Below are 72,089 nucleotides of genomic sequence, written 5' to 3' on the forward strand. Positions count from 1 at the left end.
TGCCTAACCAGATTGAGTCAACCAGGTACCCCCACTCTTCTATTTCTTCAACTCTTTGCTCAAAAATTACCAAGGAGGCCTCTGCTGTCTACCTAATTTGAACTTAATTCCCCCCATCTCCCTTACCCTGATCTACTTTTTGTGTATAAATTCTAATGTATCATTTACTATCTAATATACTATATGATTATGCTTATTATTAATTGGCTGTCTCTACTTATTATAAGTAAAATTTCATAACAGCAGGGATTTTTGTCTACTTCATTCAGTACTGTATATTCACTACTATATCCCTGGCACCAGAAACAGTGCCTGGTTCATGGATGCCCAATAAATAGTCATTTTTAAAAATACAGTAATATGTAGTAAATTTCATAAAATAAGCCTTATCACAAGGGTATACATATGCAGTATTTTACAGTATTTTATCTATTTTTTAAATGTGCCTGCTTACTGTAGGATTCCATTTATATGATATTCTACAAAGGTAAAATTAACCTATAGAGATAGAAATTGTAAAACTGGTTGGTTTTTAAGGAGATGGGGGGAAGGGCTGACTAAAAAGCAACAGAACTTTCTGGGGAATTAAAATGTCCCGTATTTTGATGGGGGTGGTAGTTATACGGGTGCATCAACACACTTTACACTTTTGTTCTCTGTAAATTATATGCAAATCATTCTGTGTAAATTATACCGTAACCAAAAGTACTGGCAAATAAAAATACTAGTCTTGGCTCATGAAACAGATTTCACCACTCATACTCACTACTGGGTTGCAGCTGATGGTCTAAAAAACTGACTTTTAGAGGGCTGCTGTAAGGGTTAAAGGTTAGATGCCTTTGGAAAAGCAGGCAGCACTCCACCTAGAACATTTCAGACCTTCAGTAAAGCTCGGTTCTGTTTCTACACCCGGGAGGGCGCTTCTCACCTTAGTGTCCACTACTAGGCGAGCCGCAAGACCTCCAACGTTTCGAGAATTTTACCAGGCGTGAGCACGTTTCTTTAAAAGTTTGAGGACTTAACTCTTTGAATTTGAGCCCAAAGCCTTTCAAATTTTTGTGGTCAGCCTTTCTGCTTCCCTGAATGGACCTGTGAGTACAGAGTTTTGACGAAAGGGGAAATAAGTCTCAGAGGTTTCATTAAAATGCCTGTAAATCAAAGTTAACAATGGCATATTTTCTAAGAACACACACAAATTAATTTTGATTGCACAAATATGAAGACCAATAGCTAACTCGTCTGAGTAACAGTAAAAAGAAAAAACTCAGAGGGGCACCTGGTGGCTCAGTGGGGTAAAGCCTCTGCCTTCGGCTCAGGTCATGATCCCAGGGTCCTGGGATGGAGCCCCACATCGGGCTCTCTGCTCAGCAGGGAGCCTGCTTCCCTTCCACCTCTTTGCCTGCCTCTCTGCCTACTTGTGATCTCTGTTTGTCAAATAAATAAACAAAATCTTAAAAAAAAAAAAAAGAAAGAAAGAAGGCAAGAAAAAGAAAAACTCGAGAAAACCTAGAAACAGTTTTCCTCTACAGGGCAGTTCGATGTTATGAAGATGCTGTGGCTCCATATTGATCTAATGTCACGTTAATCAGTGCCCTGATAGGTATCTGTAGTTCTAGGGAAATGTTATTTGGCAAAAAAATAATTTGGGATGATCATTCTGTGTTGTGCCAGGTTCCTGGCTTAAAAGTTACAACAAAAAGAAATACCTAAATAACATTTACTTGGAGTAAAGAATATGACTAGTAAAATAAAGATTTGTCCTTGCTTACTGAAAGGTAGCCTCTAGATGCTTGGAATTTCCCCAGTAATGTCCCTCCTAGGCCCTGATCATTCATCCTACCTAGATGATTCATGGTGGGCCCTTGGATAGTTAACAGTAAGAAGATGACTCAGGGTAGGGGCTGACCACTCCACAAAGATGTATGCCTAGAGAGTTGGGGTTTTGAATCACAAGATAGCATTTGGTGGACCTCTCGACCTCTGAGGAGTGAAGCAGGGTTGGAGATTGTGTTCAGTTTGAAGATCAGTGATTCAGTCACTGGCCTTCATGCCTAGGTAATGAGACCTCAATAAAAACTCTGGACATTGAGCTCAAGTGAACTTCCCTTGTTGGCAATATTATATATATCATCATACACTGAGATATTCAGAGGGTATGACATCCTGACTCAACACAGAGAGGACAACAGATGTTTCATTTTTGTAACCCTTTCAGACCTCACACTATGAGTTTCTCCCTTTGGCTAGTTCTCCTTCATATCTTAATGCTATAATAGAACTGCAATCATGAGTATAGGGCTTTCCTGAGTTCTGTGAGCTGTTGAAGTATCATAGGGGTACTGAGAATCCCTGAATTTTTAGCCCACTAGCCAGAGGTGCTCTGAGGGTGGTCTGAGAACTCCTGGGCTTCTGGCTGGGGACTGAAGGGCAGACTTATGGAGGATTCTGCCCTTAACTTGTGAGGTTTGGCCCAGTTCCAGCTAGCTGGTGTCAGAAATCACTGAGATTATGTATTATGCATGATTCTAGGTGCTTTAAATATATTAACTAATTTAATGCTCCCTAACTCTATGAAGCAGATTCTATTTTTAACCCCATTTTAGGCATGAAGGAACTGAGACACACAGATTAATCCACTTATTGGGGTACAGAACTAGTTAGTGGGAGAGCAAGGCAAAATGGCTATAGAGCATAGGTTATCAACTGCCACTCTCTGGCCACATCAACCAGCTGCCTGTTTTTGCACTCTCTGTGACCACAGAATGTTTTTCACATTTGTAAATGACCGGAAAAAAAATGTAAAAGAATAGAGTTTTATATGGGTCTTCGTTTATAAAAGTGCCTTGTGATGACACAGAGAGGTCTTTTCATTGAAAGAAAAGTTTGATATTACTCAAAGTTTGCCTAGAAATGGGATGCAGGGTCAAAGTTTCTAGGTCCCAATTCCACTGAGGACGTTCCTCACACCAACAATAAGCAATTCTCTGACATCAGCCAGGTGTCCTACGATCTAACTCAATTCTGCCACATCTCCGGGGAGATAGCATCAGACCCCACAGGTTAAGGGTTCAGTCCTACAAGACTGACACCCCCCTTCCCACTTCAGACCCTAGCCACAAGCCCAGGTTATTATATGCTTCTGACCCACCAGCTACTGAGTGGAGTTCTATGCCTCTTTCTTCAATTACAGATGCCAGTCACAAGTCTAGTTGTTACTTATAGTTCTGACTGACTATAAATCAGAGGTTCCTGCCACCCCTTCCTTGGGTTCAATTAATTTGGTCGAACTGCTTAGAACTCAAACATTTTACTTACTAGATTACTGATCTATTATAAAAATATATGACTCAGGGGTGCCTGGGTGGCTCAGTGGGTTAAGCCTCTGCCTTTGCTCAGGTCATGATCTCAGAGTCATGAGATCAAGCCCCGCATCGGGCTCTTTGCTCAGCGGGGAGCCTGCTTCCCCCTTTCTCTCTGCCTGCCTCTCTGCCTACTTGTGATCTGTCTGTCAAGTGAATGGATAAAATCTTTTTAAAAAATTAAAAAACATATGACTCAGGAATGCTGAATGGAAGACATATGGAGGCAATAATGGAGAGAGGGTGTGGAGCCTCCACGCTCACGGAACAAGCCACTTTCCCCATATCCCCACATGTTCACCAACCTGGGAACTCCTCAGACCCTGTCCTATTGGGTTTTTATGGGAGTTTCATTACATAGGCATGATTGATTAAGTCATTGGCCATTGGTTTTTGATTCAACTTCCAGCCCCTATCCCATCCCTGAAAGAGATCACAAGTAGGCGGAGAGGCAGGCAGAGAGAGGGAGGGAAGCAGGCTCCCTGCTGAGCAGATAGCCTGATGTGGGGCTCAATCCCAGGACCCTGGGATCATGACCTGAGCTGAAGGCAGAGGCTTAACCCACTGAGCCACCCAGGCGCCCCCATTATCAGTACTTCTAAGTAGAATCGCCTCCAGTGGATTGTACCATTCCAAATTCCTCTTTCCCAGTAAAGGACTATACTACTGCAACTTCTTCCCCAATCCTCCTGTTAAAGCTCTCATTGGTTTGTGTAATACTTTCCGTCATCTTGCCTCCTTCACCTCGCTGCCACGGTGGCACAGTCCAAACTCAGGTTAAGGATAAACCGAATTCCTCCGCGTGTACGGACCTGACAGGACTCTCAATATGGCGACTCCCACTAGGAGACACGGCGCGTGGGAGTCGCCATCTTGCTTCCTGAACAAAGCCACAGAGGACGCCGAGTGGTCAAAATCGCTCTGCAGGATTCGGCGCATGCTCGCGAGCCCCGCGGCGCACTCTCCCAGACAGTAAGCGGGAGAGTTTTTCGATCCATGTTAATCTGTGACAGCTGTCGGGGGTTATGCTGGGACGGACGTTTCGGGACCTGATAATCGAGCTGGGGGTCAGAAGGGGGATTTATGGATTAAGTCATTAGGAAGTCGGGGGCTGGGCGGGGGGTCTGTGAGGGTCTGTAATTGGAGGTCTATGCAGACTGATGGAAAGTCTGTGGGATGAATGTTGGGTACGTACAAGGGGTCAGTAATAGGGAGAGCAGTATGATCTGTGGGTCGGGGATGCAGGTGTTGGAGTATCCGTGTGCCAGTGATTTGTGGACCTGTATGGCCAGTCTTGTGATCGGGGTTCCGTGGAGGTGCTCTTTGGGATTTGTGATTTCTGCACCTGGTGATTCAGTGATTTGTAGGGAGTCGATAATGCAGCCAGAGACTGGTAAGGGTCAGCTCTAGTTTAGTGGGAAGCCCCTCACTTTACAATTTCTGCAGGTCAGAGGCCGCCCCCACATTGAAGCACCTACTCAGATGTTTTCTCAAACCTCCAACTCCCTCCATCACTCACCTCCTCATAGAAGAAAACATCCTTTAGACATAAGACCAAACAAATCTAAAGGATTAACCTTATTATTGTCAATTCCCTCTAGTCAAAGACCACCAGGAACATCCTGTAGTTGAATAAGTTGGGTTTATGGCTTTAGCACCTAGCTGGGAACACGCACACCCTGGAGAAAAGGAGGGTGGGGGGGCCTTCTGGTATGAGAGCGTTAGAACTTCTTATAGGACTTATCCTTGTATTGGGTGATTTTGACGAGGGCCTAAGGGGGTAGACCTTGCTCTGAATTGGATATTGAGAGAAGTGGGGTAGTTCAGTGATGGGGGATTTCAAATATCTAGGGTGAGGAGACTATCCTGACGGTAAAGCTGTAATAGGTGAGGAAGTTGTCGCTCATATTAACTCGGAGAGGGGATGTTTTGTGTATTGGACAATGCTGATGCTTCGTCTGTCTGTGTTCGGACATGATTTCAGGGAGTGACCTTGTCTGATGTTGATGTTCTGTGTAATTAACTTAAAGAGGAGAATTTGAGGGTCAGGCCAGCTCTGAAATGTGAGGGCTGTTTTTTTTCTTCTTTTCTTATATGAGGTGTAATTTCAGCCCCGTGTCTTCCTGTTTATTGGAAGTGTTCTACATTCTGTTCCACAAACATTTATTAAACCCCTGCTTTTTACTTGTTTCAGAGCTCGGTGTCCAAAGAGGAGCATGACTATTGGATTGTTTCCTTCTAGGTTTATTTTGACACAGCCTGGGATAACCCCTTAGGAAACAGTCTGCCTTTCATGGGAGTACTCACTTCCTGTGAATGAGTTCAGCCTTCTCTGCATGACCCATTCTGGGACTGAGAAGAATTTACCAGGTAAGTATCTTTCTGCATTGTCCTATATTCCTGTTCATCTATGGTTCTGTGACACTATTTTCTTCCATAGATGACTGCACTGTTGAATATCAGCAACACAAACTTAAACAAAAACATGTTAAAATCTGTGGGTTGCTGGGGGGAGGGGGGTTGGGAGAAGGGGGGTAGGGTTATGGACATTGGGGAGGGTATGTGCTTTTGGGTAAATTGGAAGGGGAGATGAACCATGAGAGACTATGGACTCTGAAAAACAATCTGAGGGGTTTGAAGTGGCGGGGGTGGGGTGGGAGGTTGGGGTACCAGGTGGTGGGTATTATAGAGGGCACAGCTTGCATGGAGCACTGGGTGTGGTGAAAAAATAATGAATACTGTTTTTCTGAAAATAAATAAATTGGAAAAAAAAATAAATAAAATCTTAAAAAAAATAAAACTATAAATGATTTAAAAGTTAAAAAAAATCAATGAAGTCAACAGTTTTAATCTATGAATATTGATTGAGCAAGAGAATTTGCTAGATTAGCGGAAAAATGTAAAAGAGCTCTTAGGATTTTGTCAGCTGCTTGTGTCTAGGGAATATGGTTCTCAGTTTTCTACTTGGTCATTCCTATTCTTATTGTCAAGGAACTGCCTCATCTGTAATTAAATCTTACATACATATGTATACATGATTATTGTCTTATGGTAGAGTCTTACAGATAGAATTACAAATAGAACTGCTGGTTCAAAGGGGAACGAACAATAAGGTGTTTGTGTATTAACAGAAATATCTGCATCCATCCAATTAAAAATACACCCTGTAGGGACGCCTGTGTGGCTCAGTGGGTTAAGCCTCTGCCTTTGGCTTAGGTCATTGTCTCAGTGTCCTGGAATTGAGCCTTGCATTGGGCTCTCTGTTCAGTGGGGAGCCTGCTTCCCCCTCTCTCTACCTGCTGCTCTGCCTACTTGTGATCTCTGTCTGTTAAATAAATAAATAAAATCTTTTTAAAAATAAAAATATTTTAAAAATACACCTTGTACAAGATCTATATAATCATATAATCACAAGAAGACTTTTTCACGTGGTGCTTATAGATCCTTCTATAAGGATCAAACGACCTTCTACAAGGTGACCTGATTTCCATCTGACTTCTGGTGGTGGTTGTTTCTAGACTGGTAAATGGCTCCTGGAGACTTAGTCTTTCAATCCTGATTCCTCAGATCTCTGCTTTTTTGGAAGAGAAGCAGAAAATGACCAAGTCTCGTGTAAGTTGCTTGCTTATTTTGTACTCGATTTCCATATAGTCAAATGGAAAAGTGCAGAAAGCTAGAAATCAGAATTAGGGAAAAGGTAGAGAGAGCAAAGACTTGGAACGAGTTGCTGTGTACTATGTACATTTATGTGGTTTTAAGCCACATAAAGCAACTATTATAGTTCATGTATATGTTTGTTATATGTATATTTTATATAAATATAATCCATATCTATATTATGTATTTTATATAAGTGTGTAAAAATTAAAGTGCAAATTTGAAAAAAAAAAAAGAGTCAAATTTATTCAGTCTTTTCTAGCAGCCACAGTGGAGAGATAGAGGATATCATATACATGATCTGGCATTCTCCACAAATAAAATCAACTGAATTTTCAATGAAAGTATTTCTTGCCATTAAGACAAAAAGGGGGCGCCTGGGTGGCTCAGTGGTTTAAGCCTCTGCCTTCAGCTCGGGTCATGATCTCAGGGTCCTGGGATCAAGCCTGCTTCCCCCCTCTCTCTCTGCCTGCCTCTCTGCCTACTTGTGATCTCTCTCTGTCTATCAAATAAATAAATAAAAATCTAAAAAAAAAAAAAAAGACAAAAAGAAATTTATTTTGGGGGATCGTCTATAGATGATGTCCTGACCTATACTTCTGCATAAGTGTGTCAGATTTTTTGTGGTTGTGTCTTTAAATATTTTTTTTTAGAAGGCAGTCAGCATAATGTTAGAGCTGAACTCTATAAGCATTATTCTTTGGGGGAACTAACGTATAGTTTATCCAGAGATAAAACCTAGAAAAGGGGGAATGGTGAGGATCTATATGTCTCAAAATCATGGCTTCTTTCAAGTAGGCAGTTCTTTACGTAAAATTCAGTGGCAAACACTTGGGAGTGCTGGGGTCTCTGATTCTGCGTAGCCTTTGCTATGGTCCCACAGTTTGTGAAGCTACTCCCCAACTGAATGCCAGTTTTGGTCCCATTTTTTTCAATTTATAAAATCATTTTGCTATATTTTGTCTTGGCTTGAATTATCCCTACTTGGTAAAAACATTTAAAAAAACACTGAAAAATACAAAAAATAAAAATTATAAAGTCAAAGGGACCCTCAGCATTCCCTTTCTCCTGGGATAACCAGTATTAATAATTTGTGATGCTTTTTATTATTGAACTGATTGACTGTCCAGTGTTCCCAGAACCACTTGTTGAATACATTTATTTGAAATGCTGCCTTTATTGAATTCCCATTTGTGATTAAGCCTCTTTGCTCTTCTATTCTTCAAATGTGTTTGATTCCTCTTGCTAAAGACAGAATTTTACATCATTTTTCTGAATAGGCATGGTGTAGAACTGGGCATATGATTTGGCATGTTATGGTAAAAATAAGAACGATCACTTCAGATTGAACAGGAACGTGCTGTTATAGGGTCCGTTGTCATTTGAGGATGTGGCTATAGCTTTCACCAAGGAGGAGTGGCAGCAACTGGACCGCGCTCAGAAGACCCTGTACAGAGATGTGATGCTGGAGAACTTCAGCCACCTGGTCTCATTGGGTAAGGATGGCTTCCCTCATATCACAACAATTCCCAATCCAGTGCCTCTCTCTTCTCCTTTGATCAAGTTGGGTGGGTTCCTGGCATAGGTAATGACTGACTTTGTGCTCTCTTTTTTTCTCTCCAGCAGAAGGTCAGTGCTGTGCTGAGAGCCAGCTGGACAGCTTCACTGTGGGGCTCCTAAAATAGCACTTTTTTGTTTTTAAATGTAGGGCTTAACTCAGGACCCTGAGATCAAGAGCTGAACTGAGCTGAGATCAAGAGTTGGACACTTTGACTGACTGAGCCACCCAGGTGCCTAGAAACCTTTCTTTTTTTTTCTTCAGTGTAGCCAACCGAGTTCCTCTCTGATTTCTCCATAATAGGGCATCCAATGTCCAAACCAGATGTCATCTCCAAGTTGGAACAAGGACAAGAGCCATGGATTGTAAAAAGAGATATACCAAGTTGGATCTATCCAGGTAAAAAGCTGGCAGATGGGAGTCAAGGGAAGTGAAATCTCAGTTTCTTTGTTTTTGATTTTAATTGGCGGGTGGCTGAGATTTATGCTTCCAACCAGATTGGCCGCTCCTGTTCCTTCTTGCTCCTGTGCTGAGTATGTAGTAAGTATTCAACAATTTGTTAATTAAGTAATAGTGAGCCATAAAGAGAAGAAAAATTTCTCTCTGATTCACTCAACAATTATATCTTTAGTGGCTTTCTGGAAGAAATTCAAAGGCAATAGAAGTCAGATGCTTTTCAGGACCACAGGTTGTACATGGAAAGACAAGACATCAGAGTTCATGGCTGCATAAAATCGTACCACCAATATAATTAATGTCTTAGGAGTTCCCTGAAAATTATAATCTAAAGAAATGTGGCATAACTTAAGAAGGCATGTTTTCCAAACAAGAACCAGCTACTCTGAAGTATATTTGAAGTGTGGGTTGGGCAAGAGGAGGGTGAAGGCAAGCTCAGGCAATGGGTGTGTACAAATTCTTGGAGTTAGGAATCATTGTGGCTTTTCTGCAGAAATTTGCTAGGCTTGCCTTCAATAAAAACTATTTATTCAGGGAATAAAGGGATATAAGCATGGATACACAGTGCGAATATGGACAGTTAAAGTCCATACTGTAGCTGTACTCTGTATTTTCTACTATTTTATTTATACAACTTTGAGATTTAACTCACATGCCTTATAATTCACCCATTCAAAGTTAACAATATAGTGGTTTTGTCATATTCGCAGATATGTGAAACGATTGCTGCAGTCAATTTTAAAACACTTTATCGCCTACGAAAGAAATCCTGTACCCTTCTGCTATCACGCCCCTGCTCCGCATCTCCAGCCCTAAGCGGCCACTAATCTGCTTTCACTATTGATTTACCTACTCTTGATATTTTATTTAAACGAAATTGTACAATATGTGATCTTTTGTGACTGGCTTCTTTCAGTTAGCATGCTGTTTCTGAGGGTTATCACGTTATATAGTATGTATCTGTAGTTCGTTTCTTTTTTGGCTGAATAATACTCCGTTGTGTGGATACACGACATTTAGTTATCCGTTCATCAGTTAATGGATATTTGGCTTGTGTCCACCTTTTGGCAACATGAATAATGCTGCTATAAACATTCATGTGCAAATTCTCATGTAGGTGTATGTTTTACTTCTTCTTTGGTAGAAGTGGAACTGCTGGGTCATATGGGAACTCTGGGTTTAACTAAAATCATCTGTAATGACTAATTATGTTGAGTGTATTTTTATCTGCTTGTTGGCCATTATGTATCTTGTTCAGAAAATAGTCTGTTGAGAGACTTTGTCTATTTTGAATTATTTGTCTTTTTATTATAGAATTGTAAGAGTTCTTTATAGAGGTAAAATTCTTACGCAGAACTTACATGGAACTCCAGAAAGTCCGGTTTTTCTATTTTTCTTTTGTTGCCTGTGCTTTGGTATCGTATCCAAGAATCTGTTGCCAAATCCAAGGTCATGAAGATTTACCCCAAGTTTTTTTTCGAGAAGTTTTATACTGTCAGTGCTCTTACATTTAGGTCTTTGAGTTAATTTTTGCACATGGTATGAAGTAAGTGTCCAACTCCCTTCTTTTGCCTTGGCAGTCCATGTGTTCCAGCACTATTGATTGATTTTGATTTTGATTATGACATGAGTTTTAATTTATTTTCTTTAATACCACTATATGTAAATACAGTGTTGTATTAGTTTCAGGTGTACAGTATAGCAGTTCAGCAATTCCGTATATTTCTCAGTCCTCATCCAGATAAGTGAGCTCTTAATCCCCTTCACCTATGTCACCCATCCCCTCACCTAACCCCTCACCTACCTCCCCTCTGTTTGTTCTCTGTAGTTGAGTCTGTTTTTTGGTTTGTCTCTTTTTTGTTAGTTTCCTCCTTTGTTCATTTGTTTTGTTTCTTAAATTCTACATAGGAGTGAAATCAAATGGTATTTCTCTGACTGGCTTATTTCATTTAGTATTCTACTCTCTAGATCCATCCATGTTGTTGCAAATGGCAAGATTTCGTTCTTTCTTATGGTTGAATGATAAAATTCCTAAGAATTCAATATTCTGATGGCCGAATAATATATGTGTATATGTATACCACATCTTTATCCATTCATCCGTTGATGGACACTTCCATAATTCGGCTATTGTAAATAATGCTGCAATAAACATAGGGGTGTGTATATCCCTTTGAGTTAGCATTTTTGTATTTTGGGGGTAAATACCCAGTAATATGATTACTGGATCGTAGGGTAGTTCTGTTTTTTAATATTTTTTTTTGTGTCTTCTCTAATTCTTTTTTTTTTCCAATATATTTATTTTCAGAAAAACACTATTCATTATTTTTTCACCACACCCAGTGCTCCATGCAAGCTGTGCCCTCTATAATACCCACCACCTGGTACCCCAACCTCCCATCCCCCCCACCACTGCAAACCCCTCAGATTGTTTTTCAGAGTCCATAGTCTCTCATGGTTCATCTCCCCTTCCAATTTACCCAAAAGCACATACCCTCCCCAATGTCCATAACCCTACCCCCCTTCTCCCAACCCCCCTCCCCCCAGCAACCCACAGTTTGTTTCGTGAGATTAAAAGTCACTTATGGTTTGTCTCCCTCCCTATCCCATCTTGTTTCATGGATTCTTCTCCTACCCACTTAAGCCCCCATGTTGCATCACCACTCCTTCATATAAGATGTGGTATATATACACAATGGAATACTATGTTTTTTAATTTTTTGAGGAACCTCCATACTGACTTCCACAGTGGCTGCACCAGTTTGCATTCCCACCAACAGTGCGCAAGTGCTCTCTTTTCTTCACATCCTCACCAACACTTGTTTCTTGAGCTTTTGATTTTAGCCATTGTGATATGTGTGAGGTGCTATCTCATTTTGGTTTTGATTTGCATTTCCCTGATGATGAGTGATGTTGAGCATGTTTTCTGTGTTTATTGGCCATCTGGATGTCTTCTTTGGAGATATATCTGTTCATGTCTTCTGCCCATTTTTAATTATATTATTTGGTTTTTGGGTATTGAGTTGTATAAGTTCCTTATATATTTTGGATACTAGCCATCTACCAGGTGTGTCATTTGCAAATATCTTCTCCCATTCCAAGGTGGTCTTTTAGTTTTGCTGGTTTTCTTTGCTGTGCAAAAGCTTTTTATTTTGATGCAGTCCCAATAGTTTATTTTTGCTTTTTGATTGCCTTGCCTCAAGAGACACATCTAAAAAGATGTTGTTAAGGCTGATGTCAGAGAAATTATTCCCTATACTCTCTTTTAGGATTTTTATGGTTTCAGTTCCCATTTAGGTCCTTAATCCATTTTGAGTTTGCTTTTGCGTAAGGTGTAAGAAAGTGGTCCTTTTTCATTCTTTTGCATATAGGTGTCCAGTTTTCCCAACACCATTTGTTGGAATGATGTCTTTCCCATTTCATATTCTTGCCTCTTTTGTTGAAGATTAATTGACCATAGAATTGTGGGTTTATATCTGAGCTCCCTATTCTGTTCTATTGATCCATGTGTCTGTTTTTGTGCCAGGACCATATTGTTTTGATTACTGCAGTTTTGTAGTATAACTTGAAGTCTGGAATTGTGATGCCTCTAGTTTTGTTTTTCTTTTTCAAGATTGCTTTGGCTATTCTGGATCTTTTGTGGTTCCATACAAATTTTAGGATTATTTGTTCTAGTTCTGTGAAAAATGCTGTTGGCATTTTCGTAGGGATTGCCTTAAATGAGTGGATGGCTTTGGGTAATATAGACATTTTAACAATATTTGTTCTTCCAATCAATGAACATGGAATGTCTTTCTATTTGTGTTATTTATAATTTCTTTCATCAGTGTTTTATAGTTTTCAGAATACAGGTCTTTTACCTCTTTGGTTAAGTTTATTCCTAGGTATTTTATTATTTTTGGTACAGTTGTAAATGAGATTGTTAATTTTTCTTTTAGCTGCTTCATTATTAATATACAGAAATGTAATAAATTTCTGTATGTAATAAATTGATGTTGTATTCTGATGTTGTATTCTGTGACCTTGCTGAATTAATTTATCAGTTCCAGCAGTTTTTTGGTGGCATCTTTAGGGTTTTCTAAATGTGGTATCATGTCATTTGCAAATAGTGGAGGTCTTACTTCTTCCTTACCAGTTTGGATGCCTTTTATTTCTTCTTGTCTGATTGCTGTGGCTAGGACTTCCAGTACTATGGAATAAAAGCGGGCATCCTTGTCTTGTTCCTGACCTGAGAGCTTTTGCTCATTGAGCATAATGTTAGCTGTGGGTTTTTCATATATAGACTTTATTATGTTGGGGTATGTGCCCTCTACACCTAATTTTTTGAAGGTTTTTATCATGAATGTATGTTATACTTTGTCAAATGCTTTTTATATATCTATTGAAATGATCACTTGGCTTTATCCTTTTTCTTACTGATGTGACATATCAATTAACTTTTTGGCAAATATTAAATCATCTTGAATATGGAATAAATCCTACTTGATCATAGTGAATAAATTTTTTAATGTATTGTTGGATTCTGTTTGCTAATATTTTGTTGAGGATTTTCTCATCTATGTTCACCAGAGATATTCGCCTGTAGTTCTCTTTTTTTGCTTTCTGCTTTCTTAAATCCAATAAGCCCATCTGATGAAATTTTAATTTCAGCTTTAAAATTTTCATTTGGTTCTTTTATGTTTAACTTACACAAAATAAATATTGGATATAGAGTAAGTTAACTACTACCACAATCATGATACCAAAGAGTTCTAATAATCAAAATTTCCTCTTCCTGCCTCTTTATAGTCAAACTAGTTCCTTTATATGCTTTTTTCCTCTTTTAAAATTACATATTTGTTCACTCATTGCCTAGCAATCTTTTCCTTTAAGTTCTTTAATATGTTTATAATAGCTTCTTTGGGATCTTTATTTACAAAATATAGCATTTGTACCCACATAGAGTCATTTTCTATTGACTGATTTTATTCCTTAATTTAGATCAGTTTTCTGTTTCTTTATATGTCTAGTAATTTTTGGTTGAAAATGCTACATAGTAGATAATATGTTGTAGTGTAGATTCTTCTGATCCTTCTAAGGGTTTCTGTTTTGTCTTAGAGGCATTTAACTTGCTTAGGCTTAAACTGAAATCTGTTTGTCCTATAGAGTGTCATTGCTGATGGCTCTCTTTAGTTCCTGTTTGTTTGTTTAAGTCTGGCTGTCTAAGAGACTCCCCTCCACCTTTGGATAAGGTAGAGGTAAGCTAGTGATTTGGGTAGAGGTTGTATGAGACATCAAACACAAGCATGACTTTCACTGTTTGCTGCCCGAGCAGTGCATGTTTCAGAACACTTTACAAGTATAGCAAGTTTGCAAGACTCTCCAAATTTTCAATCACTGTTGGGCTCTCTAGAATATCTTTTTACAGATCTTTTAGTGGTCAGGTGGAGGTATATAGATGGTGTTATCTCAACCTTTTATGACTCTTTTGCTTCCAAATTCCTGTTAAATTTCTTGCTATTCTTATTAATAGCATTAAGTTGTATCCTGTGGATTTGTGTTATCTTTTAATCCCCCATAAACTAGGGATGGGAGATGGGAAAACCCTGAGAAAGAATGCTAGCTCCCCATTCTTACATAATGAAGTAGAAGTTTCTGGTGAGTAAGCATTTTTCAGCTTATTACCTCCTGTTAATAGTTTTTCAGTGCCCTAAATTAGTTGTTTTTTTATTTGTTTTTGTACTTGGTTTTTTTGGGAGCAGAATTCTTCAACTACCTCAGCCATCACTACTGGAAGTAAAGTCCATCTTTAATTACTAGTGATAAATTTACATTTTCAAATGGCCTATTGCCATCCCAGTTCTCTGTCTCCTGGACCATCATATATCATCCATTTGTTTTTACATCTTTTGTCCTCTACTAAATCTTTTTATCTGTTTAATTTTTTTTTATTCTTTCAGAGAGGGAGACTAGACTTGAAAATCCTCAGTTGGATATATCTGGAGGTGTTTCCTTCCATAAGGAGATATTGGCAAGTGTGACAAGGGAGCATTCATTGTACTCCATTTTTAAGGTCTGGCAGGGTGATAACCAGCTGGAGAGAGATGCGGGAAATCAAGACAGACTTCTCAGGCAAGTCATGGTCATCAAAAACAAAACAGGTTCTGAAGAGTCAGGCTATTCATATAAGATGTTAGGGAAAATATTTCATGACTACGCAGACCTAGATGCTTCAAGACAAGGACTGTATGACCCTGACTCATTTGAAAAGAGCTTGGAACCTAATGTAAACTTACTCAGTTGTAATAGGGGTTATGCAACAAAAAACACTGATGAGAATTTTGGGTGTGGGAGTACACCTATTTCTTCCTATTCTAAGCATGAAAAAGTTCATAATGGAGTGAAACACTGTGAAGATCATCAATATGGAAAGATTATCAGCAATAAACAATCTCTTATTCAATATATGAATGTTGAAACTGGAGAGAAGACCTGTGTATGCATTGAATGTGGAAAATCTTTTCTAAAAAAGTCACAACTCATAATACATCAAAGAATTCATACTGGAGAGAAACCATATGATTGTGGTGCATGTGGGAAAGCCTTCAGTGAGAAGTCACATCTTATTGTACATCAGAGAACTCATACTGGGGAGAAACCTTATGAATGCTCTGAATGTGGAAAAGCTTTCTCTCAAAAATCATCCCTCATTATACATCAGAGAGTTCATTCTGGGGAAAAACCATATGAATGTAATGACTGTGGGAAAGCTTTCTCCCAGAAATCCCCCCTTATTATACATCAGAGAATTCACACTGGAGAGAAACCTTATGAATGTAATCAATGTGGGAAAGCCTTCTCCCAGAAGTCACAGCTGATTATACATCATAGAGCTCATACTGGAGAGAAGCCATATGAATGTACTGAATGTGGGAAAGCCTTCTGTGAGAAGTCCCACCTCATTATACATAAAAGAATTCACACTGGGGAGAAACCCTACAAATGTGCTCAATGTGAGGAAGCCTTCAGCAGAAAGTCAGAACTCATTATACATCAGATAATTCATACTGGGGAGAAACCTTATGAATGTACTGAATGTGGGAAGACCTTTTCCCGGAAATCACAGCTCATCATACACCAGAGAACACATACTGGAGAGAAACCCTACAAATGCAGTGAGTGTGGAAAAGCTTTCTGTCAGCAGTCACATCTCATTGGACATCAGAGAATTCACACAGGAGAAAAACCTTATATATGCAGTGAATGTGGGAAAGCCTTCTCTCAGAAGTCCCACCTCCCGGGGCATCAGCGCATTCATACAGGAGAGAAACCTTACGTGTGTGCTGAGTGTGGAAAGGCCTTTTCCCAGAAGTCAGACCTTGTTGTACATCAGAGAATTCATACTGGGGAGAAACCCTATCAGTGTACTATCTGTGGTAAAGCGTTCATCCAGAAGTCACAACTCACTGTACACCAGAGAATTCATACAGTGGTAAAATCATAAGAATGTATTAAGCACAGAAAATGTCTTCGTCAGTATTTTCTCAAGCCTTAAAAATGACACAAAATCCATGGATTTCAATGAGTTTGGGAGCATATTTACTGATGAAGTTCCTAATGTATTTAATTTTTTTATCAGCAATAATACAGACATCTCTGTTATATAAATAATGGATATTTTCACTATGACATGTAAGACTTTGAACTTGTGAACTGAATGATTAATATCAAAAGTTACATATATAGTTTATTTTGAAGTTATGTATTTATGTTATATAATAAGAATTGGATATATGATAATATTGTTAATGTTAACTTAGCATAATTATGGCTGTGCAGTAATTCCCCATAGAGGACATAAAGAAAGCTTGAGTCAAAAGATGCCATGACCTTGAAACTGAGCCTGGGGGAAGGATTTGATTGTCATTCCTAAAGGTACCTATAAAATTATTCTTGTAGATGGATGGAAAGTTGGGTTGATAAGGTCCAATATACGTCATCTCTTTGTTTGGTTGTTTGTTTCATTTCAAGAATCTAAGTTGATCTGTGTCTGTGGATGGACCCAGGATCTTGTAATTGACATTTCTTGCTATTTCTCTCTTTTACTCTTCCTGTCTAGGAGCTTGGCGTGTTGGAAAGACATAGACGGTCACTAGTTTTAATGCTTATTCCACTACTCATCGATTATGTAACTTCAGGGAAACCTTTTTTCATCCGCAGTATCTGTTCCCTCATCTATGTATAAAATTCTGGCAGAGAACACGTTTTAATTTATATTTGTCCCTTCGTCTTCCCTCTCTGTTCTTTTGCAGGAAGTTGCTAATACTCAGGTGTATACCTTTAAATCTGATTTGCATTCCAGACACTGTGTTTTTGATTCCCCTGATTTCTTTTTCTGTCTTTTTTCCATTAACACTGCTCTTGTGTCTGGTGGCCTAACTCATACTGTTGTAGAGACCTCACTTTTTATTTTATTTTGCAAATACATGTAAGTTATGGTGTTTGCACATAAAGACCCTGTGTGATACCATCACAGATCCTGTTTTACCCTTTCCCAGAAGCATCCGTTCTTTTTCCTAAGAATTGAATGGCCCTCAGGGAAAAATCCACAGGGAATGTGGAAGACATGCCTGGGGTAGCCTACATGGGCAGGTATGAATCAGGACATAAAAATCCCACCTGCTATCCCTAAAATGTTTCTCTATTCTTTGTTGTAGGCCCAACTCTTCTCTCATAAGAATCTTTAGGAAAGCATCTTGATGAGGAGAAGTCCTATGTAGCAAGGATGTAGTGACCTGTGTGGCTAAATATGATTTCTGCAAGAAAGTTCCTACTTGATTCCTTCATATGTCCTGCTTAGCTGCTCTTTCTCTGCAGGGCCCCAGTGTTTACTATGAGAAGTTTAAGACTCTGTATGGGAACCTCTGCAGAGGACATGGCATGCTTATAAAGATGTGTGAATATGTGTGAGAAAATTCTCTGTGTCATTATAAATAACAGTGATTGATATTGGATATGATTGGCCATTTGGACCTGGGAAATAAAACATTCAGGCATGTACCATGGAGTGATCTATCTGCTTTGAGAGGTCTTGATGGCATGGGAAAATCAGGGTCTCAGGAACATACAGAAATGTTGTGAGAAGGAAATGATAATATAGTAACAGTTATGGAAATTGTGTGAGGAAAATAAAAATTCAAGAGTTCTTATCTTCTCATGGGCCTCCCATTTTGCCTTTTCACCTTCCAGCGAAGCTCACTGATCTGATATGATATAATATGTACTATATATTGCCATAAAATATAGCAAAATTTAATACCTACTGGTGTATAGGAAAATTTCCCTTTATAGTCTGGAAAAAAGATAATGTCCATTCTCACCAGTTTTATTCAACATTGCATTGAAAGACCTAGTCAGGGAAAACAGGCAAGAAAAAAAGTTGGTATAATGATTGGAAAACAATAAAACACATTATTTGTTGATAAAATTTATATGCATAGAGATGAAAATGTATAGGTTAATTATTAGAGATAGAAAGGGTTTTGAAGGGGCGGGAGGTGGGAGGTTGGGGGATCCAGGTGGTGGGTATTGGAGAGGGCACGGATTGCATGGAGCACTGGGTGTGATGCAAAAATAATGAATATTGTTACGCTGAAAAAATAAAAAATAAAGAAATAGAAAGTAGCAATGTTTCTAAAAATAAAGTTTATGCAATAGATATAAAATGAAAATGTAAAGCTATCAGTTAGAGTAGCACGGAAATTACATCATGTCTAGAAACATGTATTTCCAGTACAATGTTGAAGAGAAGGGGCAAGAATGGGCATCATTGTATTGTTCTCGATCTTAGAGGAAGAGCTTTCTTCACCACTGATTATGATGTTAGCTGCGAGCGTGCCATATGTTGCCTTCATTGTGTGGAGGTACGTTCTTTCTGTGACTAGTTTGTTGAGAACTTTTATCATGAAAGGATGTTGAATTTTTGATACTTGATTTTTCTGCAATGTGTTGAGATGATTTTTTATCCTTTATTCTGTTAATATGGTGAATTACTCCTATTAATTTGTATATGTTGAAACATCCTTGCATCCCAGGTGGTCATGGTGTATGACCCTTTAAACGTGCTGTTGAATTCTGTGTGCTTGCATTTTGTTGAGAATTTTGCATTTATATTTATCAATAATGTTGGACTTTTGTTGTAGTGCCCTTATCTGGCTTTGGTGTCAAAGTAATGCTGGCCTTGTAAAATGAGTTTGGGAGTGTTCCCTTCTTCAGTATTTTTGGAGTTTAAGTAGGATTGTTGTTAATTCTTTAAATACTTGGTGGAATTCACCAATCAAACTATCTGATCCTGGGCTTTTCTTCTTGTTTTTTTTTTTGTTTTTAATTTTTTTATTTTTTATAAACATATATTTTTATCCCCAGGGGTACAGGTCTGTGAATCGCCAGGTTTACACACTTCACAGCACTCACCAAAGCACATACCCTCCCCAATGTCCATAACCCCACCCCCCTTCTCCCAACCCCCCTCCCCCCAGCAACCCTCAGTTTGTCACTTATGGTTTGTCTCCCTCCCAATCCCATTTTGTTTCATTTATTCTTCTCCTACCCACTTAAGCCCCCATGTTGCATCACCACTTCCTCATATCAGGGAGATCATATGGTAGTTGTCTTTCTCCGCTTGACTTATTTCGCTAAGCATGATACGCTCTAGTTCCATCCATGTTGTCGCAAATGGCAAGATTTCATTTCTTTTGATGGCTGCATAGTATTAGTATTCCATTGTGTATATATACCACATCTTCTTTATCCATTCATCTGTTGATGGACATCTAGGTTCTTTCCATAGTTTGGCTATTGTGGACATTACTGCTATAAACATTCGGGTGCACGTGCCCCTTTGGATCACTACGTTTGAATCTTTAGGGTAAATACCCAGTAGTGCAATTGATCCTGGGCTTTTCTTTGTTGAGATGTTTTTGATTACTGATTCAGTCTCTTACTCATTATTGTTCTGTTAAGATTTTCTATGAATGATTCAGTCTCATATGTTGTATGTTTCTCGGAATTTATTTCTTCTCAGTTATCCAGTTTGTTAGCATAATTGTTCTAAGTAACGTTATGATCATTGTACTTATATGGTATCAGTTGTAATATCTCCTCTTTCATTTATAATTTTACTTGATTCCTCTCTCGTTTTTTCTTAGTGTGACTGATGGTGTGTTAATTTTGCTCATCTTTTTTTTTAAAAAAAAAAAAAACCAGCTTTTTAGTTTCATTGACCTTTCCTGTTGTTTTTCTGGTCTCCATTTCATTTATTTCTACTCTGATCTTTATTATTTCCTTCCTTCTGCTAACTTTTGGCTTAATTTTTTTTCTTTTTCTATGGCTTTGAGGTGTAAATTTTGTTGTTTATTTGAGATCTTTGTTTCTTAGTGTAGGCATTTGTCACTGTAAACTACCTGCTTAGAACTGCTTTTGCTACGTCCAGTAAGGTTTGGTAAGTTGTGTTTCCATTTTCCTTTGTTTTCAAGATACTTTTAAAATATCTTGGTTGTTCAGGTATGTGTTAAATTTCCACATATTTGTGAGACTTCAGTTTTCTTTGTTATTTCTAGTTTCATACCGTTGTGGTCAGAAAACATACTTGGTATGATTTCAGTGTTCTTAAATTTGCTCAGACTTGTTTGTGACCTACCATATGATTTATGCTAGAGAATGTTCTGTGTGCCCTTGAGAAGAGTGTGTATTTTGCTGCTGTGGAATGCAATGTTTTGCATATGTCTGCTAGGTCCAATGGATCTAAAGTGTAGTGTTTCCTTATTGATTTTCTGTCTTCCTGATCAATCCGTTGTTGTATATAGGGCACCAAAGTCTGCTGCTATGATTGTATTTCAGACCTGTTAGTATTTGCTTAATACATTTGAGTGCTCTGGCATTGGGTGTATATATATATTTTTATAATTGTTATATACTCTTTAAGACTTGACCCCTTTATCAATACATAATGGGGTTTTTTTTTTGCTCTGTTACAGTTTTTAACTGAAAAGTATATTTTGTCTGATATAAGTATAGCTATCTTTGATCACTTTTGGTTTCCATTTGCTTGGAATATCTTTTCACGTTGATCCTATCCAAAATTCCATATTTGCCTCATGTAACTATGTTTTAAGCTTTTTCTTTTCAGCTATAATTTGTTCACAAAGGTTCTTTTTTTTTTTAAGATTTTATTTATTCATTTGACAGACAGAGATTACAAGTAGGCAGAGAAACAGGCAGAGAAAGAGGAGGAAGCAGGGTTCCCGCTGAGCAGAGAGCCCGACGCAGGGCTTGATCCCAGAACTCTGACCCAAGCCAAAGGCAGAGGCTTTAACCCACTGTGCCACCCAGGCATCCCGAAAAGGGTTCTTATAGTCTGGAACCAATCCTTTTTTAACCTGCTACTCTAAGATTTTCTTTCTTTTGAGAAACTGTCTGCTCCAAAGCATCCCAGCAAGGCATCATACTGATCACCTAGCTGATGATGTGAGGGTTTCTAATCTAGAAATGAAATCTCAGTTTTTAAAATTTGGATCCCTTTTCTATATGATTATTGTTCTTGTTCATTTTCATTGCTGTCTTATGTCCAATATGAGGCTTCCATAGATCTTATTTCTCCTGTTGCCATTATTCTGTGAATGATTTAGGTTGTAATTTATTTTCTCCTTTTTCCTTTTTTTTTTTTTTTCCTCCCTCTCTTTCAGTTTTCCTTTATTAATACTCTGGAGTAAACAGAAGTTACACCTACGGGACTGTTTGGCCTGTTTAGAGACTTGAAGCACAGAGTGAGCTGTTCATGGTAGACTGTGAAGAGGACAGAATGGTTGAACTTGAAGTTCAATCTGGTCTGTAATGCATAAGTCTCCTCATATGTTCAGAAGTACCGTTGTTTACATTCATCTTCTCTGGACCTTCCTGACTCCTTTTCTCCTTGATTCTCTTTATCCTGTTTTTCTTCATTCTTATTCTCTGGTTCTGGTAGAACAACTTCTTAATGTTTTTCAGCCTCTTCAGTGTCACCCCCTGCATTGATCTTCTAGACTGTTTTGATTTTTTAGATCTTGCTTTTCTTTGGGATTCAAATTCTTTAAGACAAGTGAGGTATGATGTATATCTCTCTTTGACCTCTGATGCGGGGGAAGCAGTGCCAGCAGTAGTTATAGTTAGTGTTATTTGTTTAGAGGTTTTTGATTACTAATTCAATCTCCTTACTAGTTTTAGTTCTATTCAGATTTTCTACTTCTCTTTCATTCAGCAGTGGTTAGTTTTGGATTTGTAAGAATTTGTCCATTTCATTTAGATTATCCAGGTTTTTGGTGTACATTTGTTCATAGGACTCTCATAATCTTTTTTATTTCTGTAAAATCACTTATATCACCTTTTTAAAATTTCTGATTTTATTTGAATCTTTTCTCTTCTTTTCTAAGTCAGTCTAGCTTAAAGTTTATCAATTTTGTTGAGCTTTTTGAAGAACCAATTCTTGGATTCATTGATTTTCATTATTTTTATCATGTATGTTGTTTATATCTGCTCCAGTCTTTATTATTGATTTTCTTTCTTCTGGTAGCCTTGAGCAGGCTCTCATAACTTTCATTATATAATTTTATCACTGTAGAATTGCAGTTTATTATGATTCTGTGTTCTTAGATGACTGATTAGAACAGATTTCTCTAGGACTAGCAGACCTCCGTATGTAACACAACACTCCCCCAAGGCCTACTACTTATCGCCTTGCTTTATTTCACTTTTTTAATGTCACCGTTGTCATATAATTTGTTTTGTTTACTCTCAGTCCACTTTGGTAGCATTTAAGCACAATTAGGGCTGGAATATTTAGCTGCATTATTATAATTATATGGCTCAAGCACTAGAAGAATGCATAGTACATAATGTTCACTAAATATTAGTTGAGGGACTAAATGATAGAATGAATGAACAGTTTTACTGACTTAGTCTGTGTGGACTAATATTCCAAAATTTCCTACTTTAGGACGTTTATAAGGTGCAGCTAAGCTGGGATTAAGAAAGACCAAAAGAGAAAGGTGTTTTTGTTTTGGGAAGATAATCTAACTCTTATTTACTATGGCAAGTGGTGAGAATAGTGGTAAGTCTATACTAGTAAGAAGAGCATCTCTAAAGCCTTAAGGTGGAAGCTGGGGAAGAACAGACTGTCTGAAGGGGAATGAATTAGGGGAAGAGTTATTTTTATTGTCAAAAAAAAAATGATGAAGGAGCAGATAAATGTAGGGCATTTTAAGCATGGTGAAGTTTTTTTTTTAAGTAAATTTATTGAGATATAGTAGACACAATAAACTGCATATATTTAAAGTACATAATTTGGAAGCTTTTGGCTTATGTATACACCAGTGAAATCATCACCACAATCAAGACCAACATGTCCATCCCTAAAGGCGTCTTCATGCCGCTTGGGAATTAGTCTTCTTTCACCTGCTCTTTACCCTGTCCCCAGGCGACCACTGGTCTGCTTTCTCCCACTATATATTCTTCTGCATGTCCTACATTTTGATATAAATACAATAATAATATGTAAATTCTTGTTTACTGTTTTCTTCAGCATATTGTTTTGAATTTAATCCAATTTTTTGTGTATCAAGAGGTCATTTCTTTTTCTTGCTAATTAGTCCCATTGTATGGGTAGTTTATCCATTTGCCTATGACAGATATTTGAGTTACTTCCAGTTTTTGTTACAAATAAAGCTGCTATGAGCATTCCTATATAAATATACACACATGTCATGGGTACTGTGGTGGTGTATGCACATGGTCCTAATACTTATTCTCTTGGATAGGTATTAGGAATGGAATGGCTGGATCATATAGGTTTATGTTTAAAGGGAATTACCTATCTTCCAAGGTGGTTACACCATTTGACATTTCTACCAGCTCTTTGTAAGAGTTCATTTCTCTACATCCTTGCCAACACTTGGTAATACTAGTTTTTAAATTTTGGTCATTTTAGTAGGTGTGTAAGGGGTATCTCACTGTGGTTTTAATTAGCATTTCCCTGATGACTACCAATGTTGAGCATCTTTCTATGTTCTTTTTTGCCATTAGTATATTTTTAGAAAAGTGTCTGTTTAAATCTTTTGCTCAGTATTTATTTTTTTTAAGATTTTTATTTATTTGAGAGAGAGACAATGAGTGAGAGAGAGAGAGCACAGAGGGAGAGTGAGGGGGAGAAACAGACTCCCTGCTGAGCAGAGAGCCCAACTTGGAGCTCAGTTCCATGATCTCAATCCCTGAGATCGTGACCTGAGTTGAAGACAGATGCTTAACCAACTAATTCACCCAGGCACCCCTTTTGCTGAGTATTTAATGATTTGGTTGTTAGAACCCTTTATACATTCTAGCTGCTGGTTATTTATCATATATATGATGTGAAAATATTTTCCTCTAGTCTTTGTCTTGTCTTTCCATTCTCTTAGTGATATCTTTTGAAGACCAGATTTCCAACTTACCATTTCTTCTTTTGTGGTTCATGCTCTTATTGTCCTACCTAAGAAATCTTTGCCTAATTCTAAGTCCCAAAGATTTACTCCTACATTTTCTCCTAGGAGCTTTATATAAAGTTTTAGATTTTATATTTAGGGTTATGGCCCACTTCTAGTTAATTTTTTATATATGATATGAGTAATAGATTAAAGTTTCATTTAAAATATAGATACCTAATTATTTGTTGAAAACACTCTTTTTCCTCCCACCTAAATGCCTTTGTTGGAAATTTGTCATTATATCAGTTGGCTCTATTTCTGGTCCATTTTGTTTCATTTATCTATTTTTCTATCTTTACAGCAACACCACACTGTCTTGATTATTGTGGCTGTGTATAAAATAAATCTTGAGGTCAGGTAATATTAGATCTTCAGATAGGTTTTTGTTTTGTTTTGTTTTCTTTTCTTTTTTTTTTTTTTGTAAAGGATTTTGGCTATTCTTAGACCTTTTCATTTTCATATGAATTTTAAGAATCATCTTGTCAATTTCCTTTCAAAAGCTTGCTGCATTATTTAAATTGATTACACTGAATCTATAAGTCAATTTGAGGTTTACAATAATGAGGCTTCTGACACATAAAGAGTACATCGTCCTTTTATTTAAGCACATCATTCTTTCACTACCATTTGCAATGTTTAGTTGTTTTCAATGTACAGATGTTTCACATTTTTGTCAGACTTACCCCAAGCCTTTCCTATTTAAAAGAAATTCTTTAGATGTTTTAAATTTCAGTCTGATCATTTGTTGATAGTATATGGAAGTACCACTGTTTATTGATCTAGTATACTAAAACATTTCTAAACTTACTGATTAATTCTAATAGTAGCCATTTTGTTGGTGGTGGTAAAATACATCAGATTTTCTATATAAAAAATCATGCATCTATAAATAAAGATTGTTTACTTTTTCCTTTCCAAATTGGGCATCTTCCATTTCTTTTTGCTTTATTGCACTGATTAAAACTTCCAGTCTAGTGATGAACAGAAGCTGTGGGAATGCACTTTATTCTTTATTTTGTTAAGGTTGTCTTAGTTTCCTATGGCTTGTTCTTTACCATCAAATTTTAGAATAACTTTGTCCAAGTTTACAAACAACAAAAACTTGCTGTGATTTTAATAGAAATTGCATTAAACCTATACATCTGTTTGAAGAAGTAACTTCTTCTTTTTTTTATTTTCTTTAATTAATTTATTTATTTGACAGACAGAGATCACAAGTAGGCAGAGAAGCAGGCAGAGAAAGAGGAGGAAGCAGGCTCCCCGCTGAGCAGAGAGCCTGATGCAGGGCTGGATCCCAGGACCCTGGGATCATGATCTGAGCCGAAGGCAGAGGCTTTAACCCACTGAGCCACCCAGGCGCCCCAAGAAGTAACTTCTTTATAGTTTATAAATCCTCAATAATGGAAACAATTTATCTCTACATTTATTTGATTTCTTTCAACAACATTTTGTAATTTTCTTCCTAAAGATCCTTTACTTGTTTTGTTAAGTGCAAGACCAAGTATTTTGATCCCTTTGTACTGATCGAAATATTATGTTTTTATTTCCATATGCTTATTGTTAGCGAATAGAAATGTGATTGATTTTTTTTAAGATTTTATTTATTTATTTATTTGACAGAGACAGCTAGAGAGGGAGCTCAGCTCCTTGCTGATCAGGAGCCCAGTGTGGGACTTGATCCCAGGACCCTGGGATCATGACCTGAGCTGAAGGCAGGCACTTAATGACTGAGCCACCCATGCATTCCCAAAATGTGATTGATTTTTATGCACTGATGTTCTTGTATCCTATAACTTTGCTGAACTCACATATTAAGTTTTAGGCTTAATTTTGGTACATTCCTTTAGATTTTCTATAAAGGACCAACATCATTCACATCAGTTTTATTTCTATTCTTTCTGATCACTACAAATTTTGTCTTGTGTTATTTTAATGGGTAGAATTTCCAATACTATGGGCGCCTGGGTGGCTCAGTGGGTTAAGCCTCTGCCTTTGGCTCAGGTCATGATCCCGGGGTCCTGGGATTGAGCCCCGCATCGGGCTCTCTGCTCAACAGGGAGCCTGCTTCCCTTCCTCTCTCTCTGCCTGCCTCTCTGCCTCCTTGTGATCTCTCTCTGTCAAATAAATAAATAAAAATCTTTAAAAAATAAAAAAGAATTTCTAATACTATGTTAAACTAGGGTAGTGTGATGAAACACTATTGCCTTGTTCCTGATCTAAGAAGGGAAATGTGCAGTCTTTCACCATTAAATATTATTTGCTGTGGGGTTTTTTTTCTTCTTTTTTGTATATGCTCTTTATCAAATTGAAGAAATTCCCCTCTCTTACTAGTTTGCTGAGTGTTTATCATGAATGGTGGTGGATTTTTGTCAAATGATTTTTCTGTGTTGATTGATATAATTACATACTTTTTCTTTGTATTTTGTTTATAATTGGGTTACAGTGGTTGGTTAATTTTCAAATTGGAGCCAGCTTTGCATACCTGGAATACATTCTACTTTGTCATAGTGCATAATTCTTTTTTTTTTTTTTAAGATTTTATTTATTTATTTGACAGAGAGAAATCACAAGTAGACGGAGAGGCAGGCAGAGAGAGAGAGAGGGAAGCAGGCTCCCCGCCAAGCAGAGAACCCGATGCGGGACTCGATCCAAAACCCTGAGATCATGACCTGAGCCGAAGGCAGCGGCTTAACCCACTGAGCCACCCAGGTGCCCCAGTGCATAATTCTTTTAATGGATTGTTTTATTTGGTTTGCTAATATTTTGTTAAGGATTTTTGTGCCTAAGTTCATGAGACACATTGGTCTGTAGTTTTCTCTCTTGGTATGGTTTTGGTAATAATTTCCTGATAAAATGATTTGGCTTGTATTCCCTTCTGTTTTGTGGAAGAGTTTATGTAAAATTAATGCTATTTAAATTTAGATGAATTCTCCAATGAAACTGTCTTTTCTTTTTGTAAGGTCTTTAATTAAGAGTCAGTTTTAATTTGGACTATGCATATTATCTGTTTCACCTTGGTTGAGTTTTGGTGTCTGAGAAAATGGCCCATCTCTTCTACCTGGTCAGATTTATGAGGCTAAAGTTGTTAATAATATTTTAGTATTATCCATTTAATGACTGCAAGATCTTGTAATAACTTGTTAACATATTTGCAATATGTTTTTCATTTCTGATCTCTTTTCCTTGGAATTTTTCCTAATTATGAGTATTATTTTCCAATTTCTATACATGTCTGATTTATTTTTTAAGGTTTTATTTATTTGTCAGAGGGAGAGAGTCAGAGAGAGCACAAGAAGGGGGAGCCACAAGGCAAAGGGAGAAGCAGGCTCCCCACTGAGCAGGGAGTCCCATGTGAGACTCAATCCCAGGACCCTGGGATCATGACCTGAGCTGAAAGCAGACACTTAACTGACTGAGCCACCTAGGCATCCCTACATGTCTGATAATCATTGTTTTGACACAAGACATTGTGAATTTTACCATGTTGGGTGCTACTTTTTATTTCCATTTCCCCCCCATTTTTTGTAAACTTTCTCTATGATTGTTGCTTGGAAACAGTTTGATTCTTTCAAATCTGATTTGTTAGGTGGCACCAGAGCAATATTTTAGTGTAGAGCTAACTACTTTTCAGTATTGAGGCAGAACATTTTGAGTGCTCTTCCCAATGCTCCATGAATAGCGAAGTTTTCCAGTCTGGCTGGTAGAAAAAGACATTGATCTTGGCTTTTTGTGAGATCTAGTTACTGTTTCCTCTTTTGTTTCATGTGTTTATTTTCCCAAATTTTTGTAGTTTCCTTATATACATATATTGACCAATATTCTGATGAGAAGTAGACCCTCTGGAAGTCTCTGGAGTTTTCTTTTGGGGACAGCTTTCTCCTCTTTGGTCTTCTACTCTGTGACTCTAGTGTCCTTGGTCTGTCTGTACTGTTGGTTCTTTCTCTTCAACTCTGAGAGTCTGTGGAACTTTGCCTGTGCTCCCCTTCCCTGTGTTGTGTCCTAGAAATTTTCTCAAGGCAGTAAACTGAGCAATCAAAAGGGGTTACCTCATGTGTTTCCCATCTTTAAGGATCACTGTCCTTAAATGCCTGATGTCCAATGTCTTAAAAACCATTGTTTCATACATTTATTTGGGTTTTCCATTATTTCAGGTGAAAGTATAGTTCAATCCTTGTGACTTCACTTTGGCCAGAAGTAGAACTTTGGGGTTGTTTTATAACTAATTTTGTTTCATAATGTTGTAATTTTTTTGAGGTTCTAAAGTGAAATCAACAGAACATGTACATTCAAAGAATACTATGTACTATCTCTGTCCCCTCTATCTTATTTTCTTCTTCCCTGTGGTAGGCAGTATCTTTTATGGGCAATGATTCCCACCTCCTGATATTCACAGCCTTTGCACTACCCTCCATATGAATAAGTAACATTGAACCAACACAATATGGCAACATAAGGTGAGTGTTACTTCTGTGATTAGGTTTTAAAAGACTGTGACTTCCATCTTGCTTATAGACTCTTTCTCCTGCCTCATTAGATCTATAAGTCACAGGTTGGAGAGTCACGCATGGCAAAGTACTGTGTGTAGCTTCCATCCAACAGCCAGCAAGGATGTGAATGCCCTTCATTCAACAATCCTTGAGACAGTGCATTCTGCCAACAATCATGTCATTGAGCTTGGAAGTGGATCTTTCCTCATTTGATCCTTCAGGTGAGACCCCAGCCTAGGCCAATATCTTGATGATAGATTTATAGGAGACCCCAAAGCAGAGGACCCAGATAATCCATGTCCAGATTCCTGACACACAGAGACAAAAAATGTGTTGTTTTAAGCCACTAGGTTTTGAGGTAAGTTCACATATTAGTAGATAAGTAACAGCACTCTTTACAGATACTATTTTGATCCTTTATTCTTCCATTATTTGCTTTTTATTTTTCAGGTAAATATATATACAGTTGATCTTCATTTTGCCATATCTTCAAATTTATCTAATTTCTAAAATTGGCCTGTAGCCCCCAGACCAATGTGGTACTTTTGTAGTCATAGCAGACATGCACAGAACAGTGAAACATTTGAGTTGCCTCATGCACACATTAACATGTGAGGCTGAACTGAGGGGATGTTCTTCCTCTTGTTCCAGCTTTCAAGAGTATGGAGACAACATGGGCAGTGCAGTATAGTGTTAGAAACTCCAGCGCTGGGGCCACTCTGGTAAATTCAACTCTGGCACCTGTAAATGGAGTGACCTCAGGTAAGTAACTTAATACTTTGGAATACTTCATTTTCTCTTTTGTAAAATAAAGAAAGTAGAATCTACCAGGATGAATTGATTTTAAGGTTGTTGTAAAAGTAGTACATGCTGTAAAATTTATAAAATTGCAATTTAAGATTATAATCCCTGTAATATATATGTATTATGTGTGTACATGTCTTATGTATATGTATGTGAATATATATTTATATATTTCACCTAGGAGCAATGTTTCAGCATTCACTAATTCTGTTTGCAGCAACCTTATATAGAACCTGACTATAATGAATAATGGGACTTGACTGTATACATATTCATTCATTTTCATATTTTATAAAACTAAGTGGTAATAAACTAAGTGGTAATAAACCATTTTTATTTTTCCCCATAACATTATATCCTAAATTTCACTCCATATAGTTATGAGATTTTTCTCTTACTGATGAATAATATGTTTTATGTGTATACCGTAATTTATACAACCAGACCTCTGTTAGTAGATGTTTGTCTTTTAAAAACATGGCCAAAAGATTACTCATTGCAATACTAAAAATAGTATTTTTAGCTTATTTTAGTATTTACAATATTAAAAAAGTATTGTAATGAATAATCTTTTGACCTTTTTTTTGTCCTATTTTTGCTTATTCATCTTTGAAATATATTCTTGGAAGTGGGGTTTCTGAATCAAAGGGTAAAAGTTATGACACTAACATGACAGTTCTCCCCTTAAGAGGTGGGGCTCAATTCCCATTTGATTGTCAGTGGGCAGGCCTTACTGAATCACTTTTAGCAAACAGAATACAGAAGCAATAAGGAGGTATCATTTCCAATTTAGGTTTTAGAAAGACTGTGGCTTCTGGGCAACTGGGTGGCTTAGTCGGTTAATCAGCTGCCCTTGGCTCAGGTCATGATTCCAGAGTCCTGGGATCAAGTCCCACATTGGGCTCCCTGCTCAGCAGAGCCTGTTTCTCCCTCTCCCTCTGCCTGCTGCTCTGCCTACTTGTGCTCTTTATCTCCCTGTCAAATAAATAAATAATATCTTTAAAAAAAAACCTGTGGCTTCTATCTTATGTGCACATGTATGCTCTCTTTTTCTCTCTCCTTTGATTCACTTAGGCTTGGTAGAAGCCAGCTATCACATTATGAGGTAGTCATGAGGAGCGGGAAGACCACTACCATGTCAGGATAATCAAGTAGCCAATAGGAAGGTCCACATAGTAAGGAACTGAGCTGGGAAAATGATATTCTGAGACTTATCATCAGTCATTTGATTGACTCGGAAAGCATATCTTTCTCCATTTGAGTCTTGAAACAATTGCAGCCCTGGTGCAACCCCATGAGACCAAATCTGAACCATCCAACTAAGCGGTTCCCAGAGTCACAGAAATGTGTGACAACAAACATTTATGGTTGCAAACTGCTAAGTTTCAGGTAATTGATCACACAGCAACAGATAACTAATACATGTATTTTTGCTAGCTATTGCTAAACCACTTATACAGGGGCTGTGTCGTTTTTCTGTCCTACCAATAATATGTGAGAATTCCTGATTCCCATGGCCTGATCCACACTATATATTTCCAGAATTAGAATTTTTTTTAAAAAAACCACACTATATATTTCCAGAATTAGAATTTTTTTTAAAAAAACTAATAAATGAGAACTAGTATCTTACTGCAGCTTTAATTTGTATTTATTTCATTATGAAGGAATCTTCTCCTTCAGTTTCTTGTTTAATGAGATACATTAAGGACAGCTTCTTATCACTCTTTGGAATGGAGAACAGCAGTTTGTACAATTCCTACAAGGCTCTCTGTGGTTTGGCTCCTTCTAGTATCTACAGCTTCCACTGGCATCACTCCTTGAGGATTCTGAATTAATCATGACTCTACCCTTAGTGCCTAACACAGGAGCTACACTGTCTTAAGCCCCAGGCGTGTGATAAATATTGACGTAGCTGTGGAAGTTTAAATTGAAGGGAATCAGCTGCCCACTTCTTATCCTCTTCTTTGTCTTGACAAAAGTTAGGCCTCTCTCTTCCCACGGGGATCTAAGCTTTGGCTCCTGCCTAAGTTTAAACACAGACCAAAGCAGTATGTATATGCAGAACATCCTCCCTTAACAGCTTTTTCTCAGAATCTGACCGCCAGAAACATTTTAAAGTGCCCTGTTTTTGCCACATGCACACTTCTTCAATGTTCCCACTAACCTGTCTTAACCCTATGTAAGAAAAAAAAAACAAAAAAACCCAGAGCCAGGGGCGGGGTCAATTTGATTTTGAGATGCTTGCAGATTTCTCAGATTGAAGTGTTCTCCCTATTGCAACCTTTTTTTTTTTTTTTTTTTTTTTTTTTTTAGGATTTTATTTATTTGAGAGCGAGAGCATGGAAAGGGAGAGGGAAAAGCAGAATCCTCGCTCAGAGGAGAGCCTGATGCAGGACCCTGAGATCAGACCTGAGCCACCCAGGTGCCCCGGCAATCATCTTTCTGAATAAAATCACTCCCTAAGTCCAGATTTGTTCTTACTTGACATGAATTAAAGTGCTCAATGTGAAATTGCTGCTCATTTAATTACATAAACCAAAAATAATGGCTCCTTTGAAAACCATGATTCAAAATCGGATGTATTTAAGCCCATGAAACATGTTAACACAGAGAACACACACACACACACACACACACACACACATTCATTTATATTTTATAAATATATAAAAGCCTGGCGTAAGACCTAACCGTTACGGTAGGTTCGTTATTGTTTCACGTGATGTTTTCCTGAAATCTAGCCTCCTCGCTCGCTTCCTCTCCATTTTTTCCCCTTGTTTTTCAGTCTCCGCTTTGCCTGTCTCAATCTCCCTCTGCCTCGGAGTCTCCCGCGTTGTGACCTTCAGTGCCCCACTTCGGTTCCTCTGCGCCCCGTCTGCTGCCTTCCACGCTGCCATCGCCGCCCACACGGGCTTCCCCTTTGCCCCTCTATCGCGGCCCCGATTTCCTCCGGCTTCTCAGTGCCATAGCTCGGGGCCTCAGTCTCTTCCCTGTCTCTGTTTTCCTTTCTTCCTCCCTCCTCCAGTAGTAATGTCCCCTAGAGGATTCCTTACAACCGTTTTTAAAGTTCGTTTCTGCGATTGATTCCCGTCCTCCACCCCGCCCCAGCCACCCCCTCCACCACTTCGGCTCCTCTTTCCCGCCGGGCATCTCTGCGGAGGGGACTGTACCAGTCCACGGTTCACCCCTCTCAGCAAGTACAACCTCCGGGGGTGCGGCTGTACCATTTACAAGCACGTTCAGTGTCGTCAGTGAGAGTACTTTAACATCCCCAATTCCTCCTCCTTCACCAAATACAATCTTTTAATAGAGGTCGGAGCACTCAAAACTTGTTCCCCAGTCCTCCTGTAAAATCTCTCTGCACCTCAGAGAGGTCTGTATTACTCTCTCTGGTTAAGATAATACACCTCACTGGTCTGTATTATCCTCCCTTCCGTTGTCGGCCTCCTGCCCTCCCTGCCGCCGTGGCACAGTCGAAATTCAGGAATAAATCGAATTCTTCCGCCGTACGGACCCGACCGGACTCTCAAGGTGGCGGCTCCCAGCACGAGGCACAGCCTGGGAGCCGCCATCTTGCCTCCTGAACAAAGCGGCCGGGGCGGCCGAGTGGGCAAAGCCGCCCAGTACGGAACAGCGCAGGCTCGGGAGCCCAGCGCTGCACTCTCCCAGACAGGAAGCTGAAGAGTTCGCCAGTATGGCTGTGACAACCGTCCCTGCTAGAGCGGTGGTGGGCGGCTCGGGGCATGATAACAGAGCCGCAAGGCAGGAGGCGGGCACGTGCGGTGAGTCCGTTTAATTGGTAACAGGAGGGGAGGGGTTCGCGAGGGTCAGTGGAGGTTTATGAAGTCAGGGGTGGGGACGTTGTGGGGAGGTTTGTGCCATCAGTGTCAGGTTTTTTGGGGAGTCAGAGTTGGAGTGAGGGATGAGATTAGTAATTGGGCAATGATGTGTCAGTGATGGGGTTGTCTGTGGGATCAGAAATGGCGTGTAAGGGGACTGACTGGGGTCAGTGATTTAGGGGACTCTGGAGAATCAGTGAGTGGGGAGGGGGCTTGGACTAAATGACCGGGATATCCCTTTCGTGGCCCGTGATGTGGTGGTCATGGGGGAATTCTGTGGGTGTGTCATTGCTATGCCCTAGGATTCAGAAATTTGCACGGAGCAATAATGCGATTAGTCACGATGATCAGCCCCAATTTACTGGGAAAGACTTTTACATACAGTTAAAATTGCCATTTTAGGCATCTCTTGATTTCTTAAACGTCAGACCCCCTTCTCGGTTCACCATTGCACCCTGAGCCTGGTGCCTCCCCATCCCCCACCCCCCAACCACCATGATCATTTTGAAACAAGACCGAACAAATAAGAAAGGATGCATTATTACCAAAAGTGTGACTTTCGACCTTTTCCTAAGCTTGTTGAAGTCATTTTATATTTTATTCAAGAAACACTTAAATGAACACCTGCCGGGTACCCAGACATGAGCATCGCTATTTTGGTTGTTTCCTTCCAGATCAGTTTTGACAACGCCTGGAAAAAAGCACATAAAACAGTCTCCCTGTCATGGGAGCATTCAGTGCCTCTGAACCAGTTCAGTCTTGTCTGCATGACTCCTCCTGGGGCTGAGAAAAATCGACCAGGTATATACCATCCTGCATTGCAGTATATTCTCTTGTATAAGTGGTTCCAACCTATCACCATTTTTATACGCAGATGACTGCACTGTCGAAAACCTGCAATTACAGTTTAAACAGAAAACATCTTAAAATTAACATTTTGGTCCATGAATATCGATTGGCAGGAGAATTTGTGCTGAGTTGAGGGAAAATATGAAAGACCTCTTGGTAGATTATTGGAATTCAAGTGTTGATTCTTTCCAGGGAATAAGGGAATACATTTCTCAGTTTTCCATTTGGTCATGGCCATTCTTATTGCCAAGGAAGTCCATCTGCTTTTAATCTTACTGTAAATCTATTCATGTTTATTGCCTTATAAAACTATTCTACCAATAGAATTACTGGTTCATAGGGGAATAATAAGCTGTTAGTGAGTGAATATGAAACATATCTATACAATTAAATCATCTTGATCAAGTTCTGTTTATTATAGTGTAGTCATAAGAGGACTCCTTCACCTAGTGCTTCCTGACCCTTCTACAAGGACCAAACAACCTTGTGCCTTGTTGTCCATCATCCACCTGATGTCTAGCAGTGAATGTTTCTGGATTGGTGAAAGGGGAAGCTGCGGGCCAAGTCTAGTCTGTGAAAATGTCCTTTTCATCACCAGTTTTGCTCTTTCAGGCATCTGCCCTTTTAGAAGAGAGCAGAAAATGAAGTTCCAGGTGAGTTGCTTTTATCTTTCATTTTTAAAATTTCCTCTTTCATTTTCTGCCCAGTCAAATGGGAAAGTACAGACAGCTAAAATTTGGAATAGGGAAAAGGTAGCCAAAATAAAGATCAAGACCTAGAAAGGGTTTCTAGGTAACATTTGGATAACCTGGCCTGAAAATATTTTTAAGAATGGATGTACCAAGTTTTCTGATCTTGCAGACATCATCAGTGTCCTGATTTGCAGTCTTCTAAAGAGAAAACAGATACATTTCTCTCCATTTTATTTCTTGCTGCATAAGACTAAAACAGATTTCCATTCTGGGTCTTTGACTAGGTGATGGAGTACACAGTGTTCTCACCAACACTCCTGGGGTAAATGCAACAGTAGCTTTCTTATAGCTGTATCATCAAATGATCTCTTTTAGAGGGAAGGTATCATAATGCCATAGCCAAATGCCTTGAACCTTAATCTTCAGAGCTGGGCTCATCAGACTCTGGCTATAGGCCAAATCCAGTTCTCTATTTTTATGAACAGTCACTGGCAGCACAGCCATAACCTTTGTTCACATCTTATTGTCTGTGGCGGTTGCCTTGCCACAGTGCCATCGTGGGTAAGTACAACAGAGACCGTATGGCCTGCAGTGCTGAAAATACAACCTTTATGGAAAAAATTTGTTAGATTTCTGGTTTAGAGGACCGCATTGATTACGGAGGCTTCCTATTGTCCTATTGTCTAAATAACACAGAATGGGTACATTTTGAATGGTCTTCCAAAATATATTTTCCTCCCAAAGGGCAGTTCTAAAAATTATAATTATCTGGGGTGCCTGGGTGGCTCAGTGGGTTAAGCCGCTGCCTTCGGCTCAGGTCATGATCTCAGGGTCCTGGGATCGAGTCCCGCATCGGGCTCTCTGCTCAGCAGGGAGCCTGCTTCCTCCTCTCTCTCTGCCTGCCTCTCTGCCTACTTGTGATCTCTCTCTGTCAAATAAATAAATAAAATCTTTTAAAAAAATTATAATTATCTGGCAAAGCTTTGTAGAGCACGGGCCCCTGGTGCTCATACCCTTTGCTGTGACTTCAGATTATGTAGCATCACTGTCCAACTCAAGACCAGTTCCTTCTCTGCACTTCCGTTTTTAACAGCCTGTCTACTTTTTCTCCTTGCCAACATTGGCTGTATACAGAGTATATAAATTTTAAACTATATTAATGATAAAAATTTAAAAACTGATTTTTTTTAACTTAAACTCTCATCCCCCTGGGATTATCAGTGTTCACCATTTGTTTATAATCTTCCAGACATTTTCAGTATGAGTGTTAACTGTGATCAGTGTGTATGTATGAAAGTACAAATATCCGAATGTCTCTTTATTGTGTTTTTCCTTTGGAAAATAATGTTACAGTAAACATTCCATGCTGCAACTGGTTTTTAAATTTTACTGTCTCGTGTAAAGGTTTTTTAATATCTTCCCATGACAGTACCCAAATTTCCTTATTATCTTGGCAGATGCATAATATTTCTTTGCAGCCTGGTTGAACTGGGACTGTTTTTTTCTCTTTAAAATGGAGATTGGAATCCTTATAGGGTTGTTGTGAGAGTTAAGCAATCAAACCATGCCTGGAAGTATATCTGGGGAGGGTTTGTTCCACATTGTTAGTTGTTGTTATTTTTAGTATTGTATCATCATCACTGTTATTGTCAAATCTAGAAATCTCATGTATATTTTACAGTAAAGCTTAACAAGTGAGTTCTATTGCAAAAAGATGGGGTTGTTTTCTTTTGGACGTCAGTAGCTTCCGATTGTGCTGTCCAGTATACAGCCACCAGCCACATGTCACTAAACACTTTAAATTGGCTAGTCTGAATTGAGATGTGCCATAAGTGTAAAATACACACTGAGTTTAAAGATCTAGTTCCCAAAAGCTCACTAGTAATTTTTAAAGATTGGGTACACTTCAAAATGATATTTTGAATGTATTGGGAGATATACATATATATATTTGAAAATTGGTTTTTGATTGTGGCTACTGGAAATTTTAAAATCACCTATCTGATTAGTCTTGTATTTCTGTTAGAGCAGCTTTAGAGAAGGAAAATGGATTTGTTATTAGCTTAATACATCCAGTTTCCAGAGCTAATTAACTGATTATATGCCTCTCCCTGTAGAAAGAGGGATTTATTTTTTCAGAGTGTCCAGAAGTGAAGTCATTGTTTGCACACATGTCTATTCTTCCTTTCTCTTTCTAACACCTGCTCTCCTCCAACTCCATTATCCCAGTCATCCAAGCCACGAAAAGGTGTTTACAGATGATAAAAGTACAATTTTCCACTGATTATTTTTCTCACAGTTAACAAAATTTGTACATACTTAGTTTATTGACGCATTTGAGTGTAATTTTTAAAAGACTTTATTTGGGAGAGAGAGCATGCACAAGTGTTGGGGGGAGGAGCAAAGGAAGAGGGAGCAGGAGAGCCCCACACAGGGCTTGATCCCAGGACCCTGAGATTATGACCTGAGCCAAAGGCAGACACTTAACCGACTGAGCCACCCAGGCACCCCAAAGCATTTGAGTAAAATTAATAAAGCAAAATCTGAACATTAGAATTACATTTATTAATCTTCCTGTCAGAATGGATTTGCTCTACATTCCACATGTATTTTTTTTTCCTCATGTCACTGTTCTTCAGATCAAAAGACTATAACTGATTAATGCACCAAAGTATTTTTAACTAAACATGAACTTCCTTTTATTCTCTATAATCGTCATTCATTCCTTTTAGCAAACAGTTTGTTGAGTACCTAATGTATGTCATATGCACTGGCTGGCTGTGGAGTATCTCAAGAAGATTTAGGTATGGTTTTTTTCTGGAGGAATGCAGAGGAAACTTGGGTAAATAGATATGGAAACCAGTCTTGACAAATAAAAGTTCTGTAATAGACATGGGAGCCAGGAACTGCTAAGGCAGAGCTGGGGAGCAACCAGCTTTCCAAGGAAGTAGAAAATAGGCATCGAAGATTATTGAACTTTGGATCATGAGGGAAGTAGGATAAGGATGAGAAACATTTGCGAAAGTATAAAAAGTAGAGTGGTTTTAGGAAGGCTGAGAATTTGAGGAAAACTGAAAAATAGGGTGTTTCATGGGAAGTTTGCCCAAGGGTGTTATTAAAACAGTAAGATACAGAAGATCTTATTTACAGTATCAAGGAGGCAGTGTGGAGTGCGTGGTCAAGAACTCAAGCTCTCGATTCAGAACACCTGCTTTTAAATCTGCGAGTTAATCATACATTCAGTGTATATGGTCTCTGCCAAGTATTTAACCACTAATCTGCAGTTTTTCTTATATATGTAAAATGAGAAAATTAAGAAGGCTGCTTAAAGGACAAACTAAGTGCCTGGCAGCTTGATGGTGTGAATATGGGACTTGGTGTGGGATCAGAGGTCCTTTAAGGTTGAGATGGCTGAGATGAGACTGATTGTGTATGCAAGGTTGGAACCTAAGGATGCTTTTAAGCAGGGCAATGTGGCTATTTGAAACAGTGTTTAATTTTTCTTTTTCTGAAAGCAACATTTGATAATAATGAAATTTTTAGGGGGAAAAGCTGAAAAACAGTTTAAAATAATAGAGATCACTCAGGTTCTGCTATTAGATGACAATTGTTGTGAACATGATAGTGACATAATTAAAATAGTCACTTTTCCCTCCAGAAATACCTTATGACTACACTTACCCACATCTCTTATTTTAATGTCACATCAATAATCTGTTACTTTTTTTTCATCATTTTTTCTGCATATTTCTCATTATATCTGTTTTCAGTATTGCTGTTCTAATTGATGTACTTCATTATGTTATTAAGTATTGCATATATAAGGAAACTGTTCATTGAGGTGAAGCTATGATTATTTTCCTATAAAATGAGGGGATTAGATTATGATTTTCCAGAACTCTGACATTCTGTGATTCTCCATATGTGTGTTTTATCTTTAATGTTTTACTTTCTCTGCTCTATAATTATTTTTTTAATGTTTTGCTTTCTCTGCTCTATAATTATTACTAAAAGTCTTCCCATATTTTGTTTTGTTACTTTAATGCTCTTGGCTGTCTTTTTAGAGTTTAAATTTTTGCTCATCCAGAATCTATGTTTTCTGTTATCCAAGACGTAAGATATGGTGTATTTGTTCGCCAGGGTTACTGTGGCAAAGTACCACAAACTTGGTGGACTAAACAACAGAAACTTATTGTCTCATAGTTCTGGAAGCTAGAAGTCCAAACTCAAGTTGTCAGCAGGGTTGATTCCTTCTGAAGGCTGTGAGGGAACAGTCAATTCTATGCCTCTCTCCTTGGCTTGTAGATGACCATCTTGTGTCTCTTCATATCATCTTTCTTCTATGTGTGTCTGTCTGTCTGTTCAAATCTGTCCTTTTGATACATCAGTCATGTGGATTGTAGACTCATGAGATTATCCCTCATAGAGTTACATCTGCATTGGCCCTGTTTCCAAATAAGGTCACATTCTGAGAAACTGGTGGTTAGCACTTTAATATGTGAATTACAATTCTACCTTTAACATACGGATTCAACATTAATTCTTCTGTTGACTCTCCAGTTGTTTCAGTATTATTCTTTGAATAATCTGTCTTCCTCTCAGTTATTTGCATGCTGCCCTTATCATTTATTAAGTTACCATTTGCATCAAGTAAGCATCTTCTGTTTCCTGATCTGTATCTGGCTCTTCTTGTAAAGCCAGGATTTTGTTTTATTCCTCCCAAATACCGTGATGCAAAACTAGGTGTAGTTTAGTTTTATATACTGCAGTAGAAATGATGAGAATGATCACTTCAGATTGAATAGGAATATACTATTACAGGCCTTAGTATCATTCAAGGATGTGGCTGTGGATTTTACCCAAGAGGAGTGGCAGCAACTGGACCCCGCTCAGAGGACCCTGTACAGGGATGTGATGCTGGAGAACTTCAGCCACCTGGTCTCAATGGGTAAGGATGGCTTCCCTGCCTAACTCAGACTTGCCCATCCAAGTGCCTTTCCTCATCAGGTGCTGTGGTTTGTAGTTCCTGACATATATAATGACTTTAATGATCTTCAGACCTTCCCATACGGAGGTCACTGTTTTTGCTAAGGGCCACCTGGATTGCTTCCTTGTAGCCTTCCTGATACTACGCCTCCACTTTTTCCCAGTTCCTCTGTGATTTCCATTTAATAGGATATCCAGTTTCCAAACCAGATGTCATCTCTAAGTTGGAACAAGGAGAAGATCCATGGATCATAAAGAGAGACATACCAGATTGGATCTATCCGGATGAAAATCAGGCAGATGGGAGACAAGGGAAGTGAAATATCAGTTTGTCTTGTTTTCTTAATTGATTGATGCCTGAGGTTTACATTCTGTTTCTACTGAAATCTCTATTCTTTGTCCCTGTGCTGAGAATTTAGTAGGCATTAAACAAATAATTAAGTAATTGTGAGCTTTTATAAGGGGCAGCTATTTCTTATTGGTCTTTCTCTCTGCATATATGTGTATCTTTAACACCTTTTATGAGAGGCAATAGAAAGGCAAATTCCTCCCAAGAACATAGGTCGCATTTTAGATAGTAAGACCTTCAGGTATGGGCCTCTACACAGTTATATGTCAAATATAGTTGCTGTTTTAAAAATTAGAGAAAATGAGAATCTAAAGATACAATAATTTGAGAAGGCATTTTCCAGAGCATGCAGCTGTAGCTGCTTTGAAAGTATATAAAGTGTTGATGATGCTGAAGGAGGAGGCTAAAGGCAGATTGTGGTGGGGAGAGCATATCTGAACAAAACCTGAAGTTAGAGAATTAAGGCTTTTCTGAGAGAACTTTGCTAGTTTCCCTTGGTTCATATAGAAGGTATTTGTGACAAGTAGTGGAATATAATCTTGGGTTCTAAGTGTGAATCTGATTCTGAATCCATAGCAGGATCTTGAATTTTTCTGTTGCTTGTATTAGTTTTTAATTAGGAAACTAGACTGAGGAGAGTTTAAGTATTTTAAGTACAGAGGGACCTTGTTTCTGTGGATAGTGGTGGCAGGATAAAAGTAGTTAAGTATATATATAACAATGGTTTATAAGAAAAATGAATTCAAAAGGTGAAAAAGGTTTCCATTTAGAAAGCAGAGAAAATGGAAAGATTCTAAAAGAATAATCCAGATTAGAGTGGTAACACAGATACTTTTCTGTGTGCTTCTGTTCTAATTTTTCCATGAGTCTTTTTCTCTTTAATATCCGTTCCCATCCATTCATTTGATCGTACTCTATGCTGTACTGTCCTACGAGATGGTCTGTCCCCATCCCTGTGTTCTGAGTTCAGCAGCTACATTGAATTAGTCATTTGTTCTGTTCTTCTGCATTCTGTTCATTGTTCTTTACAGTTGTTTTATTTCTTTCTTTCTTTCTTTTCTTTTTTTTTAGACAGGAAAAGTAACCTTGACAACCCCAAATCATGTATTTTGGGATCTGTTTCCTTCCGTAATAATATCCTGAAAGGAGTCGCAAAGGATGGTTCATTTTACTCCATCCTAAAAGTCAGTCAAGATGGTGGCCAGCTGCAGAGATGTCAGGAAAACCAAGACAGACTTTTCAGGCAAGTAGCAGTCATCAACAACAAAACCGTCACTGTGGAGTCAGGCCATAAATATAATCCACTGGGAAAAATATTTCACGAGTGCATAGAGCCAGATACTTTAAGGCAAAGATCCCATAACTATGATGTATTTAAAAAGAACTTGAAATACAATGTTGACCTACGCAGCTGTAATAAGAGCAATTCAAGAAAAAACCCTGATGAGAGTTTTGGATGTGGAAAATCATCTAGCCATGGTGCATCTGAATCTAATCTTGAAATAATTCACAATGGAGTAATGCCCTGTAATAATAATCAGTGTGGAAACATTTTTAATAGTAAACAGTCCCTTATTCAATATCACAATGTTGAAACTAAGGAGAAAACCTGTGTATGTATTACCTGTGGAAAAGCCTTTGCTAAGAAGTCACAGCTCATTGTACATCAACGAATTCATACTGGAAAGAAACCATATGATTGTGGTGCATGTGGGAAAGCCTTCAGTGAGAAGTTTCATCTCATTGTACATCAGAGAACTCATACTGGGGAGAAACCTTATGAATGTTCTGAATGTGGAAAAGCTTTCTCTCAAAAATCATCCCTCATTATACATCAGAGAGTTCACACCGGGGAAAAACCGTATCAATGTAGTGAATGTGGGAAAGCCTTCTCCCAGAAATCCCCCCTCATTATACATCAGAGAATTCACACTGGAGAGAAACCTTACGAATGTAGAGAGTGTGGGAAGGCCTTCTCCCAGAAGTCACAGCTGATTATACATCATAGAGCTCATACTGGAGAGAAGCCATATGAATGTACTGAATGTGGGAAAGCCTTCTGTGAGAAGTCCCACCTCATTATACATAAAAGAATTCACACTGGGGAGAAACCCTACAAATGTGCTCAGTGTGAGGAAGCCTTCAGCAGGAAGACAGAACTCATTACACATCAGTTAATTCATACTGGGGAGAAACCTTATGAATGTACTGAATGTGGGAAGACCTTTTCCCGGAAGTCACAGCTCATCATACATCAGAGAACACATACTGGAGAGAAACCCTATAAATGCAGTGAATGCGGAAAAGCCTTCTGTCAGAAATCACATCTCATTGGACATCAGAGAATTCACACAGGAGAAAAACCTTATATATGCAGTGAATGTGGGAAAGCCTTCTCTCAGAAGTCCCACCTCCCGGGGCATCAGCGCATTCATACAGGAGAGAAACCTTACGTGTGTGCTGAGTGTGGAAAGGCCTTTTCCCAGAAGTCAGACCTTGTTTTACATCGGAGAATTCACACCGGGGAAAGACCCTATCGGTGCACTGTATGTGGGAAAGCGTTCATCCAGAAGTCACAACTCACTGTACACCAGAGAATTCATAACAGTGGTAAAATCATAATGAACTGAACACAGAAAAGCCTTCTCAGTATTAGCTCAAGCCTTAATAAATACTAGGAACCTGATTGATACTTATGGGACATCTTTATAGGTAAAATTTAATAAGAGAATTCATGTCTATAGTGAGATGATACCTAGCTCAGCAAAGATGATGGAAAATAATCTTAAATGAAGAACATTTTCAACATGGTATGTAAAAAATTTTAAAGTAATGGTCTGTAGAACAAATTATGTATATAGACTATTGTCAAGTGACATATTCTTTATTATACCACATTAACAATAACCAGACATTGTGAAATTGCTAATATTAGCTTGGCATAATTTTGGTCATACAGTAAGTCCCAACAAAGGACATGAAGAAAGCTTGAGAAAAAAAAAAATCCATTCCTAGAAACTACATCATAAGGAGGGGCTTAGCATGACCCCTAAAGATGTATGTAAAATTCTTGTACAAAGATAGAAATATGGGTGAGTCAGATTCAATACAGGTAATGTTTATGCATTTTCCCATTTCAAGCATATAAGTTGACCTGTCTCTCTAGAAGGATCCTGTACTTTGAAATTGATGCGCCTTGACCAGGTCTCCATTTTATTCTTCTTCCCTGAGAGTTTGGTATTGTGGAAATGGTTAGGTGCTGAGCCAGATGGCCTTGTGTTTTAATCCTGGCTCACCTGTTCACAGATTGTGTGACTTCAAGCAAGCCTATTTCGCCCATCTGATATTTTTTCTTATCATTAAAAAAAAAAAGTATAATATCGAGCACGTTTTCAGTTAATATTGGTTCTTTTTAACTTTCTATCCTCCTGCAACTGGATGCTAAGACTAATGTGTAAAAGCTGCATCTAAACTTCCTTTGCATTTCAGACACTCTGCTTTTGATATCCCATTCCCTTGACTGTCTTTGACCCTGGTGGCCTTGATTTTTGGCATGTTAAAGTGACATTTTATTATACTTTTATTATTTTTTACATACATTTATATAAACTGTGGTCATTACACAGATAGAGTCTGTCTAATGTTTCTTCAGTTCTTTTCTGACTCCCACCCTATAGCCCCAACTGTTTTCCCTGGGAACAAAGGACACTTGCAGAGCAAAACTCTTGGGATGAGAAATTATGCCTGCCACAGGTTTGAGAACTTGTTATTGCTGAAATATCTCCTGCTCTCCTCCCATGCTTCTGCTTGTTGCTCCATGAGCAGCTTTAGATGGGGACCCTTGTTGGAGGTGTCTACAGAAGAGCAATACTTGGCACAAATGAGGGGGAGTCTGTATACTTGTGTTCACATAGTTCTTCATATAGTTCCCACTTGGTTCCTTCACATTTCCTGCCCACCGGATCCTCTTCCTGAATGGCTGACCTGTCTCTGGTGAAAAGATGGGGACCCTCTGGGTGAGAACCTCTGCAGGGGAGAGGGCATGCCTAACAGGGATGTGGGAAATTCTTAGTCTGTGTAGAAAAATTCTTGGTTTCATTATGAACAGTGAGCTGAGAACACTGACGTCAGATGTAAATTGACCATTCAGACCTGGGACAGGAGGCCTGGGTGTACATCTTTTAGGTTGAGCTACTCTGAGGTTTTCTCATGGAAGATGTCCCAACTGATCCTGATGAATGCATGAGAAGGACAAAGAAAGGAAAATGAAAAAAAAAAGATAATTATGTGAACACAGAAATTTAGGGAAGAGTGAGTTCTATGTAGTGACAGCTATGGAACTAATGTAGATATAACAAAGATTCATAATTCCTACTTTACAGGCCTCCCATTTGGTTTTCCACTGTCACAAACCTCCAGGCAACCTTGATCTGATGATGAGCTTCTATAAGTATCCCAGTTTAGACTTAGCACCTACTGATTTAATACTTCACTTCTTTTTTGAGCATTTTACTAAAGGAGCTGATCAGTGCTATGAAGCAAGAATAGGAAAATGGCATAAGGATTAGAAAGGAGACGGTACTATGGACATTGTAGGTTATGGAATTCTAAGAAAAGCAAAAATATATTGATAAAGTATTAGAGATAAAGGAGTTTAGTTGCTTTATACAGTTTTAATAATGAAAAACTAATTCTACATACTAGCAGCAGACTGAAAATTTAAAGATAATTTTACACTAGCATCAAAAATATGAAACACCTGAAATAAATCTAATCACGTAGTGTAGGATCTAGGACCACTATATACAAATTATAAAATATTATTGAATAAATTAAGGCTTAAATGAATTGAGAGATTCATCAAGGCTGAAAGACTCAATATTAAAGATGTCTATTTCCCCTCAAAGTGATTTATATATTGGGGAGGCAAGGAAAAGAATTAAAATCCAAAGGAATAAGCCTATCATAAATACAGGGTTAGCTTATTTTATTATTGAGCAGCAATATATACCATATAGCATGCAGGTAACCAGCAACTGGCTACAAATTTCTGTGTGGATTTTTAGCTCTATTATATGGAATTAAAGCTACACTTGTTATGAATCATCCTACTGTTAGTAAATGGCAGATAATCCATTTTTACCAGTAGTTACAATTCTGTATCAGGCTTATTCTGATAGTCTATTCTTCATAATTTTAATGGTACCTCTTCCTATTGGTTGCCCATGGCACTGGATGTAGCACATGTGATTATTCGTATGCTTTGGCATTCCTCAATAAAGATCAATTTCCCACAATATTCAATGCATTTCATACCAAAACCTCTTTTTGGGGAGGTTTTACAATTTAATTTTAAAATCACATATGGAGATGCTAAAAGGCCAGAACAGCCAAGATACTTTTGAAGAGCAAATTTGGAGAATTTACCAGAATAAGACTTCCCATAAACTAATAATAATTAAGACAATGTGGTATTGCTCATGGGTAGTCAAATAGACCAATGGTAAGAATCTAGAAACAGACAGTTAACTGTAGATCTTGAGTTATGACAAAGGTGGCAATGTAGAATAGTAGGAGAAAAGTGGTACTTCAATAAATGTTTCTGGTTAAGTTATTCATACAGGTAAAACAAAAAATGAAAACTTAAATTACTGCATACTATTCACAAAATCAGTTCCACCCAAACCAGTGATAGAAGGAAATGTATTACAATAAGTGTAGATCAGGCAAGAAGAAAGCCTGAAAATACCTAAGCATCCCACTCAATAGGTAAGAATAAAAACATTGTGAACTAAACTCCAATAAAGTAAAAAAGGAAGTGAAAAAAAGAAGATAAAAATAGAGGGGGAGGGGCAACAATGTTGTTTTGTCCTTCCTATTTTATGAGTGCCCCTCTGCCTTTGGCTCAGGTCATGAAAGGAAACGGCATCGCTTCAGAAACCAATTGGTGTACTTCATCATGTCAGTAGCCTAAATAAATAAATAAATAACTATATGATCATTTCAATAGATCCAGGAAAATTATTTGACAAAATTCCACATCTACTTAGAATAAAAACTCAGCAAGCTATAAATAAAGGACAGCTTCCTCCTATTGCTACAAGGCATCTATAAAAAAAAAATCTAGTCATCATATTTAATGGTGAAAGACTAAATGCCCCCAAGCATTTTTTTCTTTTTTCTGAAAGTCAAAGCTGTATGCTTTGTTCTTCCTAGTGAACTCCATGCTGGTGATCTTAGCTACTGCAGTAGGGAAAACAAAAAAGGAAGTGGTAGGGGAGTAGTGCATACATTTGGGAAAGGAAGAAATCGAATTGTCTCTATTTGCAGACAACATGGTCTTCTACACATAAGATCTCAAAAACTACAGAAAACCTAATAGACTTAGTAAGTGGCCTTTGTGGGGAATTTAAGAAATGAGCAGAGAATGAAAAAAAGAAAGAGGCAAACTAGAAAACAGACTCCTAACTATAGAGAACAAACTGAAAAAATAAACCCAAAGTGGGTGGGGGGTGGAAATGGGTGAAACAGGTGATGGAGATTAAGGAGTGAACTTGTGATGAGCACCAAGTGATGTATGGAAATGCCGAATCACTATATTGTACACCTGAAACTAATGTTACACTGTATGTTAACTAACTGAATTAATAAAAAAAAAGAAACTTGTTAAAAAGTGGCTCTTGCAAAATATCTAAGTAAATGGAAAGAGACACTGTGTTTATGGATGGAAAGACTCAGTGTTAAAACATTAATTCCCCTCAAATTGATGTGTGTATTCAATCTCATCACCCACAAAAAATTCCAGGATGAATTTTTGTAGAAATTGACAAGCTGACTCAAAAATTTATATGGAAATGCAAAAGACCTAGAATAAACAGAAAACCTTTAGGGAAAAAAAGAGGAAGATTCATATTACCTTATTTCAAGGCTTATAAAGTTAGAATAATCAAGCCTGTGGTATTGGTATAGGAATAGATATGTCAATGGAACAAGATAGAGAGTCTAGAAACCAAACCATGCATATATGGGCAACAGATTTTCAACGAAGTCGTCAAGGTAACTCAATGGACAAATGGTAGTCTTTTCAACAAATAACTGGAATAATTGGAAATCCATATGCAAACAACAACAACAAGAAGAACTTTAATCCATAGTTCACACCATATACAAAAATCAACTTGAAATAGGTCATGGACATACATGTAAAAGTAGAAACTATAAAGTTCTAGAAGGAACAGAAGATAACCGATTTTCGTTATGCAAAGGTTTTTCAGGCAAGACACACAAAAAGGCATTAAATTAAAAATTGGTAAATTAGAGTTCACTATAATGTTAACTTGTGCTTTAAATGGATTAGAGAGGTTCTAATACTTTTCTGCCACAGGGAAATAATGTTTTTCTGAGTTGATGGGACTAAAAATCACAGATTTCTCTAGGAATTCACTCAGTTACCGTCCAACACTTATTCATGCAAATCTGGATTTGTGAAAGATCTCAGGTAATCCCTGAGACGGTTATATGGAATCTTCTTCAGTTTCCTGAAGGACTATACCTCTTTTACTCCACGAGGAGTTTCATAACTTTGTTGACAATAGACTGCACACCCATCATGACTTATACCTTCACCACATCGATGCATCCCATGTCACCACACCCTCTTGGACTCTTTTCACTGACTAAGACAGCATCTTCATACAAAGGCTGATATCAATATTTTAAAGCAGGAGAGCTGTTTTGAAGCACACATTTTTCTATCCTCAAAACAAAACAAAAAGGAGTTTTTAACTTCTTTCTTTTATACCTAAAAGAAAGCCAAAATATCTAACAAACAAACAAAAGAGCTACTTAGTTTTCATTCATAACTCAAAAGTTCATAACTCAGAAGTCATAACTCAAGCCCAGGTATTCTGATTTCAGAGTCCACACTTAAAACCACTGTGTTGTGCTGCCCCTCCTGCTTGGCTCTCCCTTCTAAACTGTTCTTTGAGCTAGTTCATGATTTGTGATGCCTGCAGGAAGGCAGCATATAATTGCCTTCTATTTAACCAACTTTCATTTTGACAAAAAAAAAAAAAAAAAGTCTGCACTAGAAAAAAAAAACCAACTTTTTAAATCACTATTTTAGACAAATCAAAATTTTATCTTAACCCTTAATTTTGGGTGTTCGAAAGGACCCATCCTATGTCCTGACAATGAGAGCTGATTGGAAACACATAAACATGGAAATAGGGCTGGATTTTTAAATCAGCTAAGAGAATCAGTGCATAAAGAACATTGGGGAAGCCATTGATGCTGCATATTCAGTGAACCCCCTTAAGCATGGGCTTCGAAGACTGGACCATCTAGAAATATAGTCCTTTGGGAGGTATGTTCTGATTAATGATACTCTTTTTGTTTCAGGGGGTGCCAAAAAATTACCAGCAGACACTGGCTCTGGATTTTGTTGATGTGACCAAGAGGAAGCCTGATTGAATGTCTCATATTGCTTTGAGATTGCTTATCTAAGGAAATCCTTGGTGAGTTCCTGGATATGGCTGTTTGAAGAAGGTCATACCATCCATAATTATACCTGTGAAAGGTAGGCCAAGCCAGTCACTGGAGGGACCATAAGGCATAATATTAAAATATTAAAATATAATACATATAATATTAAAATATAATATTAATATAATAGTAAAACGTAATATTAAAAATAATATTTTTCATAATTATGAATATATTGTAAGGCTCTCATACTGCTCATGAAGTGTTATATTACTTGCAGGTAGATTGGGACAAACTAAAAGTATATAGTAGAAATGTTAAATAATACACTAAAATAACAAAACAGTTGTCACTTATGGTCCAAAAAAAGGATAAAATGAAATCACAACAAATATACAACTAACCCAATTGAAATCAGAAAAAAGGAAAAGATAACAAAAGATAGGACACATAGAAAACAAAATTGAGATGATAGGCTTAATTTAACAATGTAAAACAATCATATTAACTATAAATGATCTAAACACCAGTTAAAAGAATAGGTTGTCATATTGGATAATAAAGCACAGCCCAACTTTATACTACCTACAAGAAACACGCTCTAAAAATAAAGACACAAATTGGTTTAAAGAATGAAAAAAAATATAGCAGACACAATTAAAAATGAAACTGAAGGAACTATAATAATACTAGTCAAAATATATTTCAGAACTAAGAATAATTACAAGGAATAAAGAAAAACACTTCATAATGCTAAAGGGGTCAATATATTAAGAGGATGTAATCCTAAAAGTTTACATACCCAGTAGCTGAAATTCAAAATGTATGAAGCAAAAACTGATAGAACTATAAGGAGAACTAGACAAATTCACAATTGTAGTTGGAAATTTCAGTCCTATCTCTTAGTAATTAATTGAATAAAGACATAAGCAATCAGCCAGAATATAGTAGATAGATTTGAACATCATCACTCCCAACCAACTTAGCCTATTTCGCATTTGTAGAACATTCCACCCAAAGATGACAGGACATATTCTTTCTAAGTGCATGTAAAATATTTACCAAGGAAGGTCATATTCAGGGGTCATAAAACAAGTCTTAATAAATTTAAAAGATTAAGTTGCGTTTTCTGAGCACAACAGCACTGAGTTAGAAATTAGTAACAAAAGTTATCTGGACAATCCCCCAATATTTGGAAATACAGCCTTTAAATAATCCACTGGTCAAAGAAAAAAATCAAAAGGGAAATAAAGTATTATGAACTGAATGAAAATGAAAATATAACATACCTAAATTTGTGGATTGCCTCTAAAATAGTACTTAGAGGGAAATATGAGGCACTAAATACCTTTATTGGAAAGGATGAAATGTCATAAGTCAATAACTCACTTTTCATCTTAAGAAACTAGAAAAAGGAAAAAAAAACTCTTGGCAAACAGAAGAAAGGAAACGATCATTCAGAAAAGAAATCAAATGGAAAAAAAAATAGAGAAAATATAGTTGACTGTTGAACATCGTGGGGGTCAGAGGTGCCAATCCCCCATGCAGCTGAAAATCTGCATATAACTTTTTACTCCCCCAAAACTTAACCACTAATAGCCTGCTGTTGACTGAAAACCTTACTGATAACATAGTCAATTAACACATATTTTTAACACATATTTTGTATATGTATTATATACTGTATTCTTCCAATAAAGTAAGTTAGGGAAAAGAAAATATTTTTAAGAAAATCACAAGGAGGGAGCCTGGGTGGCTCAGTGGGTTAAGCCGCTGCCTTCGGCTCAGGTCATGATCCCAGGGTCCTGGGATCGAGTCCCGCATCGGGCTCCCTGCTCAGCGGGGAGCCTGCTTCCTCCTCTCTATGCCTGCCTCTCTGCCTACTTGTGATCTCTCTCTCTGTCAAATAAATAAATAAAAAATATTTAAAAAAAAAAAAAGAAAAAAGAAAATCACAAGGAACAGAAAATATAACGAGTGCTGTACTGCATTCACTGAAAAAAATAAATGTATAAGGAGACCCACACAATTCAAATCCATGCTGTTAAAGGATCACCTGTAATGGAACGCAAAAGCAGGCTTTTTGGGGAGACTGATATGAGTCACAGTCTCATCAGGATACAAGAGAGAAGACAAATAATCACAATCAGAATGAGAGAAATGATGTAATTACAGAATTCGCAGACATCCAGATAATAATAAGAAAATATTATGGATATCCTAATGCCAGGAAACTTGATAACTTAGATTAAATGGGCAATTCCCTCAAAAGATCAAAATACAAAAATCAAATGTACATCCACATACTAACAACAATCATAAAACTGAAATTAAAAAACAGTAATAATAATAGCATAGATATATCTAATAAAATATATGCAAAATCTATACACCAAATATTGTAGAACATTGTTGAAAGAAAAAGAACCAAAATAAATGGAAAATGTATCTGGTAGGTTGGGCAGTAGACTCAAGATATCAATTCTCCTTTAATTGATCTATATATTTGACATATCTTAACAGGCAATTTTTGTTCGTTTTTGTAGAATTTGATGGACTGATTCTAAAATTCATATGGAAACATGAAAAACCTAAAATAGCCAAAAATTATTGAAGAGGAAATATAAATTTGGAGAGCTTACTATACAAGTTCAATACTTTGTGTAAAATTACAAAATTACAGTATGAAGACAGAATGGTACTAGTTTAAAGTTCGTAAGATATGTATGACCCCACTTCAATAAGGCCATGGAATAGGCTAAATTCATCTATTGTATAAGATACCAGAATTGTACATCTGAAACTAATAGATCACTGTATGTTAACCGTACTGGAATTAAAAAAAAAAAATGAGTGGATTAACTGGGAAGGGACAGGAAGGAACATTTTTGTTTGATGAAAATGTGCTGGTATGCACAATATGAGCATAATTGGGTATACATTTCTTAAAATTCATCAGTGACAGTGACAAAGCGTTCTGGAATGTGAGAGGGCCAAAAATGAGGGAGGTGAACCTAATCCCTATCCCCCAAGATCCAGTCTAGCAAAACCTTCCTGGCCACTAGATCCCTCCTGGTTCTTTCCATTTTCTACCCACAACCTACAATTTTATTTTCTACCTAAAATTTGGCATATCCTATGTATGTTTGTATACACCTTAGTACAAGTTTCTCTTTACTCCCATCTCTAACCCAGATATTAGTGGTTTCTGTTTCCTCCCTGGACATATAGGCTTGGACCTTACTAATTCCACAGCCTTTAGAGATCTGCAGACCTCCCAGGAGTTTTTACTGATTTCCAGGCTCTATTTTTAAAAATATATTTTTAAGAAATATAATGCACAGAAACTGAAAATATATTCAGCAGGCAGTATGATGAATCTTCACACACTAAATATACTGTGAAACTAGCACCTATATTAAAAGACAGATTTTTTCTTTCAGGACCTGAAGTCCTCCCTTGTGCTGCCTTCCTCACCTCTCCTCTTGTGTGCTGAGGGTAACCCCTACTGAGCATTCTAACATAACCAGTACTTTTGCCAGGCACACTTTTATGCCCTTCATGTATATTTACTCATCTAATCTTTACAATAACCATATGATTTAAATATTATTATTGTCCTCACATTACATATGAGGAAACTAGGGAGCATAGGATTTAAGCTATTTGCCAAGATTGTGCAGGTAGTAAATAGCAGAGCCAATATCTAATCTGGGAACTCTGGCTCCGGGGTCAAGTTCTTTACCACCAAGCTGTGTCATGTAACCTATCAGGCAGGCGGGATCAACAGTCCACATCAGTGTAATTGGATGTGTTGAAGATTTACCACTTACCTCCATTTAGCACCTAGCACATGATTTCAAATATACTCTTTTTAAAAAAGATTTATTTATTTGAGAGAGGTGGGGGAGGGACACAGAGAGAGAGAGAGAGAATCTCCAGTAGACTCCCTGCTGAGCAAGGAGCCCAGTGCAGGGCTCTATGACCCTGAGATCATGACCCAAGTCAGAATGAAGAGTCGAGTACTTAACCTACTGAGCCACATGGGTGCCCCTCAAACACACTCTTAATTGACACAGATTTGTGGCTCAGGATACTGTGGGAAACATGAGACCCTGAGAAAGGGACTTGCCCAAGGGTCACAATTGTTAAAGAGCAGACAGATCTGAGCCCTCAGTAGATTAGGGTGCATTATTTTCTTCTCCATTTCTCAGAGGACAGGAGCAAACTGAGGCCAAGAGAGGTTGAAGGAGTGATAGTGCCCTGTCTCTAACTTGTCGAGCTCAGCACTCTGCATGTGGTTGTTGCTAAACTTGTATAAAGTCCTACTTAGCCCTGGTGTCTGTCCTGAATATTTAGATGAAGCTTGACCTTTCGTGAAATCTGGGTTCTTGATAGCATTTATGCAGATAGTTGATTTTTCTCCCTGTCCATACAGATACTGCAGAAAGATGAAAAGGGGATTAGGGATATAAAGAAGGCAGAGGGTGAGCAGGACATAGCATCTCTGTGAATTTGGGGATCCAGTAGGAGTGACTTGTGGGCACTTGGCCTGTCTTTATAGCCACAACCACTTTTGGAAAGGAGTGAACAGTAACAACTTAAGGCTGTGGGGCATTGGGGTTTCCATCAGCACACCTGGGCTGACATCCTAGCTCTGCAAGTCACTAGTTGCATACTCTGGATGGATCATTCCATCCCTCAGGGTCCTGCTTTCTTCATTTTTAAAGTAGTGTTGATATTATGACTGCTCACTAACATGACAGTTGGATGAAATAAGGTCATCTGTTATTTACCTTATAGGTGGCACAAAAGATGCCATCAGTACATTTTGTTTCTCTTCCCCATGTCCTGTCTTTGTTGAACTCTCTTCCCTTGACACTGATTCAGGGTAAGTATTGATGACATCTTACTCCCTTGCAAAAGAGAAATGAAGTGAAAAATAGTGTTTGTTTTTTTAAAGACCACTTTATTGAGGTATGATTGACATATAAAAATTGTACACATTTAATGTATACAACTTGATGAGTTTGGAGATAATAATAAGGCTTTCTTTAATGTCTTTTCTTTTTTAAGATTTACTTATTAGAAAGAGAGAGTGCATGTGTGAATTGGGGGAGGGACAGAAGAAAATCTTCAAGCAGACCCCCTTCTGAGTGTGTACCCCAATGTGGAGCTCGATCTCACAACCCATGAGGTCATGACCTGAGCTGAAACCAAGAGTCAGACACTCAACCCACTGAGTCACCATGGTACCCCATCTTTAATGTCTTCTTAGTGTTGGGTGTTTTCATCAATCTTACAAATGACTGGCAACAAGGCCTAATTTAGATATATTGAGTGGGGAGAAAAAAACATTGGATATACAGAGAACACTGTGAAAGAGAAAGATGTGTTACGTACCACTGAGCAAGGAAAAGAATGACAGGAAACCTGTCAATGGAAATAATACCAGCCAGAAGATAGTGGAGTAACTTCTTTAAAGTAGGGAAATTTGAAAAGAAAATGAAGAGAGAGGAAGGAAGGGAGGAAGGAAGGGAAAAGGGGAGGAAGAAAGGAGAGATGGGAAGGAAGGAAGGAAGGTAGGAAGGGAGGAAAGAAAGAAGGAAAAGAGGGAGAGATAAAGGAGGGGGAAGAAAGAAAGAAAGAGGGAAGGAGGGGAGGAAGGAAGGAAGGAGGAAGGGAGGGGGAAGGGAGAGATGGGGAGGAAGGGGAGGAAGAAGGAAGGAAGGGAGGGAGGGAAAAAGGTAAGAAAGAAAGAAGAGAGGGAGGGGGAGGGGAAGGAAAGAAGGAAGGGGGAAAAAAGAGCAAGAAAGAAACTGTTGATCTAGAATTCTTCATTCGGCAAAAAATATTTAAGAAACAAAAGTGAGATGAAGATGTCTTCAGACCTACAAAAACTGTAAGATTTTATCACCAACAGATGTGCACTACAAGAAAGGTTGAAAAAGTCTTACAATCACAATGGAAATGCAGCAGATTCAAATCTGGATCTATCTGAGGAATGAAAAGCATATAAATATAACACTTTCTCTCTTTACTTAAAAATCTCTTCAGAAGATAATTGCAACAAGCAGGGGGAATGGCAGGCAGAGAGGGAGAAGCGGGCCCTGCGCAAAGCAGGGAGCCAGATGCAGGATTCGATCCCGGGACCCTGGGATCATGACCTGAGCCGAAGGCAGAGGCTTGACCAACCGAGCCACCCCGGTGCCCCTGAAAAATCATGTTGTTTTATTTAAACTACTTTTATTAAAATATACATGGAAAAATGTGCAGATCACATGTATACAGTTCCACTGAATGGTCACAAGGTGAACACTACTTGTAGCTGTCATATCCAGCCCAACAAATAGATGAGTTATAATTTTTAATTATTGTATAAGCTGCTTCAGACCTTGGGATAAGATGGAAAGATGTTCAGTTGAGTTTTAAAGGCCAGCATAAGATTAATACTCAAACTTGATAGTCCTAGCCTATCTCACCTATGACTGTAGATAAGAAATATCAAATAAAATAAAGTTGAATTATACACTGTGAAAAAAAAAAGAAGATAATTGCAAAAGTAATAATTGGCAAAAGTAATAAGATGTAGCAAAAATAATGACATGTAGTCAGTGACAACATAAGATGTATGAGGGTTTCTTAGCATATGTGTAAGTAATATGCATAACAAGAATATTACAAAGGGAAGGAAGAGCTATTAAATGGAAGTATATTACTGTATGATTCTTAATCTGTACCTAAAATGGTATATTTCTTGAATATAATTTGAAACACATTAAAGATGTACACTATAAATGTTTGGCTAAGCATACATCAAGAAATAAAACAGAATTATGAAACCTACTGAATTATTCCAAAATTAAGACCAAACAAGACCTCCCAAAAAGGCCCCCCAAGAAATAGCAGGCTGGTAGATTTAAATACAAACGTATCATTAGTAACAGTCCAAATGACTGAATTAAAAGCCAGAGATTTTCAAATTGAATATAAAAACCACACCCAACATTACAAATATAAAAAAGAAAAAATTGACTAAAAGCAACAAAATGAGAAAAATATGCCATGCAGCAACTAATTTAAAGAATGAGTAGCTATGTTACTATCAGGCAAATTAGATTAGAGTGTAAAATACAACCAAGGATAAAAAGGGTCATTTCATAATGATAATGGGGTCAATTTATCAAGAAGAAGAAACAATACTAAATTTTTATGCACCAAACAACAGAGTATACAAATACAAGATGTAAAACTGATAAATCTGAAAGAAGAAATAGATAAATCCACAATTACAGTGAGAGAATTTAATACCAATGTCTTAGTAATTGACAGAACAAGTAGAAAGAAATTCTGTGAAAATGTAGCAGAATTAAAAACTTTCAACTATCTTGACCTAATCGACAGGTCACTCTACCAAACAATGGCAACATACCATTTTTTCTCATGTGTGCATGGAACATTGACAAAGATAAATCACATTTTGTGCCATAAAATTAAGAGACATGGGGCGCCTGGGTGGCTCAGTGGGTTAAAGCCTCTGCCTTTGGCTCAGGTCATGATCTCAGGGTCCTGGGATCAAGCCCCGCATTGCAGCATAGCAGCATTGGGCTCTCTGCTCAGCAGGGAACCTGCTTCCTCCGCCCCCTTCCTGCCTCTCTGTCTACTTGTGATCCTGTCAAGTAAATAAATACAATATTTTTTTTTTAAATTAAGAGACATAACCAAATATAAGGTGTGGACCTTATTTGTATCCTGGTTAGTATGAACTTACTGAAAAAAAAAAAAAAGAGGCAAAAGAGGAAAGTGAAAAAGGTACTAAAACAAAAATATTAAATAATGATTGTTAACTTCACATCTTCCTCTATTTATTTTGTGTCTTGTCCTTCATCATTGACCCTGCTCAGAACCAATTCTTTTCTTCTTTCTTTTCCTATGTTATATATTTCAGGAGAATTTTAGCCACAGTTAAAATATTAGGTCAAATTATCACAATTCTACTAAGCAACATTATAATTTCATGTAAGATAAGCAATTCAGATGGTGGTTTCATTTGAATTTTTTTAAAGTTGACACATCTGTTCAACTGCGTTATATTGACACAGTATGTATTTTATCTTTTTTTGAATACTTATTTTAGAGAGCGCATGAGTGGGAGAAGAGCAGAGGGAGAGAATCCTCAAGCAGCCTCTCCACTGAGCATGGAGCCTGGCCTGGGGCTTTATCTCATGACCCATGAGACCATGACCTGAGCTGAAACCAAGAGTTGGATAGTTAACTAACTAAGCAACCCAGGTACCCCACAATATATATTTTCTTAATGTCCTTTGAATTAAGACATTGATTTGTTGTCCAAAAGTGATCTTTACACATGACTTATCAATACAGGTTAAAAGGTACAATTAAATCATAAAAATGAATTTTGAAAGTTAGGTATTAAAATGTTCTTCTAACTACCTAGCTATGCAAATTTTGTACACCAGAAAAAAAAACTTATATTAAAAATTGTGAAGCAAAATACATTTGCTGTTTTCTGTATCTATTAGAATTCTCTCTTCAAAAAAAAGACTATTTCCCAAATATACATTCTTTTTTTTTTTTTTTTTAAGTAGGCTCCATGCCCCGAGTGGAGTCCAACATGGGGCTTGAACTCATGACCTTGAGATCAAGACCTGAGCTGAGATCAAGAGATCAAGATCAACTAAGCCACTCACATGCCCCCAAATATACATCCTTAATAAATACATTTTATAATGATAATTTTATAGTAACCATGATACCAGAAATTACTGAATTAAATTATTTATTTTAAGGCTTTACAATCTCTTTTTCAAGCTAACTGGTTAAATATTAACATTTACCTGCAATGTATGGATTCCTTTTGCACACACTATTTTCTAAATTTTCTAATCAAATTCCATTCATTCAGAACTGGTTCTTCTTCAGGTACAGCAATGTCTATATTTACACTTTCAATTTCTTTTTGGTATTTATTACTTGTCTGAGTTACTAATGTCTCACTTTGGAGTAATTCATCTTTACAAAACAGAATTACTTATACAGAATATAACATTGTCTTTCTCTAGTGAGATATTCCTTCTCCAGACTTCTAATAATCCCCAAACAATAAATGTTACTAATAATCTTGTATATTTCTTTTCTGGAGAGTTTTAAGGGGTGAAGAACTGGTTGTCTTTGTGTTCACTCACATGGCATAATGATGTGTAAATGGTATATGTAGAATGGTTAAGAGATTTATGTTTAAGGAAATTAAAAGCTTCAAAGAAGTGAGTTGAGTTTAAAGTAGTATTTTCCAACTGTGTGTTCTTGCTATTTCCTAAGCAAAATCACTAAGAGTCCTTGAGGAAAAAAATAGATTTCTGGGCCTGACCTAGAAATTAAAATCAGAACTTCTGGAATCAAGATCATCAAAGTCTGAGAATTAGTAGTAAAAACCATGGTTCAGGATGGGCTTTAAAGAGTTCAGAGATCAAATCTGGACTTAGCACTTGAGCTAACCTCTGGTTAGGATTAGCTTAGAATAAGAAAAATCTCCATTTCTAGAGAATCACATTCTCAATATGTAGCCTTCTCTCTCTCTCCCCCTTTTCAATCATGGGCCCAAGGAAGGGATGGGTTTTCTGCTGGGTTAGGGTGGCCCCGTGAGATTGGGGTCAAAGAATTGCAAAGAGTAGAGCCACAAGCAGGACAGGGTTCACTGTCCATGGGGGAGGGGGACCAGACATCTAGAGAAATGTCTGCCCCAAGTTTCTGACAAGCTGGGCCTTTTAAGGGGTTCTTAAGGGTAGGAGAGGGTTACAGCTGCACCCATGGCTCGGTGTGGGGTGGGGGTCAATGTTTGGCCAGGTCAACCAGAAGGCAGCAGGTTTTTTGACAGGACTCTGTCTGCAGCTCATCTGGGATGTGGGTTGTAGTCAGGCTAGAAAAGAATAGGTTTTGTGGCTGGGGTTAGAAAAAAAGAGATAGGCCCAAGTAAAGACACCTGTGAGTTTTGTATGAAAGTGACTGGGGAGGGGTGGTGCTTTGAATAGATTCCTTTCATGCTGGAAGTAAACCCAGGTGCTAATTTCAGACACGAGAGCGGAGGAGAGGCGCCATCATGCAGAGAACTCCAAGCAGTTTTCCAGACTCAGGCTTCTCTTACCAGAGGAGGATGGACTTATCGTTTAGTGCTAGAAATACTCCTGGGGGCCTGTGGGAGAAGAGCCTTCTGAATTTTCTTGATTCCTGATTCAAATCTCCCATGAGATGGGAACCGGAAGTTCCAATTGTTGATGAACAATTTGGGCCAGTTTGGGCGCAGTGTATGGACTCCTGCAGGAAGGCAGACAGAGCCCCTCAGCAGAGAGTACGTTGCTGGGCCGCAGACCAGGCAGAGAACAGGGTCTAAGAGTACCTGCAGCTTTCCATGGTTCTGTCACCTGGGAATCCCACACAGAAGACCAGTGCCTGGAGAAATAATCCTTCAGGAAGGGAAAGAAGAAAACTATTAGTGAGGACCATTTATTATTCTTTAGTTTATGGCTGTTTAGAAAAGGACTATTACACTGGAGAAGAATAATTTTATATTCTGATAATAGTTCTATTTTGTAAAAATATATTACTCCAAAGTGAGATATTAGTGCCTCAAACGAGTACACGTAAGATTTTCGCCTTTCACTGTGTGTTAATTATATGTCAGTGAGAGAAATAAGAAACAACAAAAATCATATTATAGAGAAAAAGCAAAAATTTTTAAAGTATCACCAGTAATGGAAATTATTCCAGTGAGAAAGGATAATAGAAAGGCTCAACTATTTCATATTTCTAAAGGACAGTTCAAAGTGTTCCCCCTAATATGCTTACCTCTTAGAAAATGATAAAAGAATGTGATTAATGATGATTCATATTAACGATTATAGTTCAAAGCAACAGAAGTATTTGGAAATAATAGCTTGTGGGGTTATATCTTGCTTTAGTATATTTATGCAGATATTTCTGTTTTTCTCCTGTGTACAATTTTGACTTATGTTTTCAAATTTATAGTCCCCTTTTTATTAGTTTGCATCAGAGAGGTTCTTTGAATTATATATCATTACCAAGAAAGACAATGGTTTTTTCCCCTGTCTTCATAATTTCAGATTGTCTCATCTATCTTTTTTTTTTTAATTTGTTTATTTGACAGACAGAGATCACAAGTAGACAGAGAGGCAGGCAGAGAGAGAGAGAGAGGGAAGCAGGCTCCCTGCTGAGCAGAGAGCCCGATGCGGGACTCGATCCCAGGACCCTGAGATCATGACCTGAGCCGAAGGCAGCGGCTTAACCCACTGAGCCACCCAGGTGCCCTGTCTCATCCATCTTTATTGACACTCTTCAACAATGACATCCTCATTCAAGATAAGATCACTACAGTCATGGGAATAAAAGGTACAGCATAGAGAATAGTAGTCAGTGGTACTGTACCAGTGATGTATGGGGACACGTGGAAGCTCTACTTGTGGTGAGCATGGCATAATGTATAGAATTGTTGAATAGCTATGCTGTATACCTGAGAATAACGTAACCTTGGGTATCAACCACACTTAAAAAAAAAAAAGTCAACCAGCAGGTGAACTCCCCCATCTCCAGTAACTTCCCATAGGCTGTTTCAATTCAGTTTTAAATTAGGATATGCTGATGCCTGGACTAAACAATTGCATTGGCTTTTCTGTTTTTCCTAAATTTGGTCACTTTAATACCTTTTAGGTATGCTGCTTGCTACTTTGAAGTCACATTCTTTTCTCTGCCATGCCCCATACCAGGCTAACCAAAACACCTGCCACAGGATTTTCCATTTAGAACAGTGAAAATGGCTTTACCTTCTCCATAAGATAAGACCATGGAAACTCAGAATCATTGAAACAGATAATCTTGGAACTAAGTGCACAAGAGAGCTCACATAGTGTAATTTCTTACCTTGAGGTTGAAAAGACATCCTTTTCTGATAATGGAGAATATTTTGCCTTATACAGACCATTAGTTTAGAAAACAGGAAGTAATGTACATCTCACCATTTCACGTAGATGACAAAAATGCTAATATATCTTGGTTGCTCATATTTAAATTGAAATAATTGTTATATATTCTGATCAATTTCCCCTCTTTATTGCTAGTAACCTCCCCTCCCTTTTAAGGAAGCCTGTTTTGTCCAGTGTAGAGTGATATAACAGCTTTCTCTTTATTAGTGTTTGAATGATACACATTTCTTCATCTTAAAATATGTCTAATAGGAGCATATTGTTCCTTAAAAAAACTCACTCTATTCATCTTTTTATCATCTTATTATGCTTTTTTGTATAATATGTAGTCTAGTTACAATTAATTAGATTTTTATATATTTGGGTATACATGTAACATCTTACAATATGTTGTCCATTTCTCCTGTTTTTGTTTTGTATATATTTTTTATAAACTTTAATTTTTACATTTAAATAGCCTGAATATTTTTTAATATTCTATTTTTCCTTCCTCTTATCTTATTAGTTATGCATTCCTCTACTAATCCTTTTCTGGTTACCCTACACAAAAGAACATGTAATTTATATTTATTCAGATCTAATATATATCAATACTGCTACCACTTTCCAGTCAAATGCAGATACTTAGAACAATTTGACTCTAATTACTCCCCTCCAATTTATGTTCTCATGTTTCTGTATTTGTATATGTATATTATTTTATGTGTTTATATGCATTGTACACACACAGAGAGAAAAGGTGTGCAGCTGTATTCCTCCTACTCTTTATAGCCCTGGTTCCTGGGATTTTTGTGAAGCACAGGACACTCCATACCCCAAATCGATCATTGGTCTCTCATTTACATTTATCTCATCTGCCGGCCCTCTGTTTCCTCTGTTCCATGCTTATCATTGGCTGTTCCACCACACTAACCTGCTTCCTTCAGCAAACAACCATTGAAATTGTATTTACAAAGATAGTTTCCACTCTTTTTTTTTTTTTTAAGAGTTGGGGCAGAAGGAGAGAGAATCTTAAGCATGCTCCAAACCCAGCACAGAGCTGGATGTGGGGCTCGATCTCACAGCCCGAGATCATGACCTGAGCTGAAATCAAGAGTCAGACACTCAACTAACTAAGCCACCCAGACATCCCCGTGGTTTCTATTCTTAAATGGATATGCCAGGATTGGCTACTGCCAATATATAGAATTGGAGTTTGGATGGATCAGGACAGACCTGCGAGTAGGCCCAGCTTTGTGACAGGAGAAAAGCAGACTGTCAGATATTGTGACTTGTTGTCTGCCATTTGCCCAGTCTGTGGACCAGCTCAGCCCCCCGGGGTATACCCTCAACATGATGATGCAAGAAGACAAGACCTTCAGATGAGGAGACTAAAGTGTGAAGATATTTGAAAGGGTTCACTAGTAATGAGGAAAAGATTCAGAAGTTAGGAAGGAGTCTGGAATGTATGAAAGAGAGGAAAATAAGAAATACAGGGTTTTGGGGAAAAGAGTTACAAGAGCTGGAAAGAAGGAAATCCACATGGAAGGACAACTTGGGAGGCAAATGGGATGCAGGCACATGACCATCTGGAACATTGCTAGTCACGGGGGGCAAGGGCAGTGAGGGTGGCAGACCACACGATAATTCTAAAAGCTTCTATCACTTTTGCTTCCATTCCATTGTCTTAAATTAGGTTGTATGTTCAGGTCTGAAATATATGGTACAAAAATTCCCTCAATGAGGGTCCTGGTGTGGCAGACAGACTCTAAGATTGACTCTAATTACCTCCACATCTTTTTTTTTTTTTTTAATTTTCCACATCTTGATACTCTCCCCTTGTGTAACTCCTTCTTATGTGGCAAGACCTGTGACTTACCTCTAACCTACAGACTATGACAAAGGTGTCGCCTTTGTTATTACATAACAAAAGATGAAAAGGCAATACTAGTGGATGTTCTTCTTTGCTGATGTGGATGAAGTGTTCTGTTCATATGAGGGGAGAAATATGGAGAGAGTGCCACTTGACAAGGGGTTTGACAGGAAAGGATAGAAAATATTTTTGAAAAATAATTCAATCAGCCACGGTCTACTTTTCAGATCACAAATATTTACCCCATTTAACTTAGCATGCAAAGTATCCTCACCCCCTCCCAAAAGGAGGCAAAAATTTCTGTCATTTCATCCTCAGGTTCAAAGTCCAGGATCTCATGTTCTATGTAGGTTTCAGATATACCCTCTCTTAATTCAGAGACTTGTGAACTAAAAATCACAAGTTATCTGCCTCCACATCCAAAAGCCAATGAAAGAACAGAGACAGGATAACCATAATGAACATTCCCATTTGGAAAGAGAAAGATGGGAGACTGCGGTAATCGATGGCTACCAGTGAACAATTCCTTCTGGCGTTCCTCTCATTTGGTGCCCCCGCTTGAATTTCGGCTGGCCTTGCAACTTGTTTAAATAGTAAAATGTTGCAGAACATTAGTTTGTGCTAATTCATATCCTAAGCTTTTAAAAAGGCCCAAGAGCTTCCAATTTTGTACTCCAAGGATCCAACCAGTCTAGAGAAGAGTGTGATTATCAATGAAACCACGATAGGCTTTTAAGGAAGCCTAAGTGAGCCAGCTGAAGAGGCCACATGGAGGAGAACCAAAGTGCTCTAGATGATAGCCCCACAGGAGATCTCAGCCTTCAGCAAAGACCCAGCTGCCACCATTGTGGACATTCTGAATCAGCTGAACCTCCAGTGAACCATCTTGGACATCCTGAACCTACTGACCTTTCAGATGACTGCTGTCACAGTACATACCACTTAGAGAAGAACTACCCAGGTGAACCCAGCTACCCCACAGACTGTGAGCAGCAATCATTGCTGTTGAGTGAAACCAGTAAGCAAGGCATGTGGCCCAGGTCCTGAGCAACTGGCCTCATCCCTGTGTCTGATTGTGCACAGGGATCACTAAGGTGGGAGCTGCAGAAGCAATAGTGGTGACAATAATGGGTACAGCCACAGGAGAGAAGAGGGGCTCCGTATGGAACAGCAAGCACAGGGACCTGACTGGCTTCCTGACCATTCCCAGACCCCACCACTATAGTGACTATAATTGTTAACTCTCTGGCCTGAGACTAGGACAGTTACTGTAGATGCCCAGGCAGTAAACTTTGCTAGCAAATTATTGTAAAATAACAGCATACCCATGGACATTGTAATAAAGCATATCAAAAAGTTGTTAGAATTCTTCAGAGTTCAGAGTCTCTGAAAATTTGAAAATTGCTGGGTCCAGGCAAATACCCACAGGCTTAGAAATACCAATTACATTTAAAGACCACCCAATTCGACAGAAAAAAACTCCACTGGTTTTTATATGAAGCTTTGCATAAACCAGTTATCAACAAGACAATTGGAAAATTAATGTTTCCTTTTAATTGAACATACAGAGACACAATACATAAATAGGTGTTTTGCACTATTTCATGAAGGCATTTTTGGTTTCTTGCATGACCACAAATTACAGAAAATGTTATAGCAAACATTAAATTGCCATTGCATAACCTTTAAAGTTAAATTCGGACAGGAAACTCAGGTATATGAAGAGCTAAATCTTTTTAGAAGAGGTGTTGTGAAACTCATCAACTGTAAATGTACTATAATTTATACTTCAAGATAACTTATCAGAAATACGTCCCACTATTGTCACAGTCTATAAAATACTCTTAACAGCTCCAGTAACAGTTCATCGATGGAAATAGTCTTCTCAAAATTAAAAATTATTAAAAATTAGTTGCAGTCTTGGGTTTGCCAAGAGCAACTCATTTTGCTTTCAGTTATATTAATTTGATAATGAAGTTACTAGAATATGAACTTTGAAGACATAAAGGCAAGCCAAAAATATCCGTTCAATCAAGTTATCACATAATAAAGGGTTTTATACCTTATTTTATATAAATCATGATGCCAAAATATTTTTCACAATTTTAAAATTTATATTCTGGGGGACGCCTGTGTGGCTCAGTTGGTTAGGCAGCTGCCTTCGGCTCAGGTCATGATCCCAGCGTCCTGGGATCGAGTCCTAGGATCGAGTTCCGCATCAGGCTCCTTGCTTGGCGGGGAGCCTGCTTCTCCCTCTGCCTCTGCCTGCCTCTCTGTCTGCCTGTGCTCGCTCTCTCTCCCTCTCTCTCTGACAAATAAATAAATAAAATCTTTTAAAAAAATAAAATAAAATAAAATAAAATTTATATTCTGATACATCACTACTATCTCTATTATATTTATAAGTAGTAAAATATTTTTAAAGATAATATCTATATATTTTAGTATCCTTAGTAGTCCTTTCTTTTAGATTTTTGAACAAGGGTCCCCATATGTTCATTTTGTAGTGGGCCCTCACATAATACAATATATGTTGTACACACTCCTATTTACTCAATTATTTTTGTTTTATGATAAGAATTTTTCATTTGTAGGACAAATATGATTTGCTTTGATAGTCTTTCAGTTAGTTTTTATGTTGATGCATTTTATGAAATCATATACCCTTAAGAGAATTTTGATATTTAACATGACGCTCGGAGGGCCCTGAAGTTGTGTCTCATCTGTACTTCAAAGAATACAAATAGTAATTTTCTGTTCTGAAATGAACAGAAGAAGTAGCAGGAGCACCAATCACTAGCCTAGTTTTGATCACACAGCTCCAGCTACTCTGGCCTCATTGCTCTTCCTGGAAATATCCCAAAAGCTTAGAACAAGGTCTGTCACAGTAGGTATCCCATAAATACTTGCTCAGTGCATTGAATAAAAAATTTCTTGACTCTGTGCATGGGAAAATAGAGGTTTAAGTAACAGCATCTCTTTAGTAAGTGTTATTTAATACATATTTTGTAGGGATAGAGAACATATGATCTAGGATTCAGCCTTTAACTGAAAATGTGATTGTTGGAGGAAGGGTAGCCCTCGGAGCTTAGAGATGATAATGTAAGAGTCAGTGAGCATCAGCTGAGATTGTGAGAAATGAGGTAGACTCTATGATAAGCTAGCAGCAGTTGGTTAAAGACTAAATCACTCAGTATTAGGACAGGTTACTTCATATGGATGATGACTTCTTTGTGTTCATGGTACCTACATCCCTTATGGGCCAGGAAGGTCCATGAATTACATCTGCTATTTCTGGCCTAAGCATGGTGGCTCTTGTGACATTGGTCACAGTATTTTATTGGCATCTGATTCAAATAACAGAGTCTGTAGAGAAAAGTCCATATAAGTTCTTAAGTTGCCATTGCCATGATTAAGACACGGGAAATGCTTTGAAAAACAAAGAAACATCAAAGCTCTCAAAATCGTCACTTAAACCCTGTGGCTTAAAGTTAAAGACTGGAAGGAAACATTTAATTAACAGTATAAGTGACCTACTTGACAACTCTTTCTTCTACATTTGAGTTAATTTTCTGGATATGTGTTTCTTTGTATTATTTTTAAAGTATTCACATAGGATAGAAATATAAAATTTATTTATCTAAAATGCTTACAAACTCACTGTAATTATGTATAGTATATGTAGATAGAGATGATTCATTCTAATTGAATTATTCTCTTTATCCCAAATAGTTTTCTTTCTAATACTGAATCCCCTCAGATTTTAAATGCAAAACCTAAACAATATCACAGCATATTTGATGCATAAGTTATATCCCCATGGAAAATTAAGTCAAGTATCATGGGCTTCATAATAAAATATCTGGCTCATAAACAAGAGCCAGATTAATCATAATATGGAGTAATTTTTGTCTTCTAGTTATTGTGAAGCTGAGATTATCATTTAGACATAGAATCCTCAAAATTTAGTGTGCATTATAATTACTAGGTTTACTCCAGTCCAGCTGAATGTTTGGAGCTATGTAAACATGGATTCAAAAATGAAAAATGGGGCACCTGGGTGGCCCAGTGGGTTGAGTCTCTGACTCTTGGTTTTGGCTCAGGTGGTGATCTCAGGGTCCTGAGATGCAGCCGGCTCAGGCTCTGCATCCCACCTCGGGCTCTGAGCTCAGGGTGGAGGCTGCTTAGGACTGTCTCTCCCTCCCTCTCTACTCCCCCCAGGCCATGCTCCCACTCAAACAAGTTTCTCTCTCTCTTTCTCTCTCTCTCAATAAATAAATAAATGTCTTTTAAAAAAACAATGTTTTCTAAGCTCTAGCTACTGGAAAAGAAGCTTGACATATGGTAATGTGGAGATGTGGTAATGTGGTAATGTGGAAATATCAGTTGATCCTCTTTCCAGTTATACTGGATTCAACAAGTACCATAAGTTTTGACTCCCATCTTTCCCAGGCACCGCATAGACCCCAAGAATACTCGGCACATATGCTGTTCGGACTTTGAGTGTTGAGTAAATTATGGGATTTCCTGAAATGAACAGAAGACGGAAAAGTAGGTTCATAATTACTTGATGGTTTTGGCCAATCTTTTTTATGCTGATACTAATTACCAACTTTATAACGTTTAAAATTTATGTATACGACGGAGCTTATTGCTTTGTTCTTTTGAGAAGGTAATATACAAAATCCAAGTTTGGAAATTTGGATCTCAAGAACCTTTGGAACGTCTGCATATCTCTGAATCCTTCCTCTAATCATCTTCATTGTTCCTGCTCTTCTGGCCTCACTGAAGTCTAATGTACTGCACATGTTGAAACATACTTGAACTTCATCAGACGCAAACTGATCAATGTACCATTTCTATTTCTAATTTACTCTAAGTATATTCATTCCATCTGTCATCCTACTGTCTTTAGCCTTGCTTCCTGCTTTGCACTGCCTGCCCCCACGGATCCTCACTGTGGACAGAGACGGAAAGCTGGAAAATATATCAAAAGAATTTTTAGACTATGAAGAATTATGAACCCAGAGGATGGCTAAGAGAGGTAGGGGTCAGAAACATTCTCCTTGGAGCCCAATGTCCGTTTCATGCATGCTCAGAAATATGTCACTGTCTTCCAACAGGTGCCTTAAGAGAAGCCACATTTCACAATGCACAGTATGGTGTCTGGGGAGCGTAGGATGAAACTAGCATATGCTAATTCACTCTCGTACTCCTTGCCACTCTCTGTACTGTGATTCCTGCAGGTCCCCGCAAAAAGAGAAGAATTGACAAAGGCTCTGTAACTCCCTCCTCCAGGTAAACATTCTGCTGGAATTTACAAGTAGGAAGATCACCAAAGAAGTTCTCATCTGAGAATGTTCTTAGCAGAATTTTTGCTTTGCTTATAATAAACGAATCTGGAATTTATGGAGCAGGGGGCACAATTGAGAGAACAGAAGTCAGCCAGGTAGGTTCCCTGTGTAACTGATGGGATGTAAAAACAAAGCTCTGAACTTACATAGTTTCCTAGGGCAACATGTGCAACACACACCGTGAACACTCATCTCTTAGCCTGAAAATAAAATATACCCCAGTACAAAAATCTGTTTTTTACAGATGGTAGTTTGGACCCTTCCAGAGACAGATATTGCTATCTTTGTTCTTGGTTTTTGCTTGTATCTTTCACTAATTATTAGTAAAATTTGCTCTTAAGAACAGTACTCGCTTGGGCAACACATATACTAAAATTGGCACAATACAGAGAAGATTAGCGCGGCCCCTGCATGAGGATGACAAGCTATTAAGTAAAGTGCATACTTTACAAGGCTCTGCTTTGACAATTTGACCTCTGTGGGTAGAGTGTAAGGACTTTTAATTAGAACTGTGCCATTCAACCAGCTTTTAGTGTGCTTCTGCAATTGCTATAAATTCTTATGCTCAGCTTCTCATTATTATCTTACTTTCTTCACAATTTTTGATTATTTCAGGTCTTTAAATGTTCTTGCTCTTGTCTTTTTCTGCTATATTTGATTCCTTGGGGGGTAATCATTAATTTTGATAAAATTATTCATAAAATCATTGTTTCCTCCCTAAGTTGTACAAGAGATCACAGTCCTTCTATTTGGTTCATCATATTCAAAACACTCAAACTAGAATCAAAACACTTGATTTCTTAGTTGAGCTGCTTGTTCCCTTCTCATTTTGCAGGAATAGAAAATTCCTCTCACATTCTCATCAAGAACAGTGATGTCAAAGTAGTCCCTCTGGTGTGTAAGGCTGCAGGGTGGTACCCAGAGCCTGAGGCAAGCTGGAAAGCTCTAAGGACACAACTTAAAGCCAGACTCTGAAAATGACACCCCAAATGGGAAAAGCCTATTCTCCAATGAATCTTCAGTCCTGGTGACTGAACCCAAAAAGACTGTGCTCTGTTCCATCCTCAACTCCAGGCTCAACCAGAAAAAGGAGACAACTATTTTTGTTTCAGGTTAGTGTCTATAAGTGACACTATAAATAGTGTCTAAGATATACATATAAAAATGTTTTAAAACTGAATGCATACTGTTGAATTTCTAACAGAAAGGAAAATGATACTAAGTTCCTATACTGTACTTGTTAGGCAACCTTACCAAATATACTACATTATTCTCTGATCTTTACTATTTTCTTCTTTTTGCCAGCTTTGAGTTTAGGTTGCTGTTCTTTTTCTAGTTCTCTAAGATGTACGGTTAGGTTGTTGAATTAAAATCTTTCTTTCTTTTTTTTTTCTTTAGATTTTATTTATTTATTTGACAGACAGAGATCACAAGTAGGCAGAGAGGCAGGCAGAGAGAGAGGAAGGGAAGCACACTCCCCACTGAGCAGAGAGCCCGATGCGGGCTCGATCCCAGGACCTTGAGATCATGACCTGAGCAGAAGGCAGAAGCTTTAACCCACTGAGCCACCCAGGCACCCCAGAAATCTTTCTTTTTTAATGTAAAGGTTTACAGCTATAAATTGTCTCTTTAGTACTGCTTTTATTCTATTTATAAATTTTAGCATGTTGTGCTTTGTTTTCGTTTGTATCAAAATATTTTCTGGGGCACTCAGTGGGGAGCCTGCTTCCCCCTCTCTCTCTGCCTGCCTCTCTGCCTACTCATGATCTCTTTCTGTCAAACAAATAAATAAAATCTTTTAAAAAATATTTTCTAATATCCCTCACAATTTCTTTGGCCTATTAGTTGCTCAGAAGTGTGGTGTTTAATTTCCACATACTTGTGAATTTTTTGGTTTCCCCTCTGCTATTTTTATTTTCATTCCATTGTGATTGGAAAGATACTTTGTGTGATTTTAGTCTTTTAAAACTTATTAACAGTTGTTTTGTGGTCTAACACATTGTCTATCCTGAAGAATGTTCCATGAGCTCTTAAGAAAAATATTTTCTGTTGTTGTTGGGAGGAATGTTTTATATGTGTCTTTTAGGTGTGTTTGGTCCTTTGGTGGTATTCAAGTCCTCTTTCCTTATTGATATCCTGTCTGGTTGTTTCAGACATTATTGAAAGTGAGGTATTGAAGTGTCCTACTGTTGTTGTAGATCTATTTCTGTCTCCAGTTCTAACCATGTTAGCTTCACACAGTTTGGAGATATGTTTGGTTCATATATGTGTATAATTGTAATATCTTCTTGGTGAGCTGATTCTTTTATCAATATATAATGCTCTTCTTTGTCTCTTATAACAGTTTCTGACTTAAAGTCTATTTTATCTGATATTGGTATAGCCACCCTGCTCTCTTTTAGCTATGTGCATGAATATCTTTTTTCCTATCCTTTCACTTAAACATTATGGTGTCCTTAGATCTAAAGTGAGTCCTTTTATAGACAGCATATAGTTAGATCATTTTTAAATCTATTTTGTCAGTCTCTACCTTTTGATTGTGGATTTTAATCCATTTACATTTAAAGTAATTGCTGATAAGATAGGACTTATTTCTGCCATCTTGTCATTTGTTTTTTCTGTGTCTTATAGCTTTTGTACCTCACTTCCTTCCTTACTACTTTTCTTTGTATTTAGCTAATTTTTTGTATTTATGTATTTTTATTCCCTTCTCACTTCCTTTGGTGTGTATTTTATCCATACTTTTTTTGTGGTTACCATGGGGATTACATAAAACATCCTAAAGTTATAACAATCTGTTTTGAATTTATACCAATTTACTTTCAGTCATATCCAAAAACTCTATGTCTTTATAGGTCTATCTCTCCTTTGTTATTGATGTTATAAATTAAACTTTATATATTGTGAAACTATTATATATAATTTTTATGCATTTGTCTTTTAAATACTATAGAAAATAAAAAGTGGAGTTCAACAAGCCAAAAGTTCAATACAAACATACCTCAGAGATATTGCATGTTCAGTTCCAGACCACTGCAATAAAGCAAGTCAAATAAATTGTTTGGTATCCCAGTGCATATAAAAGATAGTTTCTAATTAAACAACCATTCCCTCCCTCCCACCCTCTTTGTCTTTCCTCTTCTAACCTGCCTCTCATCTGTAGCCATCTCTGGTATCACAGCCTGGGGTGAATATGAAAAAGCCAACTTCATACTGAGTTGGATAAACATCACATACAATTTATGGCCTAACCATCTGTTCCTCATGAACAGTGTCACCATTTTAACCTGTATTCACAATCTCATAATTTTTAAGACATGGTCTAAATAAATTTCTCTGTGGAACTGACTGGGACCACTTCCTGGAATTCACAGCATATGTTCCATTTTCTTTGTTAATTATAGTGGCAGACACATAGTAATTATTCATACTTGTATGCCGAATTTTTTCCATCCTTTCCTTCTTTATGTCTTCTGAAATTCCATGGTCTTTACTAAAACTGTTTTCATCACAGTTGACCTTAGTTTGAAGATCAGAAACTTTTTCTTCTTCTTCTTCATCAATCTGTGGAATGTGCTTTTTTTTAACCAGAGGAAAATTACAGACATTTTAGTACAATAAGTTTCTACCATGTTGACCCTAGGGTAATAAATCATCCAGATTTGTTTGGGACTAGGCCAGCTTAGTTATGAAAGTTATGTGTCCCATGGAACCCCTTTTCATGATACAAAAACTCCCAATTTTCTGTAATGGGTGCAGAAGTTTTGAGGAAAACTCTGAAGCCAACATAGCAGTCCTCAAAAATAGGTCTGAAGA

At 37.8% G+C, this 72,089-nt stretch overlaps 2 protein-coding genes, 1 long non-coding RNA gene and 1 other non-coding gene across 7 annotated transcripts in view; 3 read left to right on the top strand and 1 right to left on the bottom strand.

The window, feature by feature from the left end:
• LOC122893045 (zinc finger protein 569-like) overlaps positions 1–4,298 on the bottom strand; it is a 10,528-nt gene extending 6,230 nt beyond the window's left edge. Inside the window, 1 exon segment of the mRNA XM_044229856.1 lies at positions 4,149–4,298. Coding sequence (XP_044085791.1) covers positions 4,149–4,298 — 150 coding nt within the window.
• A 4,104-nt stretch (positions 4,299–8,402) lies between these two features.
• Positions 8,403–43,947, top strand: ZNF300 (zinc finger protein 300). Of its 4 annotated transcripts, none has more exons than XM_044231230.1 (4): positions 8,403–8,512; positions 8,878–8,973; positions 14,970–16,501; positions 42,171–43,947. In XM_044231230.1, the coding sequence occupies exons 1-4, from the start codon at positions 8,479–8,481 to the stop codon at positions 43,197–43,199; spliced, it is 2,691 nt and encodes an 896-aa protein (XP_044087165.1). In that variant the 5' UTR covers positions 8,403–8,478; the 3' UTR covers positions 43,200–43,947. The 4 variants fall into 4 exon arrangements, 3 of the variants coding, with proteins under 3 accessions (XP_044087165.1, XP_044087160.1, XP_044087152.1); XM_044231225.1 differs by having other exon boundaries at positions 8,407–8,512; positions 8,878–8,994; positions 15,426–16,477; positions 42,225–43,947; XR_006381721.1 differs by lacking the exons at positions 8,403–8,512; positions 14,970–16,501; positions 42,171–43,947 and adding exons at positions 29,095–29,268; positions 29,699–29,809; positions 32,168–32,207 and having other exon boundaries at positions 8,932–8,973.
• LOC122893922 lies at positions 33,503–35,189 on the top strand. Its single transcript, XR_006381722.1, has 3 exons — positions 33,503–33,636; positions 34,368–34,494; positions 35,155–35,189. It is a non-coding gene; the product is annotated as an uncharacterized LOC122893922 (long non-coding RNA).
• Positions 43,948–68,618: 24,671 nt separating the features above from the next.
• LOC122898054 lies at positions 68,619–68,725 on the top strand. Its single transcript, XR_006382796.1, has one exon. It is a non-coding gene; the product is annotated as a U6 spliceosomal RNA (small nuclear RNA).
• Positions 68,726–72,089: the final 3,364 nt, after the last annotated feature.

The sequence above is a fragment of the Neovison vison genome, chromosome 1 (genome assembly GCF_020171115.1).
Source record: "Neovison vison isolate M4711 chromosome 1, ASM_NN_V1, whole genome shotgun sequence".
NCBI lineage: Eukaryota > Metazoa > Chordata > Mammalia > Carnivora > Mustelidae > Neogale > Neogale vison.

Bases quoted from the DNA above. Each gene is read 5' to 3' on its own strand.
- ZNF300 (XM_044231230.1), top strand. From the start codon at position 8,479: ATGCTGGAGAACTTCAGCCACCTGGTCTCATTGG. The intron at 8,974-14,969 runs GTAAAAAGCTGG...TTATTCTTTCAG, and splicing joins ACCAAGTTGGATCTATCCAG to AGAGGGAGACTAGACTTGAA. The intron at 16,502-42,170 runs GTAAAATCATAA...GTTGAAACTAAG, and splicing joins ACCAGAGAATTCATACAGTG to GAGAAAACCTGTGTATGTAT.